Source organism: Thalia democratica, chromosome 3 (assembly GCF_965202585.1).
Source record: "Thalia democratica chromosome 3, ktThaDemo2.hap1.1, whole genome shotgun sequence".
Lineage (NCBI taxonomy): Eukaryota > Metazoa > Chordata > Thaliacea > Salpida > Salpidae > Thalia > Thalia democratica.
In genome coordinates, this window is record NC_139167.1 from 37,107,199 (window position 1) to 37,179,287 (window position 72,089).

Here is a 72,089-nt window from a genome sequence, read left to right on the forward strand (position 1 = left end):
AGTTATTAAAATAAAATAAAAACTAAGAAAACCGATTGCATCTAAGTTGTTAATAATAAAGCCTGTGAGGATGCTTTAAACAATTTTGTTTATAATAAGCTTAATAAAAAACGATTAAGATTTTTGCTAAATAATTTTTTTTATACTTTTAGCCACAAAGCAAAGCATAATTTTAAACTGTGGTTCGTTATATCCTAGACAAGACGTTAAAAGGTATTCGTGGTGTGCGATTCGATAACCGAAAGGTTCTTCGTGCACTAGGTATTAGGACTAAATACTTTTAGCGTATTTTTGTCGTTCAGTAAACTATACTATATAATTACATTTGTTGCTGTTAGAAATTATAAATAAACACTATAAAAGTATAGTAGCCATTTTGAAGGGTTAATCACTTTTTTTTTGAGTATAAAATTATGAAATAATCTACAAATATTTTATTGCTATTTTTTGAAATTCAAAATAAATTTTGAGATAAAAAAGATCAAAATTAGAAAATTAAATAGACTCCTATAGAATAAGTACACTAAAAAGGCGGAAAAAGGCGTTTTGTTATAAATCTATCTCCTGCCACAGTTTTTGATTTGTTTTTTAAATAATTTTTGATTATAAATTTTTTTTTTCAAAAAACCTTTTTCTATATGTTATTAATTATATCGAAAAGAAAACTTTCTAAAATTTTGAAAGAAAAATAACTTTTGAAATAAAAGAAAAAAGTATACTTTTAGCAAAATTTTCAAAGTGTCGAAAAATCAGGCTCTAAAAGTTTCTATTCCATATCAAAACTTTTTACAAAACTGCTTACATCTCAAAAGCTAGTTATTTTTTTTACTCTATAAAAAGTGTTTTTAGCGTATACTTTGAGCTTTCAAGTAAAAGTCAACTTTGGTTTTTGTAAAACCAATTTTAGATATCCTCCTGAGGCCTATACTGCTCAAAAAAAAAACGATGTTTTATAACTTAAGCCTCTTTACTAGATGGAGTGCGTTAAAATTAACAGTTTGATAAATAAAAAAACTTAACCAAAATTTAATTTTCTAGTCTGTTTGCAATTTGTTTTTCAAAGTTAGAATTAAAACAAAACTGTTTTGAATTATTTAATAGCCTTGTCAGGCAGAACTTTTAAAGTCCACAACTAAGCTATTAAGTTTTCTTCTATAAACTGTTAACTAGAAACAGTTTTTACAAGTTTCACTTAAGTCGTTTTAGCTGATTAAATCTATAAACAAACATAATTGTACGATAATTTTTTTTTTTAAGGTATCTTATCTGCTTGGGAATAGCTTCTTGAAAGTCTAAGTTAATTTAAAACATGAACTTCTCAACACTAACGCTGTTTTAAAAAAAGTGTTAGTTTAAAACGCAGTATGTTTTTGAATACGTCTGATTATTATACCTACAGTATTAGTTTGGTATATTGTAAAAAATAACTAGTTTAAATGGGCATAAGTTTATTCAGTTTATCTTTGGAAGACACAGCATAAAAAAAGATACTCCAGTTATACAAATAAATAAAAAGCACCGGTTACTATAATATAATTTGAATTTCAAAGATGTAGCTAAACAAGTTTTGAATTAAAAAAACGGATAGTTTATAAATAGTAAAAATGCTAAAATGTGTTTTGAAGTTAAAACTGATGTACGTTGTTAAAGTTCAGACTAAACTGTTTCTGAGTAATTTTGTTTAATCATAAAAAAATTGCGTAGGGAATGGTTTTATAGCAACTTTAATACAGTATTATGAATCTATTTAAACTGTTAAACAGCCATGAAAGTCTTTAAAGTAAACTATGTAAGTTACTATCGAAATTATATTGAACATAATAAATTTTTAATTAAAATTTTATGCATTACAAACTTTAAAAACTGTATTTAAAATTAGAAAAGCAAAATTAGCTCGCTTATTTTTAGTAGACAGTAAAAGCAATATAAATTTTCAACATCTTATGAGATATTTAGCAGCTTTTTTTCGAATGTTTGTGCACAATTATCAGTAAAAAACAGTAACAATAGTATATAAAAGCTTAAAAACATCTACTTTTAAACAAAAGAACAAACTTCTCGCAACAGTATTGTTATCTCTTAGTGAACAATCCAAATAACAAAAGCTTTAAATCTATCTGCTTTTAATTTTTTTTCAAGTTTTTGATCAATTTAATTTTTACTTACAGTGTTGTTAATAAACTTCACAAAAGTTTCAACATGCTGTTCTCATGGGAGTTTTCGCTTCCCGACTTTCCGTCCGCTTGATGTCGCTGTTCGAAAGCGGACGTCGCCGCTGCGCCCGAAAAGCCGGAAAGTTGCACTGAAGCGTCCGACGGCGGCGCGACGAAGTTCGAGAAGGCCGAGTTCTCGTGCAGTATGACGTCACCCGATTCGGGCATTGTGACGTCGCAACTGACGAGGCGGCACTTGTTCTTGCGCACGTGCTCGTCGAGCAGCCTCTGCAGCCGCTTCTTCTCCTTCTCCAGCTGGTACTGCTGGTACTTGAGGTGCTGGTGCTGGCTGCTCAACATTTGCGTTTCCCCCTCCAGCTGGTCGGTGAGCAGCCTCCTCCTGTCCCGGCACTTGGCGGCGGCGATTTTGTTCCTCTCCCTTCGCATCCTCCGCTTCCTCGCCTCCGTCGGAGTCAGCTGCGAGAGTGAATGGAGGTGTTAAAAAATTTTCAAAGCATTTGCTATCAAATATACTTCTAGGTTGACGATGTTGTAAGATAAGCAAACACAAGCTGTATGCTTAAAGATGTTTTGGCTCAAAAGGTTCTACTGATGGTTATAATATTTTATACCGACTGTTTGATAGCTTTAATAGAATTTTTGAGCAACTTAAAATTTTTTTAATTAAAATTATCTGTCACAAGTAAGAAAATATGGAAACTTACATCTGTAATCTTTATTAAACTACTTTTATACCTGCCGTGGCTTAAAAGTAAACAAATTACAATGAAGGTTTTCTAAAAATTGTTATGTTTTTAGTACTTGTTGGTTTCAGTTGAAAGCTGTAAGTTTAAGTTTTTACTCAGAAAAATTATTGAGTGCAGAATATAAATCTTTATTCCTTATTGTTGTTTTATAGACAAAAGTATTTATAAAGTACAACTTTTAGCTCAACTAAATAGTTTGATTTTACTCTTTGTGTTTAAAAATCTTTCTAAAAACAACAGTTTTGTATATTTGATTTTAACATTTTTAACAGTTTAGAAAGTACATCGTCAACATAACGAAATAGCAGTATTTTATGTAGGTGAAGTAAAACTGTTAACTTTAATTGTAAAAGTTTATCAAACCTATTTCAATTGTTTTTATACAATTTTTCATATTGTATGTGTTTGCAAACGTAAGAAGCACTAATATGTATACAAAATATCAAAGTAAAGTAATTTTCTACCTACATATTCAACACACCTTTTTTCACACACTTGTTAATATTTATATGATTCATCGTTAATAACAACATATCTTGATAACTAGTGAAGTCTAGACAAATTTAGTTATGTAAAATCTCAACATTAAACCTCAAAATTTATAGTACTATTTTGTTTTCACCAAAACTTAAAAAAATATTGTATAATATCTAATGGTTCAATTTAAATTTACCGAATAACGAAATTTTATTTTATAGAACATTAACACTATGCAGAACACCGAATATTTGTAATGTACAATATCCAATTCTTACGTCATATTGTTTTTTGTTTTTTGTATTACTTTTGCATCTCTGTTTACCAGAGTGCTTTTTATTTTAAATTTGAACTAGCTGAAGATTAAAGACAATCTTTTTTGTCGTTATGAAAAATATGTTCTAGAAACTTTTAAAATATCACTTTAACAATAAATTATATATATATATATATATATAATAAACACCAACCTCGCTGTCAGGGACTTTCACCTTCCTCCCCGGAGTCCCCTTCGGCTTCACCGGTTTGCCCTCCTTCGTCTTCTTGCCTGCCTGCTTCGAAGCCCCGCTGCCCTCCACCTGAGGAGGCTGCACGACCACCCCACCGTGCGGCGAGATGGTGAACTGTGGCGGCAGGTAGTGGGAAAAGTTTGGGAAAGTACCGGAACTGGAGAAGTTTTGAGAGGGCGGAAGAGGTGGCAAGTGGAGCTTGTCGGGCGGGGAATTGGCGGGCTGGTTGTTATAGGTCATGTCGACGGCGCGTTGCTGGGGCGACCATAGCTCGTAGCCGGGCTGCGAATGCTCGTGGGGCGGAGGGGGGTGTGAGGGGTCTGTGACGTAATAATTGGCCATCTCGTGGTAGTGCGGGCAGTTTTCCATCGGGTAACCCCCTACAGCTTGTATGTTCTGCGGAAAGTAGATGGTTAAAAAATCTAAAAAGTATATTGTGGTAGATCAAAAAACATGTAAAACTAAAATTAAGAAAACTAATTAATTAAGAACTTTTAGATCATGTATAGATTTTTTTTTTCGCTAAACAAACATACTAAAAATTTAAACTAATAGACTACGTTTAACTTTTGAAAGTATAAAAAAATACTTTTACACTGTGTTTGGAATCATCTACATTTGTAAGGTTGAATACTTAGACAAGGAAAATTGTTTAAGGAATTAGTAAAAAAAAACTAAACCATAGTGATACTTATTTAAGTTATACAAAATGTTTTTTTTAATTTTGTTAATATTTTGCCGTGAAATAATTATTTTAAGAATCAGCAACAAAAGAAGATTTAATCGTTGATTACCTAATGCTTAGTTTGTTCCAAAGTTGAAAGTTAGTTGAAAACTTGATCATTAAACACTTTATTGCAAGGATTTGTTGTTAATCATAAGTTTTTAGTAAACATGTTTCATCACGAGATTTGTTAAAAAACATTAAACAGTGAGGTAATACTTAAAAAAGAGTTTGTTAATCGTATTTCACTTTCTTAAGTTAAAGAAACATGTATATCACTTATTAAACATTTTACGTGTTTCTTTACTACGTACTTAGTGGAGCACGTGAGTTACTACAAAATCGTGTAATAAGTTTAAACCAACTTTTCGTTCTTTACAAAGTTGACACTGTTTTGTGTTTTGCATTGAAACAAACATTTTTATAAAGTAGTACGCAAATTGATTATTAGTAAACATTTACAAAAATTCGGTAAACAAAAATCAAAATGTAAAATCAAGTTTTAATTTTTGCTCTTACTTTATCAAAGTGTTTAACTCAACTTATGTGTATTTTTAATTCAATACTTAGCTTAGTTTTTTATTTAGTTCATAAAGTTTTAAGGGATTTTAGAATAGCTGTTTAATTGTATCATATTAATCACTTTGAAAAAGGAACTTAAAGTGTGAAATAAATGTGTTTTTTATACGTTGTTGTTATATGAATAATAAACAAATATTTTCTCCAAATTCCACAATTCTTAAATAAATATTTAAGTAATGAAAACTATTTGAAAAATAAAAAACTAAATTCTCATTTCGTACATTTATTTTTGTGATCTCCTTTTAAATACTTACATGCATAACTGTTTTTTAAAGGTTAGAGGTTCTAAAAAGCTCATAGTTTATAAGTTTTTAAGAGTATATTATCTAAAAATGTTATTATTTAATGCTTCTGTGATTAAAATTCACAGAATAATAACTAAAATTGTTAAAAATAAGAATTTCAATAAACTACTTTTTTAGTTAAACCAACTTAGAAAAAAGTAATTTTAGCTAAAACCTTGTTGACTTTGAAGAAGTTTTAGTTACTGAATTTATCTTAGACTTAAATTGTTTATTTATCATCAAGGTTTCATTTTTGAAACTTAAAAGATAAAAAAGCTTGGGCAAACGTTAAACTATCGAAATGAACACTGACTTAATAAGTTTTGAACTAATAAGATATTTATTGCTTTCTTTCTAGTTCTAACCTGATAAAAATAAACTTTACTTAAGTATTATGTTTTTGAAAGCTAAACTTTTAACCCGAAAATTAAGTCTAAAAAATGATCTTTTTGGGTATAGTAATATAAACACTTAAAAAGCCTTAAAGCACCGTCTCATTAAACTTAATATAATTTCAACACTGTTCAAAAGAACAAAAAAGATATACTTTGAGAAAATTGCACTAAATGAAAAGCATCAAAAGAACTTTTTGTCAAAAACTTGACTACATATAGTACAAAATATAAAACCGCTGAAGACATGAAACGTCTTTAAATTTGCAAAACTTGTACACTTCGCGCACCGACGATCAGAAACGCAGATAAGCGCGAACTTGGCAGCGGTGATTCACCGAAAGCGGAAAAAAGCGGAAACTTTAAATTAATAAATTTCAAATCTCCAAATTTGCCTTTCAAGTCTCAACTTTACTCGGTAATCATCGCCTTTTCCTGCGAACCGACACCCAACGCTTGGCGATTAAAAGCCGGGAGAAAACGCCCCCCGCGCTCTGCCTTCTTTTGTTCGGCTCGAGCCCCTACTATTTTCTGTTGCGTCATAAAAGGCTCGGGCGCTGGTTGTCAGCTCGATGACGTAAGTTCGAAGAACTCAAAAAAGTTTGGAGCTAAAAAAGGCATTAGTCAGCTTTAAAACGTACAAAATGAAGCGGACAAAACAACAGGAGTGATGCAAGTTTGCTTATAAGTTTTCAGAGCATTTTTCCCATGTAAATTTGCGCGTAATACCGCGTTCTTATCTCGAAATTTACCGCATCTCGGTTGGGAGAAACTGCTGTTCAAACAGCGTTCATGTGACTGCGCGCATGTGACCTCGGTTGGACTTGTTTGCTTTTAATGCGCAATCGCCGGCATGATTTTAATTTGTTACGACTTACTGCTAGTTATTTTCCGGAAGCAGGTAGAATTAGGCTATATTTATTTAAGGTTTAAAAATTTTTATCAATACCGGTTTTTACACAGTCTTAATCGATAACAAAAAGCTTATCGCTTTGAAATTAGCTAGTTCCAAATGTTTGAGAACTAGTCGAGTTCAATTAAAAGTAGATATATAACATAATACTTAAAAAAGTTATTTCAAAAAAGCTAATTTATAAAAAACGGTTAATTTAGTTTTATAAAAATTATAAAGTTTATCAACTAAAACAATTTAGAACAAATTAGTATTTTAATTATGTTTGTTTACTAAACTAATAACAAAACGTACGTTTATTTATACCAGAAAAATAAACTAGCTAAGGCTAACAAAAAAAGAAATCTTTATATATTTTAAATTGATAAGTTTTAATTACTAATAGATAAACGAAAAAAAATATTCAAAATCAATGCAACCAAGAAAAACTGATGCAAAAATAGTAATTATACAAATTATAGCCTAAAGCTGTTAGTAGTATCTATAACTAGTTTCTACTTTTCACCAGATAGTGATTTAGTGTATTCATTTACTTCTATAGTTAGTTCAACAGTTAAAAGAGTACAAGTAAAAGAAAAAAAAACTAAAAATCTTAGTAACCATAAACTATTTTTATAAGTAAAACTATGCTTTAACTTTTATTAAATCTTAACTTTTGTTTATGATGGCGGTAATTTTAAGTTTTATTATACGCTTCAAAACATTGTTTGAGTAGTTTAGGCCTATGTAACTTAAAAACAAAGTTATGGTAAAAAAACTTCAAAGTGTCAAATTTCTTTTATTACTAAAAATTATTTTTAATACAAAATTTTAATATCAAATTTTTTGTAGTAAAAGTTTATAATACTTATAATAATATATAATACTAATAAACTTTTTAAACGAGTTAGATATAGAATAAAACATCCGAAGTATGAACAGAAACAGTTTTACTCTAATTTTTTTGTAGATTTCTAACCTATTCTAAACTAGTTTTAACTACAACTAACGTATAAAAATTTGAGTTACTAGTTTAGATAACGTTTGTTTTAAAATTTGGTACACAAGCATTTCCTTTAACAGAAAAGTGTGCACAAGTAGACAATATCTCATAAACCGCCTTGTAATATAAGCAAAACAAAAGTTAATGCAAACCTGTTCGTGGCGGTGGTAGGTAGGGTGGTTCAGGTACGGTGGTTCGTCTCGCTGTGTGGCACCTGACTGTGATGTGGGGTTCATGTAGCTCATCTCCGCGACGTAGTCTCCCAGCTGATCTGTGACGTCATAAACAGGTTTTTGCCAGTTCGGTGAACAAAACGGTTGTTGAATTTTTAGCATTTTTATTAAAAACACATCTTCAGTTGTTTATTTCGTTACTAATCTTATAATAGCATAAAATAAAGTATTTGAACTTTATAGCTACTTAAGCTAATCTTAAACAGTAGAAACATAAACTGTAATAAAAAAGGTGAAAAATACTAACTTAGTAAACAGTATAGCCGTACAGAAAAATTTTTAATAATATGTTTTAAATAGTATTAAGTGTTTTTACTATTTATAACATTAAAAAAAAAGTATAGAGATAAAAAGAAAATTAAAAAAGGAAGATATGTTATAATGTTAGTAAATTTAATTAAAGCACTACTTAAATTAAAGACCTCTTAATAGGTAATACGTAAATTATACTACTAAGCTAAAATATTAAAAACATCGGTACACCGGTAAAAAATGAGATGTTTTATACCGTTCATTCAAAAAGTTTGCAAAATAGTAAGCTTTTTTTAAAGTATCAAGTTCTTATAAAAGCATTTTAAACACGAAGCTTTTGTAATAAAGTTATAAACTTCATACTTTTTAGTGAACAACTGTGAACGGTGTTCTAAGTTTCGAGAACCGCTGCTGTTTAACAAATATTTAACAGTTTGTAATGATGAAACTAAAGTAAACACAAAGCTGTTTGTTACATTATGCAATAGCAGAACTGAGTTTTGATACAAAACATAAAATCAAAAAAAAATCATTCTCGTAACACAGCAGTGCCTCTCAAACAAAACAAGCTTAGCGCGAGAGCACGAAGCGAAATTGCAAACAATTACTTGAAATCCCAGAAAGTAACATCAGCTTTTATAAGAAAAATTTCTTCTTCTTTTTTTCCGCACAAGTGTTTTCTCCATCTATCAACACACACACTATCGTAAAACCACTCAACCATGAACGGTTTTCTCCAAACTGCACGTGGTAGTGAGCATTCAAGCCGGATAGTTTCAAGCTTTCTCGTTTGTTCGACTCGATTTGAAAGTTTTGAATATTTTGCGTCATAAGCGCACAAAAATCAGGTAAGACTCCAACTAATCCCCAATTTTGCTTTTCACCCGTTTTTCGTGCGTTCAGCTATGATTTACACTTTTTTTTTTGTTTTAAGAAGACCGCACAGTGTTTGCTTTACTTGTGTTAATCATCACAAGTGAAAGCGGGGTCATAGGTCGTAAGTTTTGTCAAGAAAAGAGTTTTAAAACATCAAAAAAATGCTTGTTTCTATATTGTTTAAATCGTGCTGTTCAGAAACAAGTTGTTTAAAAGAAAAAGTTATTACTTTAGTTTTCAACAAACATATGTTTGTTAAAAACGTTAGCAGTACTTTTTGCTTACTTATAATTTTGTTCATTAAGGTTCTTTCAATTAAATCAATAAATTTTTTATCAGGTTGGGTTTAGATTTAAATAATTTTTAGCTAAGCAAAAATGACAATAAAATAGCAGCATTAATTTTAAGACTTTTGCTTAACTATAAATATATCTATTTAAATTAAATGAAAATACTTAAAGTAGATAGGCGATTTAAGATTAACTTGTTGAGTTTTATAAAGTTAAAATAAAAGAGAGTTAAAGTAAATCGGCTGAGTTTTTTCTATTTTAAAGTTAGTTTATATGTAAATATATTTTTTACGTTAAAAATAGCTTCTATCAAAGTAAAAAATTTTAGTTATCTTTTACAAACGCTTTAATAATTAATAAGATAATAAAAACAACTTCACAATTTAAAAATATAAACTAGTATATTTATCATTCTTCGAAATTAAATTCTTTTTAATAATAGTAAAAAACAAAGCATTAAAAGTTATTAAAAAGTAAAAATAACATATGTTTTAAAACTCAAAACTATTTTTGAGAACTTAAAAGAAAAGAATTTTGAAGTGCACACAAAAATACCACAATTTTAAAACTTTTATTGTAATCTTTCATATATTTTTTAATATTTTTATTGTATCTTAAGATTAAAAGAATTTTTAGTTAAATATATAAAGTATTTTTAACTTTTTAGTATGAATTAGTTACTTAAAAAGTAGTATACGCATTGAAAAAGATTGATTTCTAATATAGAAAACATAGTATATCGAAAAATCTAAATCGCTAGGTATGATTTAACAACTACTATATATTCCCAAAAGTTTTCAGTAAATTTATTTCTTCTTTAAAGTGTAATCTGAAAAAATGCGCAATCGTTATATTTTCGTTGCATAAAACAACAAAGCCTCGTGTTTCTCATATATGTAAACAATTAACAGTTTAAACATATCTCATAAAAACACGCAATTCTAATAAATTTACTGTTTTTTTTTATGCAAACTTGCTGTGCGAGAAACTCTTGAATAGTTCGCAATGACGCAGTAAGTAAGATGCGGAAGAACAAAAAGCAGTCTGTAAATTGATGCAATTAAGAATTGCGTATTAGAAGACATAAAATCAATTATTCTCGACGGTCTCCCACTACAAACACGAGAGCGTGTAAAGAAAGATCGTTTTGAGAAACCGGTTGTCGAAACATGTTTCAATATCATTCAATGCGAATCCACTAAATTAATAACTTCGGTGCCTTTTCTTTTAATTTTACATCCGACATGTTGTGAAATTATTCTATTTCGGTATGGTTATTTTTAGTGTTGTATTATTCGTTTAACATTAGGTTTTGTTTTAAAATTATTAGCCAAAAGTGGTTCAGACTTCAAAAAGAAAACGAAATCTATTAAACGAATTTAAAAATAAGTTTTGAAACTAAATGTAAAAAACTTCTAACCTTTTTTTAACAGTTTGATAAGTTTTAACAACTATTTGAATACTGTTTTGTTTTTAATAAAAAAACATTGCAATAGGCAAAGAGGAAGCTTCATACAATTCAGCTTGTAACAAGTCAGCTACACGGAACTTTTTATGTACAAAAAAATACCTCTTTAAAAAAATTCAACTTTAATTCAAAATAAATTTTGTAATTTATCAGCTTTCATGTCGAAAAACACTAAGGGGTTTGCATAGGATAAAATATTTTATTTTTAAAATAGCCCTTCTATACTTAGAAGCTTAAATCAACCTTGAAACATTGTCAATGAAAACTAGTGTATGCTCAGTGCTCACCAAAAGTATTTTACCCAACCAATGCAACTTAGATGCGTTAGATATTTTAAGGCATTCAGTGATGGTGTGTTTCGTTTCGACTGTTATACGTTAAATTAAAAAAGATGAGACATGTAAAAATAGTGTGCGGTAGTAAGTACTACGAAAGTGTTTAGTTTTAAATTCATAAAAATGAGCTTAATGTATAACAGGGTTTCCCAAAGTGGGCCATGGAAGAAATTTAGGGAGCCATGAGGTAATAATTTGATACTTACATTCGATATTATTCTGAAGTTGATGATCAAAAGCAAAAAAAAAAAAAGGTCTTAGATATTATTAATGCTAGTATTTTGAGTAATCGTGTTGGAGGGGGCCATAGCTTTTTTAATTTCTCTAAAGGGGGCCTTTTGAAAAAAAGTTTGGGAAACCCTGGTGTATAACAACAAGCTAAAGTACCTTTTATTTCAAATGAAATTTGAATGCTTTTGTAGAATAAAGTTAAACATTTTATGGCTTGTGGTGAACCAATAAAAAGTTAAAAAATTATTATTTTCTAAATACTATATAAAGAACTTTATTATTTTTTAAATAAAATTTTTTATAAAGTTTTGTTTTGTGTTAAAGTTAAGCTGTATACATCTTCTGTTGTCTTTGGCTTACAAAAAATCTATATTAAAGTTTTAGTAGTATTATTTTTATTATAAACTTCAAAATATTTCTGTTTGAAAATGCATTACGGTAAGTTAAACAAAAAGTCATTAACTTACGGAGATAGATAATTCTTTAGAACAATAAAGCTTCTTTAGAGCAATTTATGCTGGAGGGTATCGTTTGAATTTTCTAAATGTTACGTCATAGCTATTGCTCGTAACAAAAGCCGCATGTTTGAAAACTCAAAAGCAGTTTGAAATCCTTATTTGTCGCTATAGTTACTGCTCAAGCAGTAATCAAAACTTGTTTACAGTTAGAAATATAAATAGCTAAACAAATGACGTAATGGTTAGAAGAACTTTTATTAAATAAAATTGTAAAAATAAAACTTGTTTAAACTTAATTAAATATGTTAAATGTTATGATTACTTAAAAAAAGAATGTTAATTTAGTTTAGTTAACTTGTTGCAACATTATATATTCTGCCTTTCTAAAAATAACAAGCGTTATACTTATGTAAGCTTTGTGTTTTTGAAAATTTATAAAGGATGAAACTTTGTAAGCTAATAATTCTTTAATAGAACAAACTTATACTAGCACTTTTTTGAATTATTCGAAAAATCTTCCCAACGAAAAATCTAAATCGGTCCTTACAATAGATATTAATTTTAGTTGAAGACAAAAGTTTCAGCTAGCTATTTGATACAAATAGTGATTCACCTAGAGTATTAATTAAGTTTATTTTCTAAGACTTTGATGAACTATGTCATAAAAATTATAAATGAATGAACTATTAGTCAATGATAAAACTATTAAAGTGATTTTGACTAAAAAAACAAGAAAATACTTTTTTTTCAAACCAGGGTCGCTCTGATGACTAAATTTCTGTATAAAAACTCAGCATTACAATGAATAAACAGCAAAAATAAAACGTTTTAACAATTGATTTATTCAAACGTTGTTATTTAAAAAAAGTAAAATTGACTTGGTTATTCTTTTTAAGTATTAATGAATTATTTTTTTAGCTAGGTTTTTACCTTTGAGTTAAAAAAAAAAAAAATTAAGTACAATTTTTTTAGCTATTTGTTTAAAGTGTACATCGATTTATGTTTGGTAAATGTTTTATTAATTTTGTTTTATTTAAAAAATTACAAAAAAGACAACTACTCAATACAAAATGTACATTTTGTAATAGTAGTACCTATTACCTAACAAAAAATGCTAACCTCAGCTAAAAATAGCTACAAAGCAATCAACAAACTCCAAAACAAAAAAAAAAATTAAAATAAACTGTAGTTTCTTTAAAACTTTTACTTGCTTTAAAAAAACTTGTTAAAAAGTTAATGTTTGTTCTTTATATACAAGTTTTATGAAATCAGAAAAAAGAAGTTCAACTTCCTTCTGTTTATTTTAACTTGAAATAGCACTTTCTTGACCTTTGCGTTTTTTGAAGAACTGCAACTGGTTTTTTGTGTGATTGAAATAGCAAATCCGCATAATTAAGAAGAACGAAATACGCTTTAAGTTATTATATTCAAGCTGTGGTTTGTAATTTTAAACACCTTCGCAACGTGCGTTTTTAATAGTAATTTTTACGTCAATTAAATGAGCTTTAAATGATAAATAGTTGAGTTTTTAATTGAATGCCAATGCTTATGAAAATTGTCACATTTAATTTTAGCATTTCCTACGCTTCACGCAAAGTATTTATAGAAAGCGTAGGAACTTAAATGTTTTCTTAATAACACTAAATACCAGTTGTGCGGTAATAAATCAATTGTATTAGGGGTTTTGTAAAAATAGAAACGTAAAATTGGTTTTTGTTTGTTAAAGTTACCAAAATTTTGTGTTGTTTACATAAGCTTAAAACTCAAGCAATAACAATTTTATTTTTGTTTACTTAGTTAGTTATACATTTTAAGCATATGCCTTGTTTTATTCAAATTAAAATTTAAACAGAGTATCATCAAGTGAAAACAGAAGTATTTTTGAAGTTAATGTGCTTTGAAGATGAAAATATTCAAGTATAATTAAAAAACACAGAAGTAACTCGAGTATTACATAACGCCAATTACGATAATTAAATTTTTTAAAAGTTAAAATAGTTCTTTTACGTCAAGTGATAAAGGTTGGTAGAAAATGCCTTTTCAAACATTATTCAGCAGATATCGTTTATATAGTAAGATAACTGATATTAAAACTAATTTTAATTATTGTAATACTAAACTTAAACCATTTTACATTAGCATACATCATAGACTATCAATAGAATTTATATTTCCTTTTTTATTGATTTTTTTAATGTTAATTTTTTTTATATATAATTTAATTTAAAATTAAACTTTCTTTACATCAAATAGTTATTAGTGTGTATTTTACGTAATTCGTGTTAATCTAATGTTTGTAAAACGTAACATAAGTATACTATTTTAAAGTGTTTTCTCTTTTGTCAACTGCAAAGTAGTAGACAAAAATAATTAAGTTACTAAAGTAAACATTTTTTTATGGTATCTCCTTATGTAGCTTAGTTATTTTTATCATACAAATTTTTTTATCTGTCTTAGGATAATGTTTCAATTAAACGATATTTACAAAGTGTTTCTGTAATACTGGTTTGGAAAGAATATTAAGAAAGTAGGATCTTTTTACATTTTTATGATAATATTTTAGAATTTAATGATAAAAAATATAAAAGCACAAGCAAAAAATGTGCAACTACTATATTTAATTTAACTTTTCGTTTAAAATAAATAGAGTGTATTATTAAAGTAATATACTTACTTTATTGTTTGATATATAATTTTTTTAATCTGGAGTTTTCTGATTTTTATTTTAGTTTTTAAGTTCTTAAAAGTTTACATTGCATCAAGCTACTTTGTTCAGAAAACAAACTAAAATTTATAACTTTAGACATCTATACACCTTATGGATTTTATAATATTATACAGATAATTTTTGACAAACAACGGTTTAGTAATGAATGAAATAATTTATTTCAGTAAACTGTAATGTTTAATGATTTTCATATATTTTTAGACTTATTTCCTACTAGTCAGAGTGTATTAAAATTTAAGTAATTGATTTTTTATAGTTGCTTTTAGATATTTCAAATATACCATTTCGTGCAGTTTCGAAATATTTGTTAATAGCAAAGCATGCAAACGAAGCAATTTAACTTGTAAGCTTATACCATAAACTTATTGCACAATTGATAGCAGTTGCACAAAGTTGTATACAAACCAGTGTATTTCGCGAAGAGATCGAATTTATCATTAGGGTTAAGTTTTGCTTGTGCAGGTTTTCGTGTATGTAAATTTTAAAATGTAACTTAATACTGCTTTGGATATTCTAAACAAAAACTTTTTTCCATTATATGCTAAGTTTAGTTCAGTATTTCTTTAGTTAAACACATATTATGTTTTAAACAAATAATAAAAAATTAGAGCTTGTCTATTTAGAAACTTAAGAAAGTAAGTGATCATTTGTTAAGAGAATTGTAATACTTAGTTTTGTTTACTCTTTAAAAAAACATCAAATATCTGTTCATAGTACAAAATCACAGTTTGCATTTATATATTTTCTAAACTTTATCTAGTTTAACAAATAAAGGTGCGTATTTATTCTTAGTAAAAACTATTTTTGTCCTATTAAGAGATATCAATTTTTACCAGTGCTATTTAATTTAAAAAACTTCGCATCGTGGACCATATTAATTATTAATAACATAATCTTTTTACAAAGTTTATATAAAAGTATTGTCATACTTTAAGTCAATTAAACTTTGTTAGTATGCTTACCAATAAAATGTTTTTTTAACTCATTTGTCAAACCATAGTTAAAGAATATTTCAATCAAATTATTAAATCAGTACTTATATAGCAACGATTTTAAAATAAAATTAAATAAAACATCTCAAATGAAAAAAAACCAAACCTGTGAAAAGCAAAACTGTACCGCATAAATCAAACACATATAAAAATATTTTAAAACTTCAAGTTTGTAGAGAAAATAAGTTTAGTTGTGATACTTCTTTAGTTAGTTAACTTGTTTTATTTTTCGCTTATGTTTTTTTTGTATTTTCACTACTTTATGGTAATATTTTTGATATATTAGCTTTACTTTTTATTTCTTAAAATTTTTTATAACACTATAAATAAGCATTCAAAGCTAATTTTTTTTCATAGTAGTTATTAGCTTTTAACCACAAATAAAATGAATTTTATTTTGTAACACTGTACTTTACAATAAAGATTTTTTAGCAAAAACCTATAGAACAACAAATGTTTTATTATTTTCTTCCGCATTTGATGTTAGTTTAGATCAGCGTTTCTCAACCTTGGGTGAATTTCTTTACTTTAGGGGTAAATTTTATTGATTACAAGTTTTGCAAATTAATGTTTATAGATTTTGTTTTTAATTTATAAGTAGTCATCTAACTGCAATTATTTTCAAATCAAATAAACTCTTAATTTTTTTGTATATCTAATAAAATAATAAGTTGAAAGTTCAAAAAATCTAGATTTTTTCCCAACCCTAGTGGTTTTTTTTATTGGGGGTTAATTTGGTAATTACCTTCCATAAAAGAACAAATAATGAAAAAAAGGCTAGTTTAGGTAGTATAAAATTCTAACACTAGGTTATGATGCGGAGGCTTAGCAAAAAGGTTTACGTAGCAAAAATATAAGTTCTCCTAAACTAGCTGTTTGTACTTAACAACTTTAAAGGGGTGTTAATTTTTCATGCAACAGATACTTTTACATATTTAAATTTTGTTAAAGCTCTAAAAAATAGAATACATATTTTAGCTTTATTAAATACAACTCATTTGTTTACAAGTAGTTGTTCTATAGTTTTCAAGCAGAAAAAAAAAACTTGCTGACATTTTATGGAAAGTTTAAGTTTTAAAGTTATTAAAAAAACTAAGTTATAACTTATCAAAATTTATTTTTCAAAACTTCACAAATTTTACTCAGCTTACTCACGGTAGGGCAGCTGAACGGCGTCGTAGTGCGGTATCATGTAAACCTCCGAGCTTTCGTCCGGCATTATGACGTCACAATCGTCGACGTTCGTGGCGATGTGGGGAATGAGGTGGCTCATGTGATGGTAACTTTCACCAGTGGCTTCAAAGTTCATCTGAAAATTAGTTGAACGGTTCAAGGACGCACAGACGGCATGGCTTGTTAATATTTTTCCGTGACTTATCTTACCAGTTTTTAAATATAAAACGGAGATAAAATTTAGTATTTTTTATATTTTAGGTATATTATAGTATTTTTTAAATTTTGTGGTTACGAACTTTAGAAAATATTCTTTATGTTATATTTGGTCATATAAAGATATTTCGAATCGCAACCGTTTAAGCAACGAAATACTTAAGTAAAACAAGATAATGACGAAAAAAAACTAAACTTTATTGATATGAATTAGGTAAGTACTCTTTAGACTTTAGGAAAAAAAAAATTGTAACATTAATGGCATTTTAAGAACACCTCTTTTATCTTAGAGTCCTTTTAAACTTTTAAAGTATATATAACACAAATTGAAATAAGTCAAATACTATTGAACGAATGTAAAATTCTTAAGGTTCCTAGTTAATTTTTAGAAATAAATTTAGTGAACGATATTGATCCTTAATATCCTTAAGCTTTTTAAAATAAAAAGAGATAGTTTCTTAGAAACTTTGAAAATTGGTCACAAAAAAATTATTTTTATAGTTTAAAAATGAAAAGGAGCATACAGTTAAAATTAAAATGAATTTAAACAACATATTTTAGTTTGACAATTTTTTTTGAAATTTTGTATTTTAAAATGATTTCTACGAACGAAATAATCTTTATAACCTAAAAAACATGCATTTAATCACTAAAACAAATGATTTCAATATTACATGAATCATATAAATAACTGATTCAGATAACATTAAACATCGTTTACTTTGAATATAACAAAATATTAGTCACGAAAGCAAGTAATAAAACAGAACAAATAATAAATCACTGACCTTCAGACTTTAAACGATCAAGATTCCAACCAGATTTTTAGCTCGAAAAAAACTCAAATTTCAACTGCTGGCAAGAAGCTTTGCAATGATTTAACCGTTTTAATTTTTTCAGAGTTAACCCTTACACAGTACACAGTAGCATTCGTAACGGAAGTGACGCTTGCTTCTTTGCTTTTTGTGTTTCAAACTGCTTTTGTGCTCGAGAAACAAACAGCTAACAATCGACTCCGGAAGCTAGCTGCTTGCTGTTATCATTCGAATTTTTTTTTGGCCAATTGTTTTAAACTTTTGTTTGTTCATTGTGACAAAACTTTTTTGAAAAAGAATTAGCTGTGTTACAATTAAACTGGTTGTTAAGTAGTTGAGCTGGTGCGCTAAATTTCCCATTGACTTTTGATTGAAGACATTAATCTTGTCAGAGTAACACCTTCGTAAACAATGCTTGCACAAATTTGAAAAACCTAATAAACCGCATCTTTTTGTTATTATTGTTAATTGTTTGTAAGTAAAATTCACTGTATGTTGGCGTAAACGACTGTTCTACTGTTCTACGCATGACTGTAAGTTTTAATTATGTAACAAAACAAGTTAAGTTTAAAAACTCACTTATATATTTTTTGATCGTGTACATTTTACCACGTTTTGAGTTTATATAAAATCACAGTTATAAAGAACTTAAAGTTTAGTTTAAATATGAAATTCTGATTTTGTTATATAGTTTGTTTATATATTAAAGTTCGAAATATGTTGTACGTAAATTTTGAAATTTAATAAGTCAATTTTTACAAAGACTTTTCAATAAGATGTCAAAAAAAAGTTATATTACCTAAAAAATGTTTTAACTAAACTTTGTACTATTATTTTTTCTCAAAACTGTCGTCAGTTTTTAGTTTTACACCTATAAAAATAGTAAGCATTTTTAAATGTATTAATTATAACAACTTTTAGAGATAAATAATTTAACAATTTTATTTAAAATTTAATTAGTGTTATTATTAATAGTACAGCTATTATGACAATTTTAGAACTAATAAAGAATATCATCCTTCACTTTTTAAACCGATGCTTGTCCTTAGGAGACTATGACAGTTGATTTAAAAAACTGTTTGTAATTAATTAAGTCAGTGTAATTAATCTTTTATGTTGTTCAGGTAAACATTTGAAATCTATAAATAGTCAAAGATATAAAAATGTCATTTGAATGAAAAACTCGACAGTCTACATAAGTCAGCACTACAATTTTGTAAACTAATTTTACTTTCTTTTACAGAGTTTTTTGAGTTGGTAACTGTTGTAATAAACAATCATTACTAGTATGCATATAAAACTTTTTAATCCTTGCTTTTTTGTTTTAAGTACAATTCAAGAAAATGTATTTTTATTTTTGTTACTTGAATTAATTGTTCAGTGCGCTGTGTTTAAACAACGTTGTAGAATTAAGTTTAAAACAATAGAAAGTTTGCTAAATTCTTGTAGATTGTAGAATAGATCTTTTTTGTGTGTGTCATTTAAGTTTACCTTCAATAATTTCAAACTTAAAAAAAAGTTTAGTCTGATAAACTATAGTCTTAATAAATACTATATGCATCTATCCTATAGTTATGTCATATTTCTATGAAATCTTTAAAAATTAAAGTTAAACGTTTTTAAATAATTTGTTAATACTTAGTCTATATCTTAAAAATTTCATTCTATCAAAAAAATGTTTATACAACTATAAAAAAATTGTAGTTTAACTTATACAAAAACTATATATTTTTTATGTTGTTATAAAACCAGCTTAGCTTCATCAAATATACCAAGTGAGTTAAGATTAAAGATTTAAATGAGTACTAGCCATAAACTAACAGTATGAATAACTTTTTTTAAATATGTAAATAACTAGAGGTTGTTTCACTGTAAAGTAAGATAAATATATAAGTAATATTCTTTCAAATTGACAACCTTATTAAGATGAAAAGATGAAACAAACAAAGAACTTTATAATTTTACAATCAAGAGTTGATTTTAAGTACAAAAAAAAAGCTTTTAGAATAATGGCAATGAGCTTCACACAATAGAAAAACTAAAGTAAAGTTTTCATGTTTAATTTTAAAATTTACTCATTAAAAAAATAATTCTCTTTATTTCAAAACGTTGCCTGAGGGCTCACTTAAACATACACTTTTAGATTTTTCTGTCATTTTGTTCTGCTGTTTTGAAGTAAATAGTTTTTATTAAAATTTGGAATGAGATGAGATTAATAACTTTCGTTTTTATTGTATATTTCTATGCAGGTTTGTTGTTAAATAAGTTTGTTCTTTAAAGAGAGTGCGCTTAATTTTTAACAAAATATCATTGGCTTTTTTTTAAACTAAGTACATAAAAAAATAATGGATAAAAATATTTATGAGAAGTAACGACAAGTATAAGGTTAATTTTGAGTTAGACGTACTGATTAAATTGTAATATTTTAAAAAGTATAACCAAAGTAAAGGTATTTTTTCTATATTAAAACTAGTAATGTAATAAAACTGTTAACAAATAAATAAAAAAATGTTAAAAAACTTGACTGATGTAAATTTTACCCTAAAACTCATTTTACCAAATTAATTTACTTATACATATTAAAATACCGAAAAAACTGAACTTAATAACAGATTTTATGCTTAAGACATCATATATTTTTTTGTTAAAGTAAATGAAGGGTTGAGTTTTAACTATTCATCAAATTAAACTTGCATTCAGTTTTATTTATATACTTTAAAAACATGTTTTAATCTTTAAATACTGCTACTTTAAAATAAAATATACAAAAGTTAACTTGTGTATAGTTTTTGTTACCTTTTTAAAACTGTTTTGATCATTTGTTTTGCTTTTGTTCTACTGTAGTTAAAAAATTAAATATGTCTCAACATTTTTTATAGATAGTGTTATTAAAAATGCATGTAGTTATTAAAGTATAAGTGTTTTTTTTACTTACCTCAGAACATATTAAAATGTTTTTTTTTAAGATTTTTGTTTAGTATTTAAAAAAAGCTTATACCTTTTTAAAGTACTGTTTTTGTAATAAGTGCAGAACGATTAAAGTCTAAAAATCTTTAAAACTTGATTAAAAATCTATTTACAATAATTTTTTTTCAACTGAACTATTTAGCTGTAAAAACAGTAAAACTATTAAGTTTTAAACATTGTTTTCTTTTCACATTTAAAATTTCAGTTGCCGGTCAGAAAAGAAAGACACCAAATAAAATTATACCACCAATAAAACTCAGTCCAGGTGAAGTCCCTGTTCAAGAACCAGGATGTAAGTTTTAAAATGACTCTGAAGTTTCTATTAACCGAATAGTGCTCGAATTTACGTGATTGTTATATAAAAGTGCTGATTTGTAGCCTGGAAAAAACTAAAAACTTTAAACTTAAGTATACGACGCTAACATAACTTTAATATATTAAGTAGCTGAGTACAACTATAAGTAAGTTAATATAATGTTTAATACGTAAAAAATTACATAAGTTCTATTTTCAACTAATATTGTTAAGAGGGTTTTTAATATCAATTTGTAATCTTTATTCAATAAAAGTTTAAAGTCGTTGAATCAAAGTAGTTTTTTTTATAGAACTTTTTAAGTAAGCAAGGTTTTTGATTTTTTATTTTGATAGCTACAATAAAAACATTGATTTTTCACCCTTAATATATAAAAAATAATGTACAAAAACATATTTTTATGAACACGATTACATACATGTTGGAAATTTTAGAACAAAAAGTTAATAAGGTATGCAATATTTTCATTAATTCTATTAAAAAAACTTTAAGTTATAAATATTTCTACAATTTAATGAAATATTTTAATTACATATATATAAATATACTTGAATATAAGTAAGTTTAAACTAAGTCAAATATTGTTAACATTTTATTATGTTGTCCTGGGCATGACGTCAAGCTGTTCTGGTGTATGAATCGATAACCGAAAGGTTTTTTGTACACCAGGTCCTTTGACCAAACCTTTTAAGCTAATTTTTGTCGTTCAATGAACAATAATGATATACAAACAATAATAATGTTTCGTATACAAAAACTATACAAATTTAGCAGTAATTTTTTCTATAAAACCAAAAAAAAAAACCTTTGTAAGTTTAAAAATAATGAAAAATAGATAAATTAGCAACTTGACTTTTCCAGGGAAGAACATAGTTGATATGAGGGTGGGAAAATACTGGGTGGCAGTTAAAAGTCCAGGGTACCCAACTTTTGTCGGTACACAAATGCAAGCTTCTTGGCTGTAAGTATCTATAACAAAAATACTAAAGTTTTGCAAAAAATAGTTATATTTTATTAAAAAAAAGTAGTAAAAAGTTCCAGTATTTATAAGTTTGTAAGTCTATAAGGAGTCGGTTAAGGTATGAAATTTTGTAAACAATGGTTTAGATTTAAATAACACAAAAAAGTTAGCTCAATTATTTTTTAGATTGGAAGCACCTATAGGCTGGCGAGTGAAACTTGCTTTTAAAGATTTGAAGGTGGCCGACAGACTTGGTGACTCTTGCAGACAAATATACGTAGATGTATGTTTGTTGTACAAAGTATTATTACGCTTGGTAAACTTACAAAAAATCTTACTCATAAACACTTGACATAGCAAATAAGAAACTTGGTAAATAACTTTACCAGTGCGATACAATTGTTACAAAATAAAGAAAATTTAAAATTTGTATAGCCTTTTAATCACATAAGAAGTTAATTAATCAAGCAAAAATAGCAAATATTTGAATGCTATAGTTTAAACAGTTAGATTGGTCAAAACTCTAGGCACCTTGAAACTAGAACTAAAGAGCACATTCCAAAGTGTGTAAAAGTTCATATTAAAAATCAGCCAAAGACGATTAGTATAGCAATTTTAAATGCAATGAATAGATCTTCAATATCAAAGTATTTAATTAAAAATCTCATTTGTGGAAAAAATTATCATGAAACGAAATTTAAAATACTAAGAAGCTGTATCAATATTTTTAACCTGGAAAAAATAGAAGAAATATAAGTTCATATAAAAAAAAAAAATTCAAGTAGAAATATTTTGAATATTCATTATCCTTGATTAATTAATTAGTGCTCTTATGTTACATTTAATTTAATGATGTTTATTTGGAATTTTTTTTTGTGTTTTGCTTGGTTGATCAGTTTATGATGCAATTATAAGGCCATATAAGTTTAAAATTTTCTCTATTTTGTGACAATTGAATCACACTGACAAACATTTGTTGAAATATATTTGTATTTAGTAAAAAAACCCTTGTTTGTTTTTTTAATCAAATACAATAGCTGACTAATGTTCAAAATAATTTTACTCCAAAAGTTTCATAATAAAACTTGTTTATTTTTAGTTGATCGATCCGAAAGCAGGAAAATCCCAGGGCAGAAGCTGTGGTGCTGAAAACCCGAACGATTACGTTTCTATGAGTAGATATTTGTTATTTGTAACTGGATAAGTCTTTTAATTGTTTAGTTTTTACTTTCTATTTAAGTAAACAGTTAAAAAAGAAGATAAAAAGAAGGTTAGAATAAAAGTCTTAAAAACTTTTGTAAATTGTAAATGCATTCAAGTAACAATAAAGCTTTTATTCTTAAAAAAATTTAAATATGCTAAATATTTTTATTTATAAGTTAAACAAAAAAAGTTGAGAAAGTTTTAATTCATCGTATGGTTTTGATATTGTTAAAAAGTAAAAAACAAAAGCCGTGTAACAAAAAAAACGTACTTTTTCAAATATATTTTAAAATAAAAAAAGGTTCAAGAATGAGAATAGATCTGATGTCTGACAATGTGAGAGGCAAGTTCAGGGGATTCTTGATCTATGCAATCATGACAAAAGAAACTCCCGGCAGAAGATGTTAGTTTAAACTTAAAAGCTGGACATTAGTACCGTTTATAAATAATACAGGCTAATATTTTTGAGATATAATAGTAGATATTTTACAATAAAGATTAATTTCTATTTTTTGAATTTGTGGTGTAAATAGATAAATTGATAATTAGTAGTTTTAAAAACTGCTAAGATCTTAAAAGTTTGTTTTATAAAATAAGCTATAAAACTGTGAACTATATGGTTATGATGAGGAGTTCTAAACTTCTTAAGAGATTTCTATTGGGCCATACGAAAGATAAGTTTAAAGCTAATCGTAGTTTCATTTGAGCATAAACCGTATAACTATAAAATATTACCTAAAGAGTATAAGTATACCACAAACTAAGAATTATTTAATTACAATTGGGTTTATTAAAACCAAAATAAAAAAAAAAAATGAAACAAAACTAAGCAAAAAAGTTTAAAAAAGAATACAGTAACAAGTTTAAAAAAATCGATTACATACAAAAATTATTTAATCCAACCTTAAAAATTTTTCAAAATGCATTTAGTGTTTGTTCTGTATTAATAACATTTAAATAATATTTACAAATAAAAAATTAACGAAAACAGCAACGCGAACGTTTCCGGAGAAGAAGGAAAAGACAACGAAAGGAAAGCTGACGGGGAGGGTGAACATCAACGACTTGAGAGCGAAGGCGGGAGTGAAGCAGAAAATTCCAACTCCGACATTTCCCAAAAACTTGAAGCTCGTTTACATGTCCGACTCGATGGCAGGAGACAGTGTTTACAGCGATGAAGAGAAGTTTGTAACAAACATTTCTTGTACTTTTAGAAGTTGTTAGCTTCTACAATTTTTAAATAAATACTAACGTAATTGCTTCCTCTTTTAGATTAAAGTCTTGTAATACAAATGTTTTATCAATTTGCATGTTTTGTAGTAATGAGCAGTGGCATCGCGTGGTCTTTTTGTTAGGGCGTGCTGCAGATTGACAAATAAAAAAGTCTCCTAGTTTGAAACGTTTATATTAGAATCAAAAAAGTAGTATAAAGAACTAGCAAATTTTCAGAAAAAAAAGTTGAACATATTTTTTTATAAAAAAAAAAAGTTTATTTAAAATATAAAACACTTATATCATACCTTTGTATATCATCACCGTTTCTTACACAATATAACTACTTATATTTTTATTTATTTCCATGTAAGTTTTGTATTTACACAGTTATAAGCTTACTATCTCAATTTTTGACTAATCTAACTAGAAATTAAAAACAAAAAATCATGCAAGTAACTTAAAAAAAACGAGGTTGTCCCTGCTCGAGTTTTCCTTGATCGAGCTGCTTCTGCTCGCTCGGGTTTTCTCTGCTCGAGTTTTTCCTGCTCGAATTTTCTCTGCTCAAATTATTCCTACTCGAGTTGCCCCTGCTTGAATTGCTACTGCTCGAGTTTTCTTTGCTAAAGTTTTCCCTGCTCGAGTTTTTCCTGCTTGAGTTTTTCCTGCTTGAGTTGCTCCTGCTTGAGTTTTTCCTGCTCAAGATTTTTCTTGCAAGAGTTTCCCCTGCTCGAGTTTTTCCTGCTCAAGATTTTCCTTGCACGAGTTTTTCCTGCTTGAGTTTTCCCTGCTCGAGTATTCCTTCCTCGAGTTTCTTCTGCTCGAGTTCAACGAGTTGTAGTAATTTTTCAACAACGATCGTGATTTAATTCACTTGGTGCTGCAAGTTCATGCAGCTACAAAATTCAGCTTTTCAACATTTTTTTTGTATTGAAAACTTGTAAACATTTAAGATGCAGCTGACACAGGTTGAGCTTGCAGCTCCAATTTTACTAACATTTTGAACATCAAACATAAAAATTAAAATAAACCTAATTTAGCAGAGAAATTAACGACGTTCATGTACACATCTTGCTGTATTTTGTGTAAAACTTCATGATATTATAACTTTCTTAGTCTTTAAACTAATAAAAAAAGTTATATCATTTAAAAGCTCAATTCCTTAGATTTAAAATAAAGTTACTTAGGCATAGCTTGGGGTTGTACAGCAGAAGCAGGGGCTAATTAAAGCAGCTTGTTTAAAGGCTTAAATTTAGCATCAAAGGTGGAACTACAGCTCCACTGTTCCACCTCACGCGACGCCCCTGGTAATGAGTACTGAAAAACAAAACTTTGGTATTTGAAACAGCGTTTATACGATCTTTAAAGTATAAAAAGTTATAAAGCTAAATTTTTGGCAACAGAGAGGAATCAAAAAACTACGAAAATCACGGAGGTTGGTCGATGGATTATTACGAAGACGACGGAACTGAAGAAAGTCCTGAGTAAGTTGACTTGTTTGTGTTAGCTAGTAGGTAAATAAATTAATTTGTAATTTAACATTTATACTTGAGACATAGAAAAAAAAAATCAGAAAAAAAAAAGAATTACAAGATTATAATAAGTCCATAAAGATAACATCTAATTTGCAGACCAACACAAAAGTCAAAACCTGTGACGCCAGCCAAGTTTGACTTCAACAATGCATTGAAGAACTTAAAGAAAGAAGACATTTCAACTGAAGAAGAAAGCGATGACGTGGTAGCGGATGACACAAGCTCAGATATTGATGATCCCTACTACTTCCATGATCCGTGGAGAACAAGTTTTAATTAGTTTTACCTTTTAGTTTAACGATTTTTAAACAGATTTATTTGTCTGATAAAAATAAAGAAAAACGCTTTCGTACCTATAAATGGTATAAATAAAAGTAATAAAAAGAATAATTAACAGGAATTCAGCTGCCAATAGTCGAGTTTGAGCCGGAGAAGGAAAAGGAAGAAGGACTGACGACAACCCAGCTCATAATAATCGCTTCATCCGTCGTCGCTTGCATTTTTATCATCTCCATGGCCTGCCTCATCAAAAAGTAGTAAATTAAGTAAAAACTATAAGGCGATAAACTAAAGTTTTCTGCTGATAAGTAGTTAGCTTATTTCAACAGGTGCTATTTCTATCGCTTGAATAAAGACCTAAAAAACGAAAAAATTGAAAAGGAATTAGAAAGTGATCGACCAAAGGTAAACTTTATTGTAGTAAAAAATGTGCTTAGTCTAAACAAAAAGCAAAGTTTTCATTTTAACTTTAAAAGTTGTCTGAATAGAAACTAATTTAAAAGAAAAAGAAACTAAACTATTAACAATAAATTTAAAACAACAACAAACTTTATTTTACCTAACGGTTACTTACAAGCAAAGTAATTAATCATGTTAGGGTGCACACAAGATGTTCGACCTGCCGGGATTAGATCCTGCTTTCATGGAAGACCGCTCTAGAAGCTTTCATCAGCATGACACGTACCAAAACTGGAACAACAGTACGTACTTTATAGCAACAATTAACTTTCTATAATCTATCACTTTGTTTTAGGTATTAAGCTAGCTTGTAATTTATTTTCGTAATTAAATTACTGTACAAAACGGCTTTATAAAGTAGTCAACCTCATGCGGTGGTTTCTAGTTTAAAATTAATAAGTAATTTGTCCATACGTATTCATTGAATCTATATACAAACAGTTAAAAGTAATTTTTACTAAAACTTGTTGTATATTGTTAACTGAAACATAAAGTACAAAACTTCAGGTTGCAAACCACCGGAGTACAGTGAGCGGGAGGAAACGGGCTTCCACCGAACCTTCCGCAACTCCATGTACCTCAGACCGTTGCCCCCGCGCCCCGACGAAAAACCGTTCACCAGAACTCCTTCTCACGTGCGAAACCAAGCGGACGATCAGGAGTACCACAGCGGGGAAGAGGACGAGAACGTGCACACGCTGAAGAGGGAGTACAGCTCGTGGGAGGTGGAGGCGAAGCGGAACAGAAAGAGAGTTTTGTTTGATTAAAGTGTGCTTCACGCCACAACAGGATGGAATACCGTTTAAAAATTCGTTAAAAAATAAAAGTAAATTTTGGTCAAACTTTTCTGTATCTATCACAAACATATATATAATGTGCTTTTCATGATGTTCTTTTTATGTATCATAAAGCTAAAAAAAAAGCTTTTATAAAAATAAGTTTTGAAAAGTTCCGAGCTTACTATTAATTTGTTGAATTAATTTAAAACTTGTTTGACAACTTTGAAGTATGTAGCATGTTTGACTGAAGAAAAAAAAACTTAGTCCTTTTTTATTTAATCATAAAACAAAGATTAACACTTTGCATTATACTATTGATTTTATTAAATTAAACAAGTTTTAAGTCTCTAGTATTTAATAAAACACTTTTTAATTTTAAAGTAATTTTTTTAAAGTGCATATAGATGCTAAATGTGTGTAAAAAAAGAGTTTATGTAATTAATAAACAAAAATTAAAATTAGTATTGAAAATTAAAAGCTTTTTATTTAAACACAACAAAAATGACAACAAATTTCTATAATTATACAATGACATATATATGTTTTTATGTTTATTTTACGTAAAGCTTAATAAAAAATCTTGTATATAAGTAAGTGTTTAAAAAACTTTTCAAAAAAAATCTGTGAACTTTTCAATGTTTTTTTTAAAGTATAGCTGGTATTTATAAAATTTTTACACTTTTCTCATAAGTTTTATATCAATTTATTATAACAAACAAATGTTTGTTATTGTTTACCTTGTCATATATTTTTTATTTGATCATCCTAAAACTAATAAATTTTTTAGCAATTATTTTTTTACGCTACATCATGATTCTATTCTAAAATTATATTCAATTTAAAGGGTTTTCTACTAAGTAAGTAATATTTAACCGTAAATCTATATAGTACATTATGATATAGAAAATTAATAAAATTATATATGTTCTCACATCAGAACTAAAAAAGCATAAGGTTTTCAAAAATTTTTCTACTTAGCTAAAACAACAAAAAAAACTTTAGCAAATAATAAAAGTAGACCAAAAAATGTTGCAGAAATATGAAACATAATGACATAATTACAATATAATGCGATTTTTATTTGGTTTCTGTAAATGACAATCTATAAACTTTTCTGATATTTTTTGTGTCATAAGTTCAAATTTCTTACTTTTCAATTGTTGTTTGATACAATTAATTAACAAAATAAATATGTACATAATTTGAAAAATAAAATTATTTGACTTTATAACAATAAAAAAAAGCATTACTGTTATAAATTTTATTCTAAAGAAATATATTGCTATTTTTTAAATAGCATTTAAATCCTTTGATTATTTTTTTCGTATTAGATTTAGTAAGTTACTTTTTAAAAGCTGTTATTGTTTTGAAATATCCATTTTGTTTTAAGCCTTTGAGAAAAATGTGAAAAAAATAGAAATGCATCAAAATACAAAAAAAATTTTTTACAGAAATACTATAAATATACTATATAGTTTAAGCCAAATTTCAATATGTACATAAAGGTATTGTCGTTATTAATAGTTGTTTTTAGTATTTAAAAATCTGAAACAGTTTTATTCTACAATTTTATAATTAGAAAATTAAATTTATTATAAAAAAAAACTTTAACAAGGATTTAAATATAAAACAATTACGCTAAACTTTAAATTTCAATTAAAAGTTAACTTTATATATATTATTTAGAAAGTCAATTTTCGCAGTTGTAAAAAAGTTTAATAGGTTTAATTAGGTATAAACTCATAACCGAAAATTTATCTAATATTTAAATTTCAAACAGCTGTGACTACTGCTTTCCTGACTTGATTTTGGATGTTTATTTGAATTTTCAACCACTTTTTTAGTATCTTTAAGTTATTTTGTATTAGTAATGTTGTAGTTTATTTTCATCTATTGGAGATAGTATTAGGAAAATGTAAAAAATTATACTTATCTTTTCGGCTCTCAATAAATGTTAAATACATTACTGAAGATTTTTTTCATTCTTTAAACAGAAATAATTTAGTTTTCAGGTATTTTTGTGATGCTTTATTCTACTAACATTTAAAACTTATAAAGTTTTTTTATCTAAATGAGTTCTGACAAGTTCTACGTTATATTTAAAATATAAAAATCGATTTTTTTAGTTTATTGTGAGGAAACATAGTAAAAGGGGTGGCTTAGATCAAAAGATTAATATAAAAAGCATTAAAGCATGTTTTTAATTATTATTCAAATTACCTGGTAATTTTGTCACAATTTCGTGTTGTTTATTAATTTTTATATAATTTCTTTATGCATATGTATTTTTTTAGTACAAAAAACAAAACTATTTTAAATACTGTCACAACATATATTTGCTGTTTTTGTTAACAAGAGCCTAATTTTTTTGGCTTACATTTGATTACTTTTTACAAAGCATAATAGTCAATTTTTTAATCTTCACAGCATTATAACTGTTTTTGTAACAAATTTTAGTTTTGCTTTAAGTACTAAAATTAAGAATAAACTAAAACTTACTTTTATAAGGCTGTCTGAAAGCTATTTTAAAATTATTTTCGTTATGGTTTATCAAAAGTTTTTAAATTTATTCTTTTCTTAAGCTCTACTTAATTACACTATTAACATTTGTTGTTTTAAAACTTTTTATTTAAATAGGTATTTTTCAATAATTTTTTCTAAATGAAAAATAAACTGTAAGTTACAAAAGTACTTAGATAAATTAAAAGTATGTATGTTTTGTCGTGCAAAATAGTCAGATGAACATTCCAGCAACCTATTTTATATTTATAAATTCAATTTATTGTAATGGTATATTTTTGTTCGACACTATGATTACAATAAGTAAAACTTAACACTTATGCGTTTTAATAAACTTAAAAATGCTTTTTTTTTTGTATAAACACTATCTAAAAGTTATTCTTAATTAAAGCCTTCTTTTATGTTTTTAGTTTGTAGTTATACTATTTACTGTACTTAGTTTTAGACTGCGCGTAAAAGTGGAGGAGTCCTACAAGTTGTGTTGGTAAATCTCTCTAGATAAGCTTTTATAAACAACATCTGTATATTCAAAATAAACTGTTAATACTTGACTAAAAGATTAAATAAATACTTAGCTTAAATATGTACTTTGTAGAATAAAGAATACGTTTAATGTATTTTCCTGATTCATATAATTTTTAAAGAAAATTTATTAAAAAAAAAGACTTTCTTTTTTTTACAACAATAAAGTATATTTTCATTAAAAAGTATACAACTCAGTTCATTATTTATTTTACTTTATAAATAAATTTCAAACGTTAATAGAGAACAATGAATTTATAAGTATTTGAAATTTAAGAAAACTAAGTAAGACTTATAGTTAGTCTTATATTTTTTTTAATCGTGCACTGATTAGAATATGCTTTACTTAAGTCTAGAAGACAAAAATTTTCTTTTTTAGAAATAAAATTGGTTTGAGTAGATAAATTAGAACCATTTTCAATTTTTTTTTAAATTTTACTAATTTAATAAGTTTACATGAAAACAGCAAGTTTAAAAAAAGGTAGTTGAAGAAATCTAAAAACATTCATTTTAACTTTAAAGTTGTCCAGAAGAATAGTAAGTATCTATTAACAAAAATAAGTTATAATAGAACAATCTTACACTTACACTAGCTCTAAATCTTGTTAGTTGGTCCAAAAATAGACACACAAAAAATTTTAAGAATCTTAAAAAGAAAAAGAAAATCATGAATGTAGTTTCAAAACTAAATGCTTTACAATATTTGTACAAAGTTTGTATTATGTATGTTGTTTATACGTTAAAAACTTAATCTTAGTTTTTTAATCTTAATTACATACAGTAATACATATTTTTAATCAATATATTCAAATTCAGCTCTAAGGATTCTTTTATATTGAACAAAAAAAAACTAAGTATTCAATTCAAAAATGTAATAGTAAATCAGTTCAGTAAAAAGTGTTTATAAGAAAAATTTTGTAAAAGTATTTATAAAAATTCTAATAAAAATCTAATTTTAAACTATTATAAAACAGTAGATCATTATAAAAAGCAAATAGTTGTTGACATAAAAACAGTCTGATTGATTTCATCACTCGATGTCGCAGCTGAGAAGAAATCAGGCTGTTTAAAAAAATTTCAAAAGAGTTGCTTATCCTGGCACAGAGATTAAATAGAATTAGTAGTATCAACTTATTATAGTGCACGGATTTCTTAACTAATTTTCATGGTCGCTCTTTTGGACTAAAAAAAATCTTCCTCCCTTATTAGATATTGCCGCTTTAATAACTAGATACACATTAAATTTTAGTTTCTATATTAGTTATTGCCCCCTTGTGATTGCTAAAATCATCCTAAAGTAAGTAGGTGATATCGCCCTGGTTAGAGAACATCGTTAGTTTTAAATTAATCATGTAGTACTTGTCATGTTGTAGTAGAATAAGTTTCTATAATAAAATAAACTACATATAAATTACACAGCAACACTTAAATGTCCTATTGCTATTGTTGTCGTTTGTTTAAAGACAGCGTTGTAAATAAGTAACGGAAACACCCGAATTTTGAGTAAAAGTACAACGAACATTAAGGAGTAATCAATCATTGCATACAAGAAATACACAACTTAAATATTTTTTTGTCAAAGAGCAAAGCGATCATAAAAAAAGCTGTATAAAAAGTAATATTAAGTTAAATAACTTTTTTTAATCTAAACAAGTTAAAGTTATACTTAAATTAATGAAAAACGAGCATCTATTTTTGCTGATTTTCGCTTTTGTTGCGAAAATAAGTAGAAATTTTGTAAAAAAACATTACAAAGTGTATGTTTTTATCAAAGTCTAAAATAAAAGACGATTTAAGATGTACTTTGACTTAAACTCATTAGTTCTATATACGACTCATGTTGAACATTATCACTTCCCATACAAACAAGATTGTGCAGTTGGGAGTGCAAGGTGCAGTTAGTGGTACCATCTTAAAAATTGGTTTCTCTTTTCAAAACGTCGTTCTTAGAAAAGAGGCTTGTTACTGCCAAATAGCTAATGTATGAGTACATGTACAATAAAGTCATCAACCTAATATAATTTACTTGAAGATTGATTACCCATTAAGATATTAAAAAAAAAATTAAGAAAGTAGTTATTTAGATTAAGTTTTATATAAACATTTAAAGGAATTAAACTAATAATAAAGTATAATTTATGTGCTTAATTGTTTCTAAATACTATTTACTCAAATTAATCTAAAATAATCTAAAAGAAATAATAATAAAACTTTAAATAAAGTTTTTATTTTCAATTATTTTTTAAGTTAAAACAAACTTGAATACGATCAAAAAAAATTTAAACGTTAGATTTTTTATTATAAGTTTAAAATCTTTAATATATCTGCAAAGCAACATTTTAAGCTGTTTTTAGAACAATGTTCTAATGAATTTAATTAACTAAAAACAATAAAATTGTCCTGGAGAAGACCTTAAATGGTATCCGTGGTGTGCGACTCGATAACCGAAAGGTTTTTTCGTGCAGCAGGTCCTAGGACCAAATACTTTGAGCGTATTTTTTTGTCATTAAATAAACTATACACATGAATAAAAGTTACTTGTAATTAGTAGAGAAAAGACCCGAAAGCCAGCTTTCAAAATATCCTGTAGTGCGAAATTTCGAAATCCAAACATGCAAACAACACATTTGTGTTTGCAGCACCTTTCACCGCATTAACGTACTACCACTGTGACGTAACAGATCCCTAAAATGGCGTCAAAACTACCACTGCCAACTTCCCCTCGTGTTTTTTCAAAAATGATAAATTTTCGAAAGTAATCGAACTTTTCAGAAGTCATCTTGAAACACGAGTAAACTTTTCGCTTCTAACCAGGGGCGCCCGTATAGAGAGACACCAGAACAGTTGCTCCTTTTAAAAAGAAAAGAAAAAAAAAGATTTAAAAAAATATCTATTTCTATTTATTTTAAGCTCTTAATTTCCCTGCTAAGTTTTTTTTTCAATTTGTTCAAACGAAATATCGTTCTGGAAATAAAAACAGTGCAAAATTTCATCAGCAATTCAATACAGAAGGAGCTGAGAAAAAATACTGCTCCTTTTTACTAAGTTTATATACATTGAAGTTATACAGGAAAAAATAAAAACTTTATATAAACAAACGATCAAGATAAAACAACAGTATTTTCTACAAGTATAAACAAGTAAAAAAAAAGTAACAAACATGATGACAGTGCATACTTCCTATTGAGTGTGAGCCTCACTGTAAAATACTTAGAGTAATTTTATCTCAATAAATTTATAATTTTTGTACACTTTTAAGCAATTTTTAATTCTTTAATTAGTAGACAAGTAAAGCTTTAGCTTTTAAAAAATTTTATAGTTAAAAAAAAGTTTTGTTTCCAATTACATCTACTAAACTCTTAAGATTGAGAGATAGCACAACTAAATGTTTCAACTGTTGATTAGATAGTTGAAAACAAATAAAATCTATTTTAAATGTTAACTAACTGTTGAAAATACCGAAATTTTATGAATTAAGAAGATATATTATACACCAAATTTTTGTGAAAACATGAAGTCTGTTTAAGTGACAAAAAATTTACGATGTCTTTTCTTGCTTTTTTTTTTGAAAAGTACAACTAGCATAACTAAAATTTTCAACTGCTCATATAAAAAAAGAACATCACTTTGACAAAAAACAGTTGAAACTGTTCAGAAAGCTAATACTATTCTTTGTACAGTAGTTTCGTTTTTACTTTTTTGATTAAAAGGTATTCTTGTAAACAACTAAATTCAATTGTAATACCTAGATAAGTTTTTAGATTAGCCCAAAAAAAAAGTTTCCAGCTAAGAAGAGTTTTCGACATAAAAAAATCGCACCCTTACCAACGTTCCATAGGTCGTGACTGCTTCTAGTTATTTTAAAGATCAGATTGTTCTACTGCACATTTAAATGTTTATAGTTGTAGCTGTTTCACAACAAAGTTGACGTAACTAAGACTGGTTATACCTATAATCTAAAGTTAATACTATTATAAAGTAAACGAATTTGAACAGTCGGCACATCAGAAAACTTAGAGCTACGAAGTAGTGTTTAATTAGCATAACAGATTGTAAGTTGTAAATCTAAGCTTTAGGTAAACATAATAAAGCAATGAGAAACATAAAAAGAGTATTAGTAAGTGCAAACATCGTATCGTAATACTTGAGAAAACGTCTGTTACACTATGGTTTCAGCTAAAGTTCATATATTATACTTTGTTTTCATAATTCTAAAAGTTTTACAGATATGTCCAAAAAAACAATTTTTAATATAAAAAGTTTACAATTTGTATTTATGAAAAATATTACAATAAAGTCTAAAAAACCCCTAAAAAATATTATGTATTTGCTAAAGTGAAAGACATCTATAACATATGAAAAAATAATTATTTGCCAGAAAAATTCTGGTTCATACTATTTGCATAAATTTGTAAGGTAAGAATGTATGTGAATATATTACAAGTGTATACAAAACAAAATTTTATAATTTTATTATGACTCAATTTTAATAGTTATTTAATGGTTTTGTGATGGACGTAGTATTACTTTGATTAAACTTTTGTAAAAACCCTATGTTTAAGTGAAACTAGTTTTTGAAGCCTTACACTTAGTAAAATACTATAAAAAATTATTCATTCCTTTTCAAATATAACTAAAGTTTTAGCGCAAATACTACTTTAACTAACGTAAAATCAAAGAAAAAAATTTTAATCAATGTTAAAATTATGTGATTATCGCTTTATAAAAATTAATTACAAGTTTATTTGAAGCATTGACGCAGTGTGGGGTAAAATTACTTCCTTTAACATTGTTGTCTAATATATTAAAAATAAATTTAAACGATATATATTTTTTATTTTGTGAAAATAGTTAAATTAAATATTGAAGTACAAAAAATATATTTTACATAGTTTTAAATTTACTACTCTTTTAATTTACCCACGCATTGCTAATACTGAAATAAATTTATTACAAGTATAAATACCAAAGTACAGTTTAACGGGGTTTAAATTTATATTTTTATTAAATATACCGCTTAAATTTTAGTTTTTATTGTAAATTATCTAAAATGAAATAAAAATTTACACAAATTCAAGTAAATAAAAACTGTTTACCGTTCTTTAATTGCTTAAGTTTCAACATAATAAGGTTATAAGTAACTTTATTATTATTTTGTCTTTTAAAATGATGTTGAAATTAGGTAAGTACCAATCATGCAGTCTAAATTTGTTGAAGTTTTATAAACAATTCTTATAACTAATATCTAAACACAACTTTTTTTTTAATAAAGTTTTACAATACCACTTTTTTTGTTTTTGATAATATGTTTCAGTTTAATAACCTTTATAAATTTGAAAACACTTAAACTTAAAGAAGTTTAATACTTTGCACTTAATATTGAGGCTACCAGATTGTTTTTCTATAGGAGCTTAAAATAAAGTTTTAAATACTAATCCAAGTTTCATAGTGGTAATTACAACAAGTGATTGTCATTTACGTTGGTAATTACAGGTTTTGTAAAATACTCATGATTATCAAGGTTTGTATTCAAAGAAAAAAACAAACAATGTTTTACTCCTGGTGTTCTACAGGAAGTTGAATAAACTCTTGTTCATTTGTCTAATTATACTTATCTAAGTTGAGAACTTTGTATTATGTTTAAGTTAAGATTAATAGTTAAAAAAAAAATTATTTTCTGTATGACTTAGTAAAAACAACTAGGGTGTAAAAACGTATATAGTCAATGTCGTCCACTTTTTTGTGTATTATATATTTCAGTTATTATCCAACATTTTGTATAAACATTGTTTCAACAATAAACGATTGAAATACGAGTAACTAGCTATAAACTGAATTAGAATTAAACTTTAAGACGAAATTTACGAGTTATGATGAATTTAAAAGCAGGCTTTTTCACAGTGGCGTATCAGCTTAAAGCTACGCAGAGATCAAAAATCTATATTGACACAACAACTACAGCTCAAATCGGTTCTACAAGTAACTTACTAATTTTTTGATCAACACAAGAAAGATATAAGATAATCAAATATTCTATGAATTAAGACTTTCATTCATTAAAACACATTTACTTTAAAAAATTTTGTGCGGTTTAAAGTAGATATGTAGTAAACATTTAATACTTCTTACAATGAAAGACAAAAATTATAAGTTTTTACATCTGAAGTAGTTTAGTTAAAACAACTTATTGAATACTGACCAACTGTTTTAGATTCGTACGCGTAAAATCTTTATTTATTAAAAAACTCTCTATATTGAAAGTACTACTTTAATCCATAACCGGTTAACAAATTCCATTTTATACCAATGTTTTACTTATTCAGGGAGCACTGTTTATAAGTAAAATGTGTTTTAACTTACGATTCTGCTTGTTTTAAAAGTAAAAATGAACAACTTTTTAAAATCTACTAACCTTGTGTTCAAACAAACTAATACCAAATTCCTTTTGTTATAACATAACTGTTTTGAACAAGTTTTGAAAAAGTTTTTATTTTTTTGGTTTTAAACGTTTTCGTTTTAAGTTTCAAAATGTATAAAATTTAAATGTTTTTTAAAATACAAAATTTCTCAAAACTTAATTTAGACAGTAAAATTGTAATGTTTAAAAATCTTAAAAAATATTCAGAATAAGTATAGAAGTAATCGCTAAATGGCGCCTAAGGTAGTTTTCAAGGCTCGATTAGAAAAAAAAGGTAGAAAGTCAAATATAATCAGATATATATACACAAACATCTTCATAAAACATAGTATTCGTAATTAATGTTGGCTGATAGTTATCTTTTAAGTAAATATAAGCAAGTAAGCAAAATTGTATTGTCAAAACTCTTTATTAGTTTATGTAAGAAAACTATTTTAAAAATAGTTTTAGTGTTTCTAAAACTATTCAATTTTGGTAAATAAATTAACATTGTTGATCAGCTAAAGTTTTTCTTTACAAATTAAAGCAAATATTGTTATGTTTTTTACTTTTAACCTTAAACTTATACGTTCATTATTTTTTAATTCAGAATAAAACTGATTTACTTAATGCTACATGCAAAACTAAGTAAATAAAAGAGAACCTTTTGAATATACTTTATCCTCGTTTTGCTTTGGATTACAAATTAGTTTTTACATTTTTCGTTACTTTCTCAAGATGTTCTTTTTCAAAACTAAAAAGTTTAATCTGCTTTCTTTAATATTTTATTTCTATGGATAGTTATTAAAAAAAATTCAATCAAACTAAAAACTCATAACGTTACCCAAAACTACTGATAAGCATGAACTCTAAATTTAAATTTAACCCTTGCTAACTGGTAAATACGATAATTATAAAGTCTAAAAAGAATACTATAAGATTATATTTGAAAATATACTATTACGCAGCAAATTATATTTACTTAGTTTGTTGTGTCTTATGATGGTTTTATCCGGGTGGTTTCAGATAAAGTATTTCACCGTTCAGAATATAGTTTGAAAAAATATTAACTTAGAAGTGCTTTAGCTTTCAAAGTATTTTAGTTATTTTATTAGTTTTTCGAATATATAAGTTTTAGATTTAAAAAGGAAACTTTTTTGCATTTTTTTGAAATACTTTAAAAAGATAAGTTTTGTGAAAGTTATATAAAACTTTAGAAGTTTAACATTAAAATAAATAAGATATATTAGTAAATTTTTTTTTAAAGAACTGCTTTCGCAATAACCATTAGTATATTTAATTTAACATGAAGAATATTTAAAATATCAATTAAAATCTATCAACAACACTAGCACTTTGAGTGTTTTAAATGAAATAATTATTTTTAGAGCATTACAGTTCGTATATACTTTAAAGCCAAGTGTTTGAAAGTAATGGAAGTTTTAATTATAGTAACAACTTACTAAGTGTTTTGAATAAAAAAAAATTGTCTACAAATTGCCACGGCTGTTAAAAAAAAACGGGTTACACAAAAAAGCAACAAAAAAATAAGTTACACGAAACGGCGCGACGACAAGCCCACCGATTCGAGAGAGCTAAAAGTATAAGAGAGAGAGAGAAAAAAAGGCAGCTTCAAGAGAAACTTTTCTAGATTTGCGCTTTGATTCCGTGAAAAACATTTTGCCTGCTCGAAGCTCGCACGGTCCATCTCGGCGCTGCCAGATGAAAGAGATTTAGCCCCGGGCTCAAGTCAAGGCTTTTAAGCACAAAGAAGCCGGCGACTCTCTGCTGTTTATTGAAGTTTTTGTGTTCAGTTCATTGGGCTTTTGTTGATCAGCTTTGTTGGTATTTTGTTCTTATGTGTTTGAGAATGGGAGTCTGTTTAGAGAATAGTTTAAAACTTCAGGCTGTTTTTTAATTTATAATCAGTTTTTAGTTTATTTGTATAAGTATGCTAAAAACTTAAAGTTATTAACAAAATTAATAATGAACCTAGTTTTGTTTACTTCACAGTTTCTTACACTGTTTTGTAAATAAATATTAAAAGTATGTTTCAAAAAATAATAATATTAAAGCAAGCAGCTTAAGTTTTTCATTCGCTTTTAAAAACCTTTTTCAAAACATTTTTGAGCATTGTTTATTAGACACGTGATATGTGCAGACAAGCTCGCGAGCAGATTAAAAAAAGTAACAAGCGTACTAAAAAAAAAAACAACTGCACCAGATTCTTTTTCAAACATGAGCCAAAACAAGAATTGTTTGAATAAAAAATTACACGAAGGTATATGTAAACTGTGGGCAGGCCAACGATTCAGCCATGGGCATTGTTCGATTAAACAAACACGCATTTTGTTTGTTTTACACTGGTACAATGTTTACCAGACGTATTTGCTTTAAAAGTTTTATGCTTTATTATGCCAAAGGTTTATCATAAACAGCTCAGCCTGACGTTAATGGCAAAAAAATGTATAAGTTCTCATCATACACTTACAACATTTCTTTAAGTTAAAAAAAAAGCATTTTAACAGTAAATTTTGAGTTCGAACTTATTTAATAAAGTTATTTTTGATATGAAAAATTCAAAATGTAAAAGATTACTTTGTGTTTTAACTTTTTACATAACAAACTAAGTGTTTAGTTTACAAAGCTAACAACTAGAACAAAAGAGTTCTTGAAAGCAACACTCAACTTGACTGTTTGTTTTAACATTTAGATTTTAATTTGAAATGAGCTATTAACATGGCATTTGAAAATACTTCCAAAACCAAAGAAGCCTGTTGCAATGGCACAAAAAGAATAAAAACATATAAAAAAGGGTTTGTATATTTACATAACACTAGTTTAAAACTTAGCAACTCATTTATATTTTAAATAACACTTAATATCAGCTTTAGCTTTGTATGTTGAAGAACATTTTAAACAAAAATTTAAAGTATACCCACTGAACTAAATAGAATTAAACTTAGTAACAAAATTTAAGAATTTTTCAAAAATAAATATATGATCTATTGTCTTAAATAACTAATCATATCGCAGGTACAGCATGCAATTTACAAAGCTCATTGTCATATTCGCTGCATTCTTTTTCAACACTCTCAACGCCACATACGGTTTGTTTTTACATTTGCTACTTAAAAAACAGTACAATTAGAATTATTTGAAGCGCTTAATATTCATACTACTTGTTTCGCACAACTTAAAAACACTATAGCTTCAATAAATGTTCATACTCATTAAAAGTCACGAGTTTAAACTGTCTTGGAATGTGTGACAATATCACATGACTACTAATCAAATTCAGTGTGTTTGTATGAGCTCTGTTGAAGTTTCGCTTTGTTAATTACTTGAAAGCAATGTTGCAAGCTGCAGCGAGTAATCAGCCTCAAATCGCATTCACCCTCAGCAACGAGTTGCGCCCAAAACAAATTTTCAAAGGGCGAGCGTGGCCGGCGCAAACAAAATTTATTATTACTACCAACACGGATTATCATAATGTGAGATCTGAGCAGGGCAACTCTCGTTTGTGTTTTTTATATGTTTTACATGTGTATGTGTACAGAAACGTAAGATTTTGTACAAACACACCGGATGAAAGGTCAAAATAAAGAAAGCAAAGATAACGTTATCCACTTATGCATGGTGAACAAATAAACACTTGTGCTTGCATAGTTACAATTGAGTTAGAATTAAAGTTTTGTTAAAACTTAAAACAAGCTAAACAGCGGCGTTTATTATTGTCGTCATTAACTGTTTATGCATACAAACCACTAAGTTTTGAAAAACTCTTTTCAGCCGGACGAGGTCGTCCTCCGCAGATGAAAGAGGACAAGCTGATCAGGTTGCAGGTGGAGGAGGGGGAGCAGGAGGTGGTGGTTCCTTGCAAGGCCAGGAGGTTGAACGAGAGGCACGTTGAGTGGTACAAGGACGGTGGGTTTTGTTTGAAACTAGAAACCTTTTCGATTATTTTGAATATTTTTTTTCAGTTTTTTTTATTAGTTTACAAACTGACGATAAAATAAGTCACTGATGAAAAAGCAGCTTTTCACATAGATTTTAAAAATGCTTTTCCCACCAAACTCACTACTCACCTGTTCCTTCGTGTTGGATCAAACACTTTAAACGTGTGTGTGGTGAAACACACTCGAGCCGGAAACTGCGCGCGGCCGTTCGATCTTAACATAAGTCACCTTCGCGCATCTACTTAGCCTCCAAAGTTTTGACGAATCGCTTTTAAATTGAAGCGAGCGAGAAAGGCGTTGTGGTGCGCGGATCGCGAGGCGAATGAGAGAGAAAGTTGGCAAGGCGCTGATGGAAGCGCGGCTCTCCAACCGTGAAAGTGACGGCGGTGGACGTTGGACCGTCCGGCTGATTAACAACCCCCAGTGCGCATTCTTATCACGTGGGCTGCGAAGCGGAAACTTTTTGTTTGTTGTGCCTTTTGCTTTCGCCTTGCCTTGTGATTTCGAGAATCGTTTGAAGTTTCTGATGCGCGCCTCGCATAGAGCCTTTAAGCTTGTTTTTTGAAGCAACTTTCAAAATTTTTTTTGTTTTTGCCTTTTTTAAGTGTTTCGTATCCATAAAAAGTAAATATTTTACGACAAGGTAATTGTAAGGAGAAATGTTTAAACTATTTAAAATTTACTGTTATAGTTGTTTTTTCTTGTGATTCATAATAATACTTTTGCAGGCATCTATTTGGACAGTTCTTTTTCATATTACAAAATTGGCAAATCAGAGCTGAAAATAAAGCAAGTGAGACCTCAAGATCACGGAATATTTATGTGTTACGTCACAAATGGATATGGAACGAGCAGCTTGCAAATATTGGTCGAAGTTTCTCCAAGTATGTTAACTTTTCGTTTTTATCATTAATTCAATAAAGCTTAAAGTTTACTACTATGATGTTAAATACATTTTTAAACTTTGAAATTGAAAAACAGTATAAGTATTAAGATTATAACGTTAAAAGTCGAAAAAACCATCAAGTTTGTTTACATGCACATATTTACACTGAATAAAAAAACTAGTTTACTGTCTCCAAGTGTTTTTGTTGTTAGCCACTTCGAGCAAACATGTGAGGAAAACACTGCGGTCCGACGAGAGTTTCAAACCCGTTCACTCATCCCGCTAATTAGCAGTCTTTTGACAACGCATCTTTAAAAACTCTCCGAAGCTTACTTTGCATGTAGTGGAAAGGCGCAGAAAAACAATCAGCGCAGAAACAATCGGCCCGTAGTAATCCCATTGTGCGCTGGTGAAATTTGAAAAGAAGCGCAAAACACTGGAGGCAGAGGAGTTGTGCGTTGTTGAGTCGAGCAGGTGTAGAACAATGAGCGTCGTCATTGGTCAACTTAATTATCCCTACACACACAGCGCCTAATGAACAAGTGGGGGGCACAATGGGCGCGCGGACAGCTTTTAATAATGGCGAGTGCCACTCAAGTGCCCTTGTTACCAGCAACACACAAGCCTGTGTGCGTGCAGTGAAAAAGCGCTACAAAACGCTGTGACTTGTAGCTGCTGCCTTTCCCACACACTGTGCCTGTTGTTTTTACAACTTTTTGTTACACTTTTGCCTCATGTGTGTGGACCTGGCGGTCGAATGTTTGTGCAGGGTTTAACCTACTTAACGCACCGGTCGTGTTTTACGTGATTCAATTTTTTTTTCGAGTGCTGAGTAAGCCTTTTGAAAGTTGAGTACACTTCCTGAGTTTTCAACAAGCAATTGTTTAAACAAGTTTGTTGTGCTTTCATTAAGCTCAAAGTAAAACTGTTTTAACTTCCAATTATGTTTTTAGTTTCTATAGTTATAAAAGTGTTTATACTTCCAACAACGAATTATAAGAAATTGTTATTTGTTTTTGAATTTATAAAATTCGTATACATAAAATTACAATAAAGTTATCAACTTTTTATGCTTGCTAATTTAAATTTAAACTTTAAAATGTTTTTCATTAGCACGGCAAGACTAAACGTCAATGGCAAAACCTTTTAGGGTATATTATGAATTGATTTTCTTTCGCGATAAAATGTATCGTTAAACGTCGGCCAAAAATCAACATACTGTCTCATTTCCACTGCAGCCAGTGACAGTTTTGCGAGCTTTTTCGTGAGATCACAGCCGTGTTTGCTTTACTTTTATGCCAAGGCAAACACACGCAAGAGAGAGACAGGGAGACGGAAGTTTGAAAGTTTCGAAGGCTTTGCCACTTAGCGTCCGATGAGATTACAAGCGACTTGTGAAAGTCATTGAGATTGATGGCGGGCTTGCTGGAAACGCTTCGCTCGCATTCTCCCGTCGCAACCCCGATCGTTTGAAAGTGAGAAAAAGCAAAACTTTGTTTGTCAACTGAGCGCGATTACTTTTTACAACAAACAATAAGTATGTATTTTCACACACGCGAAAAACACAAAGCTACCGAAAAACACGTTGAGCGCAAATAATTTGTTTGCTCGAAACCAGCTTTGCGCGGCGCGCAGCTTTTAACAGCCTCAATATTTAATGCGCGAGGCAGCAAAACAGCGTGTTTGTTTTTGTTCGGCGCGCTAATGTGATTTCAACGACTGGCACTTCTGATGATCTGCTGCTGCTGATGATGATGATGATGCAGATGTTGCTCATCGAGATCAGAATTAACAGATAAAGCCGAACGCGAAGATGGTGCTGCCAGATAAAAGGCCGTCGGGCCGCTCGCAAAATAGTAAACTTTGAGCGAGAAGCGCTAAAAGTGCTGGCTTGTCTCTTTTTTTTCTTCTTGATGTTAAATCTTAAAAAAGGGGGATGTTTGAGTTAAATGAAAGCGGCGTCGCTTTATTGAACCCCTTTCGCTAAACAAACATTTGAGCCGAGTGAGGGACCACTATCGGAGCTGAGCATCGTAAAGATAACGATGTTTTTTTTCATTACACACTCATGAGATTAAAAGCCTCAGTGTGTGTAAGTGGCTTGAACTGGCGGAGTTACAAAAGCTTAAAGATAAAAAAAAGTATGATAAAGTTGTTGCAAAAAGTAGTCGAACAACAATTAGCGAAACATCAAGGTGCCGGAAAAAATAAATTTTTATCAAACTTGTTAACTTCAATAACAAATTGAATTAGTCATGAGACTAATCGTGATAAGCAATAGTTATGTTTTGATATGTTTAATTTGTTTTGAAAAAAAATACATAAAGTTGTTTTTGGATTGTGTGTTTAAACCGCGATAAGAAAAACAAGTTGTTTAATATTTTGTAGGAGTGAAACAAGCTTAAAAACAGCTAAACAGCTACTTAGTTTGAAATAAATTTTGCTTAAGTTGTGTTTTACAATTCTGCATGACTAACCGAAAAAAAACTAAAGAACTTAAAACAACCAAACGAATTCCAGCAAAACAATATTCAGTGGAAATTTCAAAACTAAAACTTCTCGCTTCATTCGCTTCATGACATTCATCCGGATTTGCGTGACGTAGTGATCGCGCGCTTCCGTTGCTAACGAGGCCGTTGTCAAGTGACGTCATGCGTAGGTGCCGCTGAATAAGCTGTTCGTGTTTTGTTTTCGCGAAGTCACGTCGCCGCGACTCGGAGCGCTTTTGTGAGAAGTCGTCGCCGCAGAAAGACCCAAGTTAATTTTGGCGACATTTCGATTTCCGCTGCGGGTTAGAGTGGCGAATGATGTCGTCGTAATTGGTTATTTGAAAAATTTACAATGAAGTTGTTGATGCTTTTTTGATTTACTGCTATACATATTTGTATGTCTACTTTGATAGCATTTCGTTTTAACTAATAACTAATATGTTGTTACATTTACAGAAAAACATGGTGATCATCAAAAAGAAAAACTGAATCTAAGTGAGTTTGATGTTTTAAACACCTATTAAAAAAATTTACATAACTTTGTATTTATCTAATGTTTAAATGCGTTATTTCGTTTTTGTTTTTTGGTACAACTTACTTTTCGAACATTAAAAGTTAAGCTTTTGTTCTACTTTGTAAAACTTCAGGTAAGTATTTCTTTGCACGGTATGGCTTTAATTTTACTAGGCTTTTCTCATAGTATTCTATTACAAGTAATCCTATAAAAACGCTATCAAGTAGCATTTATTTTTGTAAAAAGCTCTGAAATAAAAAAGTGATAAAGTTTCATCACGCATAGAAAAGCAGTCAAACTGTTGTTTTTACAAAACAAAAACTACAATTTTCTACTAATTATTTGAACTTCTTGGCAAGCTTTAAACCTAAAAAACATTTTGTTGTTTTTATTATTAAACAGCATGTGTATAATGCTAGTTAATTGTTTCAAGGTGTTTCAACCCCTTAAAAATTTTGTTTTTATTAAATTTTAATAAAATCTACACATCAATCTAAGCTGGATAATAGTTTTATTTACATCAATTACATGTTGGTATCAGCTTTTTTCCTTTATTTTAAAATTTACAACCTTTCTTCAGAGAGACGGCCTTACTTTTCCGAGCCTCGTAAAATGAGAAACCCGACAATTCTGAAGGAAGAGGGGTCCACTGTGAAGCTTTATTGTAGAGCAAAAGGCAGCCCCGACCCTCATATAACTTGGTAAGTGAATAAAAACTTAATAGTCAAGAAAGCAGTGTAGCAAGCCACTTATTAAACGATTTTTCTTATCTGCCGGTTTTTAACGCCAAAATTGCACGTTTATCTTTATTTGATTGATAGTTTTTCACGAAATTAACCTTCACTTTAGCGATAGATATCTTGCGACTCGCTAAATTTTCGAATTTTTCAAGGTAATTACAATATTTGTATTTCAGGCTAATGACATTTTTATTCTTATTTGTTCTAAGTTTTGGTTCTGCTTAAAGTCATTTGCTAAATTGAAAAATGAGATAAATCAAACAAAGTATGCTTTCAAATAAAACCTTGAGTTTTATTGTTGAAAAAAAATATTTCAAAAAATACTTTTATAACTTTTCAATCTTCGACTAACGTGACAAATTACAACAGGTTTAAGGACGGGAACGTTACCAAGTCAACCGGAACGCCGCACAGTTTCGACGGGGACCAATGGGTGCTGGTCGTGAAGGACCTGGTCCACGAGGACGGCGGCTTTTACACGTGCCAGGTGAAAAATTCCGCGGGAAAAATCAGCTTCCGGTACAAGCTGAACGTTTACAGTGAGTTTCGAACGTAATTTTTGCCAATCGACAAGCCTGTTTGAACTCTAAAATCACATTTTACTCTGCCTGTTGCAAAGCTGCATGCAAATTACCTGTCGAACTTATTTTTTATTTAAGATTGAGCACATTTTTATCGGAACTAACATCGAATGTTACAACATTTATCGGCAAAATCTAATGTTAAGTTTATTAAAACTTACTTTATCAGCCTATTGGCTTTTGCCTATTTATTTTCGAACCACTTTTATTTTTGAGTTAAATGAAAAGTCGTAACATACTACAATTTTGCTTAGCTAGAAAAAACTAAGCTAAAGCTTAAAATTAATACCATAACTCATTTCTCAAAATTTCATCATGATTGTTTCCTAACTTAGCAAAAACTAAATATTACGTACTATCATACAAATTATGTACTTCTACAAACTAAAAAAGTAGCATTTTTTTAAAGAAGTGTTTTTCAAGTTTATTTTGAAATTTAAATACTTTACTAAGGATTCGATTTTAATGAATTTGGTTAAGTTTTTTTATTGACCTATATATTTTTTTCGTAAGTATAAAAACATGCAAAAAACCTAAATGAAGTAAGTTTTAAGTAATCTTTCCAAGTAAGTTTCTTAACAGCAGATTAAAGCATCGTGTTGTTATTCTTGAGCACCGTTTAAGCTTATTAATCCAAACACATCAGTTCAAGTTTTCAGAGTTAATTTCAAAACGATCAATCACATCGCGTTTTTTATTATTACACACAGTTTTAATTTTAGGTGCTTAGAAAATTTTAATTGCAAAGCTAATTGCGGAAATCATCACAGGCGAAGTCAAAGCTAAAGGTTGAGTTTAAGATGGCGAGCTTGAGATAGTCAGGGGCGTATCGGAAAATGACAAAACAAACAGAAAGTTGAAATTAAAACTTTCAGATCAGATACGGCGGTGATTTAGTGAAGAGAAAAGTCCCTCGATTACATCTCCTTCTGCCGATGTGAAGACTCTCTCTCCGGTTTATCTGATCTCTCGGTGATCCGTCGCGCTGATACTTTATCTGCAAATTCGAAAATTGTCCCTATCCGACGAGATGCCCCGGGGTGCTTTTTCTGTGTTTCTGTGCTTTTTTGTTGAAGCTCGAATATCCGGCTGCTTCGCTGGAACCTCTCTGAAAATTGATATGTGTTTTTTGATATCGTGTTTCATTTAAAAGGTGGACGACTCGACTTCTATTTTTCTTTTCGATTATTATCAGTAGTTGTTGTGTTGGTTTTAATGAAACTTTTAGAAGAAAGTTCTAAGTTCGAAATTTATTGTTTATGATATGAAGTTTATCATATCACAAAGTGAGTTGTTTTGATTTACTATGCTTTTTTTCCGGTCTAAAATAAAGCCAATTTACTTATCAATAAATCTAAATGACGGATTTGGATAAAAACTACAACTTAAGAATTTTCTACTTAAGTTTGCGGTTTCGTTTGACTCATAAATTGCCGATTTTCATTGTAAGCGTAAACCGATAAACTTAATAGCTTTGATATCAGGATTATTTGTTCAAATTTAATTCAAATTTAAAATACTCATCTTCATTCACAATATATTGATAAAGGTAAAAATGTTTCGTTCGAAGAAAATTATATTGATCAAGCCTTGTTAAACGTTTTTTTATTAAATTTTAACTAAAAAAAAACTAACTTAACCACAAAAAAACTTTCACAAAAGCCGTTTTATCTTATTAGAAATACCGATAAAGCTGTTAAAACGAAATGTCAGTAGACCTGTCGTGAAAAATCAATTTAAGTTGGACGTGTGACAGCAAAGCAGAAGCAGCGAGAAAGTGACAGTTTTGCAGCAAGCAAGGTCAAACAGAATTGTTTGAAAAGAAAACAAAAAAGCAAAAAATTAACCAGATTAGCAGAAGCAACAAATAAAAAGTGACCGCAACGAAAACACGACGGTTTTCAGAAAAAAAAAATTCCTTTGAAGTTCGCCGCCCGCCTCCGTGTCCTACATTCGCCTTTTGTTTATCTGCTTTTTTTCGGCGGCCTTTTCCTTTCATCTCTTCCATTCCGCCGCTTGAGAGTTAAACTGCGGCACTTGCTTCGCGGTGTCAGAAAAAAAAAATCGCACGCGCTTGTGAACTAGATCCGCGAGTTTTACTTTTTCCTTGAAACGAACGCAAAAGCGAAGATCAAAAGGAACAGCTTGCTTGTGGCCAAACAAACTTACATAAATTATCTGGTTCGCGTACAAGCCTTCTGTTCTCTTGTTGTTTTCGTTTCGTCTGGCTTTCGGACCGAACGGTGTTTGCGACGAAAAAAAACTACAACTTTAAAAACACGGTTGCGACATCAAAAAAAACATTTAAATTTCGGACTCCTGCATTTTACTTTACAAGCCGAAAAACCGACATCGGTTACGTCACCACCGAAGCCACTTAAAGTTTGCTGTTAAAACGACGTTTGCGACGTGTTTAACGAGTTGTTTTCATGTAAGGTGCAGCTGCACGGAAAATTACTCCCGCCAGCTCGTGTCGCTTCTCAACAAACCTGCGAGCAGTGCGGATAAATTCAATGAACTGTTTTAATGAATTGCTGTGTGTCGTAAACGTAATTTAAACAGTTGCAGACGTTGGTAGAAGGTAAAGTTTCGGCTGGAAAGTCCAGACGGTTGATTAAAAAAATATGTATAGTTCTAAAAATAAAAACATGGAAGGAATTTGTCATTAGCGACATTTGACAACATTAGCATACCAAAATTAAGTCTATTAAAGTATGGAAGAAATTTTGTAAAAACTTTTGCATCTATCAAAACTTTTTCATGGACTACTTCTTATCAAAGCGTAGTCGTAAAAAAACGGCATGCTTAATTTACTAGTTGAGTATATTTCATATTTTAATGTCTTAAACCATTAAAAAGAAATTGAAGTTAGTATTAAAAGTACTGTGCTTATAAAAGTGTTTTCTTTTAAGTATAGTCCTTTTAAATAGGTTATCGTTAAAGAAAAAGTTAACTCAAACTTGTTAAATGACTTAAAATTATATTAGACAAAACTTAGTCGCTGTAAAATTTTGAAAAGCTTTTAAGTTAGATATAAATATACAATGTTATTCAACATTACTCAATTTTAAATAAAAAAACCCAACTATTTAAATTGTAATCAATTTAAACATTTTCACAGCAACCCACGTGGACAACCAGCCGTCCATCATCGATTACTCGCGGGGAAACACCACCGTGTACGAAGGGGACCAAGTATCCCTCCACTGCACCGTCGAGTCCAAGCCCACCCCGCCCGAGCTCAAGTGGGTCAGGCAGATCCACCCCTCGCAGCGAGGTAAATACCCGGAAGAGAAAATAATATACCACAACGAGAACTACTACATATTCCTTCCGTTGCAACCTGTGAGTATCAAGTGATTAATTTTATTGTAGAAAATTAAAAAAAATTTTTGAAATATTTATCATGAGAGGCAAAAAAAATATTCCATATACCTTGTAAATGACAAGACTGTATTTATTTTTTTGTTAAACTACTTTTTATACATCAAAAACATTAAAAAAATAATTTAGAACAATCACGCATATCAAAAATATTTATATTTATAAAGAAAACTAACTCGAGCAACTTGTCATAACCTAAAATTTTATAAAACGACTAAAAAACCAAACTTTTATAACACAAACTAACTCACCAACTTTGTACCAGATGAACTACCGAGGCAAGTCGCAGTACCTGACCAAGTACACGATTATGAACAGCAGAAGGGGTGTGGACAGTGGCGTGTACATTTGCCTCGCCATGACAACCGGGGGGTGGACTTTCAAGGAAATAACCGTCAATGTCCTTCCTCGTTAGTACTTCTAAATCTTATACACTCCTAATTGTCGTTCTGCATGTCATAAAATGTTTTATTTATTTGAAAAATAACAGCTTAAGTTACATATCACATTCATGACATCTGATTAAGACTAAGTTTGTAAAAGCATTGATTTCAAAAAAATGAAGCTTATAACTTTAAAGTTCATTTCTATGTTTTTAACTAATACAACAACAATATTACTCAATTTAAAACACTTATACTTGCAGTTTTCAATTCAAAATGCTTTTAAAATTCATATGAATAATTGCAAAAAATCTTAAAAATTATAATAATAAAAAGAGCAAAAAATTACTTGAATAAACTAAACAAAATGTATGTTAAAAGGTTGTTTTGGTTATCAAATTAGCTCAGCCATTTACGGTAACTTTTGACAAGCAAGTGTTAAAAATGACCTTCAATTAGTTACGACTCAACAAAGGCGATAGCTGCGCTTTCTCGCGCACTGCTGTTTGGTTTAAAGGCACGCTCTGTTTTTTCAGCCACAAAAGTAATTGTCACAAGATTTTTGTGTTTTTTTGTTTATATTTGCCTTTTGTGTTCGGCGTCCGCGGCACAATGAAATTGTTGAAAACTGAAAAAACACGATGTGGTCGTTGGGTTTAAATAATCCAACACTACAATAAACCCTTTTGATAGTAAACTCAATTTTTATTACATTGTAAAAAATGTATTGAAAAACCGTTTATCATTCGGGTTTACTTAACCCATACAGAGTAGCTTATGCTTGGAAACGATTTCAGCTGTGAAAACTACTGTTTTATCGAGCTGTCACCTATTTTACTTTTTAAAAGTAGGTGGAAGTGCAAATAATAAATCTTACAAAGTATCTGCCACTATTGCAGCAGAAAAAATATTAATAGCTTTGTCCGTCTTTTAAACTGGCTTTTAACAGATAAAAGTTTAACCTGTTAATTGTAATACAAAAATATCATAATACTAAACAATAATGTAAAATAACTTCTGGCATTCAAAATCTTTAACTTTTACTATTATTTTCAGGTAATAACGTGAGAGCAATCAACAATATACAAAAAGAAGAAAGATTTTCTTCCATGATTGTTATAACTGTTCCGTGCTTACTAATTCTCATATTTCTGCTGTTCCTGTCTTTGTAAGTTATTTAATCAATGTGTTTTAAACAAATTTTTACTGCTTTCAATTAATCTGAGCAAACTATAAAAAAAGGTTTTTGAAGATGACATTAGTATTTTGTTTTAAAAAAATTATATATTTCTTTTAAGAATTTTAAGTTTTTATTTTAACCTGAACACAGGTATATATTTTGGAAAAGAAAGTGGGCTGCGGAAGGCATGACGTCATCGTTCCAAATCAACAAGACGACTTCCACCATTGTGACGTCATCCAGCACGAGGAGCGGCAGGTCTTCGCGCGGAAACTTCCGCAGGTCGCCCCTCACCACCTACTCCTTCTCCACGTCGCCAACGAACCGTAACGACTATGACGTCGTCAAAAAATCCCCGCCCTCTTTCACTACGTACGGCCACCACCGCCGGCCCGTCCTGCCCAGGTACGAGTACTCGGTAGCGAGCAGCGCACGGTGCCCGGCCCCCTGTCCCACCGCCTACGAGACCGAGGCGAGCTACGACGCGTCCAGCTATGAGGTGATGACGTCGACGACGAGCGACTACGTGCCGATCAAGAAGTCGACGGCCCGCTACGAGCCTCCCCCTCCCAGCTGCCGCACCCAGTCGGAAATGACGTCGTCGTGCTCTAGCCTCAACCAGCCGTCCAAGCACGGTCGCTCCAAGGTTCGGAAGTTCGGGACGAACCCGTACAAGAAGTCGCCGCGTCACGACGACGACGTCAGGTACCTGACGGGGGCAAGCACGGAAACGATAAGCGACGAGACGTCGAGCGGCGACGTCACGATAGGCCGGAGCTCGGCGTGAATTTTGTGACGTCACAACGAAGAATCTCAGGATTTGATTTTTTTCGCTGAGCTTTAGTTTTTCTAGGTAGGATGTACTACGGTTGGTTTTCGTACTGTTTGGAATATTTCGTCAGTGTTAATTACTTTAGAATAGTTGTAAAAACCAAAGAGCTTATCTAGCTTGTTATGTTTTCTAAAGTTAAAAGTCTAGCTGAAAGAAATAACTCTAAAAGTATAACCGTTTTATTAATTTTAAAACAGTTATAAGCGAAAAGAGTTTGGCTAGCTGCCACATTTGAAATGCCTAGTCAATCCTTTTCTTTATTCTTTTGCTTAAGAACAAGAAAAATGTACTTTCAGTGTTTTGATCAAGCTGTTTGCTTTTTAGGTAAAATGTTCTCTTTTTTTTACTGTGAAATTACAGTATAGACACATGAGAGCTTTTGAATACTTTTAAAATAAAATAAGAAATTGCCTGGCAAAACTACAAAATTTTTAGATAGCATAAAACATAAATTTTTAACATTGGTTTTATCATGGTAATTGTTATTAGTTTTATGTTGATTTTGTCTACCTCTGAATCTTTACTCTATGTTCCATGGTTGTTTTGAAGCTTTTAAACCGAAAAAATATTATGTGAATAAAGTTGGAATTTAATTAAGTTATGATATTTTTTTAAAGACACACAAAGAACTATTTCAATGTTCTATTGCATTATATTATTTTAATTTAACCTCTTTTAACTTGCCAATTTTTTGCACTTATATTTTCTTTAAATAAGTCGATACAACATCTAAAACTAATTAGCTTTTATAAAGCATAAGCTTAGATACACTTTTAGTACGACTTTTTTGCTGTATATCTTTCAATAAACTTTTAGTATTAATGTGGTCTTATTTCTACATACAATAAGTTTACAAAAGTAAGAAAATATTGTTAGGAAAAGTAATAATTTTTAGTCAATTTTAAATGAAAGTTAAACATTCTGCCATGTAGGTATAAAATAAAAGTTTAAGCTCTAGCAAGTTTGATCAAGTTTGAAAAAATTAATCGCTTTGTATATCTTTACTTATTAAACTTATTTATTTTAATTTTTCATATCTAATATGGCATAAATATATACTTTTCAAATACATCACTGAATCGCTTAATTAAAAAGCGTTTATTGTTGCAAATATTGTATTATTATTTTTGTTAAATCAGCGATAAAAAAAAGCGCTCAAAAAGTTTGGTCTAAGGACCTGGAGTACAAAAAACCATTCGGTTATTGAGTCGTACACCACATGCTTTTACAATTTCCTACAAGCTATGACTCATAACTTTTTATCATCTAGATATTTGAATTATTTATAATAAAATAATCAATTAAAAGAAATGAAAGAAAAAAAACTAAACGAAAATTAACTGAATTTTGTATTTAAATACGTACTTAAAAATTTGTCTAATAACATAAGAACTAAAAAAATATACAACTTTAAATTAACTTATAAAACGAGATAAACAATACTAACAGAAAACATGTGAATACTTGAATGATAGGTTAAAAATTCTTAAAAAAGGTAAAAAAGTAATACGCTGAAAAATTTTAATCTTAAATTTTATCAGTATTTTGTGCTAAAAGTGTCATTTTTCTTTTGTATTTTATAATTTAACTAGAACAGTAAAAAGAATTTTACATTTTAATACATAGATAAACAATTGTATAATTTTTTAATATTTTTAAAAAAGTGAATTCTACTATAACTGCACTTAACATTTATAAATGAAAATATATAGATAAATACTGTAGCATTTATGCACTTATAAAGAAAAGAAAAAAATAACAACAAAAAAATTCTTTCTATTATAGAATATACTTTTTTAAGTTTTGAATACTTTTCAAAGTCTAAAATTGTAATAATAGGATGGAAACAGTATTTGCAAACATAGAAATGAAGAGCTTTTTTTATAGAAAAGAGATTTTTTAATATAAGTTTGATTGAAACTATTAAAATAATTAACTTTCTGTTAAAGTGTATACATCTATAATTTTTTTTTTTACATTGGCATGCTAAAAAAACAAAAAAAGAAAAAGTTGATAAAGGGAAAAGTACTGATAAAAATTAACAGTTTACTATAAAAACTTATAAGTATCTAAAATATTTTTCGTTTTAAACAATTGAAAACGGTATATAATTTTATAAGCATTTTTTTAAAAATAACAGATAAGTAAAACTGATTTTAATTAAACCATCTACATTTTAAAACTTTTAAGATTAAAAAAGTAACGTCAATTTAACTATTACAACAAATAAGGAAACTTTTTTCTTATTACGTTTAATGATTTATTATTATGGTAAATTATGTTATATAAAGTATCTTTACTAAATTATTTACTGAAAAACACGTTTATTTTTATACTATAAAGCGAAACTGAAAAGTTCTACCTGAATGTTTGCATAAAACTTTTTACTAACAAAAATTAAAAGTCTATCGAATCTAAAGGAAACTTTGAACAGTTAATTGTTTGACAATACATGAACAAAGTTAAATTTCAATAAATGCAAATTGTTTAATTGGTAGGCTAATTTTAAGGTGAAATATATAAAAATAGTCGTTCTAAGTGTTAAAAAAACAATGCTTAGGTTAATTTTGAAACTAATGATTTACTGTTTGTGTATTTGTTACAAGTTTCTTATTTCTACAGCGTAATCAAGTTTTTATACTTTTAATTTATTCAAAATAAATTAAATGTAGTATATTTAAATTTTCTAACTTTAAGAAATTTGTTGAGCGACAAAAGAAACACTTAAATTTGTCTATAGAGTTTTTACTAACAAATTTATAAAACAATCAAAAACAAATTCCAAGGCACATTTACTGAAAACAGCATAGGAAAATTAAAAAGTGTTTAGTTATTTTTTAAAAGTTAAGAAAAACTAAAAATTTAGATGTTTGTTATTTATAACAGTTCGTTACATTATTAAAATATTGTTTTAAAGTTACAAAAATGTATTTTATTGTAAAAAATGCTGAACACGAGTTAATTCAGCTTAATTCACCAGAAAAACTTCTTGTTACTTAGCTTAAATTATAAATATGTATCTTTAGAAGACATAGAAATGTTTACTAATTTTTTGTAGTTAAGCAGTTGATTAAGAAGTTAAGTAGTTGATTATAACACGTGAAAGAATAAAATTGTACTTAAAAATAAAAAAGTAGGAAACAAACTACATGAGTTGCTACATTTTAATGATTATAAAAAAAACTAGAAAATAACCAGACTACGTTTTTTATTTTGTGTTTCTAGTAATATTTACTGCAATACTTGTTAAAGGAAAAAATGAGTTTGTATTACTACGTATATGTTTAACTAGATTTTTAAAAGATTATTGTTTTAATGACCTCTAGTGATAAAATTTTTAAACTATAACCTTTCTTTTTTGGATCCTGTTTTAAAAATTTTTTAGCAATCATAAGTTAATCTTTATCATAAATTTTATACTACGAAGTTCTTTGAGCACTGTCAAAAAATCTAAAGTATGTATTTTTATTACAAACTTCACAAGCTTTACAGATTATAACTCTTATATATAAACTATATTTAAATTTAAGTTTATTTTAACATTTTTTTATTTCATGTTACGCCTCCACCTAACAGACTAACAATTTACGCTATTAATTTTGTCTTGTAAACAATGCTTTTGGAAAATCATCTATTTGGTTGTACTTTCGTATGGATGTGCACTTGTTGTTTCTCTTTTGTATGTACTTACTTATCGCCTTTTATATCAAACTAATAAGTGTTAACTTATTAACTAGTTCTTTATAAGTTTAACTTTGTTTAATTCTTTGTTTATGTTTACTTTTTATGTTAAATTCGTTAGTATAAATTTATTTAAATCTATTTTTTTTTGTGTGTTAAGTTGCTCAGGTTTTGATGCCTGAGTTCAACATTGCACAATAAACAATATTATAATAGCAATAGTAATTATAATAAATGTTTTAAATAACAATTATGATTTAAAAAAAGTTTATTTTAAAAACCTTTTAATTCAAGTAAAGTTCAGTTCTATATAAAACTTGATAAATGATTTTGATTATTTAGCTTTTCTTTTAAAATAAAGTTTAAATTATGTTAGTCATTCAAATTACTTTTTAGTTAAAAATAGTTTAAAAACTTTGTTGTGGATTAACTAATTTGTCTTTTGGCTTTAGTTTTATAAGTACTTTTAGTGTGGTAGTAAAAACTTAAGTTTAAACCTTCTTTGCATTTCTTGACACACAAATTTAAACTTTTCTTTACCACACTTTAAGTTTAGTTTAAGGTACTCAAGTTCTATAAATTCTGTTTGTCTCAATATAAATATTAATTATAAATTTTTAAGATTAAATTTATTTTTAACTTTTAAAAAAGAATGTACTATAAAATAAAACGTATACAACCGTGAAATAATATAGAAAGTATATTTAAACTGCTAGTCAGACTTAGCTGCCAGTTTAACATTTGTGTTGCTAAGGTTTGATGTTAGTTTTTGCTGCAAAGTTTTTCAACTAAAAATTAAAGTTTTCGGATAAAGTATAAAGCCTACTTTTCAAAATTTAAAAGTATAACTTAAACACTCAAAAAGCTAAAACCTTACTATGTTGCACTAATTTTAAGTTACACGGTGTTATGTTTAAGGTTTTTACTTTTTCTCTTAAGCATGTGCAGTGTCATATTTTATTTAAAACCGTCTGGTAATAGTCTTAATAAAAAAAACCAAGTAGATACATTTTGTTATTAATACTAAACTAATTCATTGAGAGTAACAAGACTTAAGATTTCTTTTTTTTTTCATTTGTTTGTTTGAAGTTATTGACTTAAGAAGTTTCATTGTTTAGAAAATGTACTTCTTAACAAAAACACATTTCTTAAATTAGATATTTAAAAATTAAATGCTTTTTAGCAGTGTAAACTTTCATACAAAAATAAAACAGTAAAAACCAAAATTAATTACAAAGACTTCATAACTTTTGAATTATAGTATACAACAGGCTTTTATATAACTTTTCAAATCGAAAATTTTGAACTACATAAAAGGCCATTCACAAATTATGTATGAATTTTTATTAAATTGCATCTTGTTTATTAGTATTAATTTGAGCAGTTTAGCTTTTTGTAAAACTTTTATACGTTAAAATTCTAACTAACACTTTCTAACAAAAAGTATTATTGAAGTTGTAGTTAAAATGGAATTATACTATTAAAAAAAAAGCTTTTCACAACTAAATCGCGCTTTTTTACAACAAAAAAATAGTTGCAACTCTTTAAAATTTAATTATAATAAACTATTCATTTAATTTACATAATTTTAATCGGCTTTCAACAGTGCACATTTTTTCAGAGTTTAAAACAAACATTAAATATTAATTATGTTACCTATAAAAATTAAGTTAAAATTAAAAATTAAATAAATTGTGTTCTTATTGATTCTGAGTTGTGTTGATGTGCTGAATGTTATAAATTTTAAAATATTCCCGTTTACGCGTCAGGATATATATTGTTTATTGAACGAAAAAGTTAGGGCTCAAAAATTCTAAGGACCTGGTTTACAAAAAACCTTTTGGTTATCGAGTCATACACCAAGATACAGTTTAATGTCATGTCCAGGACAATACACTCTAGTTATTATTGAAATTCAACTAGTTTTCATGAGAAAATTTTAACTACAGTAACCTCTTGCATCTTTACGCACTCGTGACGTTACGCACTCTCGTTTAGTTACGCATTTTAAAATTCAAAAAAATTCAAAAATGTTTTTTTTTTATATTGCATAGATTAGGTTTACTATACATTCTTAATTTAAATAATGTTTTAAACTGCTAACTCATCTCTCTTTATCTTTAAAGTCTAAATATATAAAGAGGTGAAATAGCATTAAACGTATATTCCTTAATTAATTGATAAACATCTAGTAAGAACATAAACAAATTTTATTAAACAGTATTTTATACTTTATATAATTTTGTTGAAAAGAAGAAATCCATTACAGCACCAAATGCATACTTTTTTTAAAGGCTCTAGAAACAAATTTTAATATAGACACCACACCATTTCTTAATTGGAAACAAAAGCTTAATTATAAATTGAATTTGCTAAGTAGAATAGAGTATAAATTTTAAATATCAAATAAGTCACATATAAATAAAGATAAAACCTACTTAATATTAAAATTAGTGAAATTTTTCTACAAGTATTATTATTTATGTAAATTTAAATCTTTTTTTTAATATATGAACAGTTATATCCTTTTTTTTCATATTTATAAATAAAGTAAACAAATTGTTAAAAGTTGGAAAATCCCCTCTCTGCTTTTAACTAGAAGCAGTATCAAAAAACAGCCATTGTAATAAGTTATTTGGTACCTCTTGTATCTTTACGCGTTTTTTCTGTGGAGAAATGTGCGTAAATAAGCGAGAGGTTACTGTAATTATAAGTTCTATTATTCATTACTTTTTACTACGAAATAAATTAAAGCATATTTACTACTTACTTAATAATAAAATGCAGGTATAGAAGTTTGCTTTCAGAGGAAATAGTTAACACCTATAAAGTTTTAGGAAACTGGAATGACCGTTTTAGCTGCTTCTATTGTTTTGTATTTAAAGTAAGTAAACTTTATTAAAGTGTACATAAGAGTGCAAAAAAAAAAAAAAACTCAACTGTCCACAGAATATTTTACCCAAATATAAATTTGTACTAAATTTTTTATATATTATATTCTTAAAAGCTACTTTTGATAACTCTAATTAAGTTTTCATAGAAAACAAATGCTCTAATCAACAATAAGAGTAGCTTTTGTGATACTAAAAGGTGGACTTTTAAGGACCTACAATGCACATAATGTTTACTGCACACTTTGTTGCGCATTACTTTTGAAAATTTTTAGAAGCACTGGTGTTGTGCATAGATTTCCGCGTGGCATTTTAGCTCGCATAGGAACATTTTGCCGTAAAATAGACAACTTTAAATTAAACATTATTTTAATTAATTTTAAAACTAATGGATGTTTTCTTCTTTTAGTTTTGTACCTAAGTAGTGACTTAATACTTTTTTTTTGTTAAAATAGATTGTGAACAAAGCTAAATAAGTGTAATATATACATTTTGTTTTCATTTTGAAAGCTTTTTTAAAAAAAATTTAATTCCGATTTTTTTTAAAACTAAAAGTTATTACAAAAACTAAAATTTTAACTAACATATCTTTAAACTTTAATGCACTTAGTATTTTATTTGAATTAAACTACTTTTATCTTATCAAAACTTTGTGCACAGCGGAATAATAAAAACTACTTCAAAAAAAGTATATTTTAAAGTATTTTACTATAAATACTTCTTCAACTTTTAAATTTAACATTTTGAAAACTTCTTTTCTTTTTTATATTTTAGATAATATTGTTCAAGGAAGAAATGTTTAAACCCACGCGTCGCCGCTGCATTCTAACGAACTTGTAATAAATTCTTAGAAATCAATAATTACACCATTTAAAAAAATGTTTAAGGAAATTTTTTTTGAGCTCAATTGATTATAATTTATAGTGTTTGATTTCGAAATAAAAGATATAAGTGAAAAATATCATTATGTATAAATAATTAAATGTTTTAATTTAAATTAGACCCACTATAAATATTTAAAAAACTAAACTTGAATTAACATAGAATTAGAAAAAGTATTTAATTAAAATAAAACTACGTCCGTTGTAGATATACTCAAAATACATTTTGAAACTAGATTAACATTAAAAACGTAGGTTTCATTAAACTTGCATTAAGTAGGCTATAATTCAATATACCAAAGTAGGCAATTTTTTAAAAAGGAATGAAAATTTTTATTGCTAGTTATTCAAAAAAAAAAGAAATGCTTAAGAATTTTTTTTTTCTGAACAGATGCGTAGCTAAACAACTCAAAATATAATTAAATATATGAAAGTTGAGTTAGAAGTTAATTTAAAAAACAAAAACAATAAAAAGTAGTTTGTTTTCAATTATTGTTTAACATTGCTTGTTGAACTACAAAAAATTCATAAAGTTCAGCCTAAGGACCTGGTGCAAGAAAAAAACGGTTATAGAGTCATACACCACGGATACAGTGTAATGTCTTGTCCATAATAACTCATAAAAGTAAACATATTCTTAACTTAGTATGATAGTAATTGCAAAGACTTTAAAAGATAAATGTTAGCTACTCTTTAACTTTTGCGCTTAGGCAAAGAGACATATGTTTTAGAGGGTCATTGTTGTAAAAAATAAAATGATTACTTTTATTCTACATCAGAAGTACATATAATTATCTAAGTTTAACTACTGTCTATATAAAGAAGTGAGTTAATCAAATTTAATTTAGTTATTATAAACATCAATGTAAAAATGAGTACTGTAACATTTATACACTATGCACTTAATGAGAAAAAAAACAATAACAATTAATAAAAGTTAAAAGTAAAATTTTCTTTTATTAAACTATTTATTTATTTTTTTCTCTAAATACTTTTTTAAGCCCAAAAATGTAACTATAAAGAGCCAATATTTGCAATATTTGCAAACATGAAAAAGAAAAATCGTTTTAGTTTACTAAAAAAATTAGATTAATTCATTATAAGTTAACGTGAGATAGTAATCTCAGCTTACTATTTATTTATATGCTTAAGTCTTTTTTTTTAAAGTATATCTTTTACTTAATTTTTATATGGGCTTTTAGAGAAATAAATAAATATATAAAGAAGGTTGTAAAAATTAGTTAGTTCAAAATGGCAAGCAATAATCTTAACAAATAATCTAAAGAAACCTAGATAGAAAGTGCTGCAATTTAGACTGAACCACTGTTATTGCAACCAAACAAATCAACTTTAGAACTAAAGTTGATATTTTAGTTTGTGTATTAGATAACAATTATTATTAACTCCCTAAACGAAAGTAGATAATCACTTTGACCTTGATAATCACTTTGAAAAAATAATTTTTTACTTAATCCTGGAATTTTCCAAAATGACTTAGAATTTCTAAACATTATGGTAATTCAGTCCATAATTTACTACCTTGGTAAGTTAGTAATTTGTGACCACTATTGTTGTTAAATCTGAAGCCAAAATAAGAATTATTTAAAACATTGTTAAAAAAAATTGTTGTAGATTATTTTTCCAACTATTCTATTTAAATTAGATAGAAGTGAAACGGGTCTATAATTTGCTGGTAAAGTTTTTGATCCTGATTTAAAAACTGTTTAACTTTTGTAAGTTTTAGGCGACTTGGATATAGTCTTTTATAAAATGCTTGGTTAATTAATTCACTGAGTATTGGAGATGTAAAATTGTTTACTTACTTAAGGATCTTTACAGATATACTATCCTCACCACTGGCTTTGTTTGGAACTAAGCTCTTTAACATCAAACAAAAAAAAATTACTAACATTTCTCAGATTGTCCTTAAAGTATAGGGGGATTTCTGTTTTTTGAGGTCTGCTTTCCAATGTCTGAAAAATAAGTGCTTAGTTTATTTACTATATCTATTGGTTTCGTATAAGATTTTTGATTCACATCTAGCCTACGTGTAAAATAAAAGTCTTTTTTCTGTCCATTAGAGATGTTATTTATTATTTTTCAAATTTTAGATGTATTTTTATGAGAATTTTTTGGCATGTTATACATTCTTGTAATAAAACTTGGTCAATAAAATATAGCACTTATTATAAAGTATAAAAATTTAACGAAATAAAAACTGAATTACGTTTTGTTATTTATAAAATAAATCTAAACTATTAGAATTATAATTAACATATTTAGTTGCCTATAAATTTTTAATTTAAGTTAGAATTAAAAGTTTATGCAATAAAGTTTTAAAGTTATATGTCAGCTAAAGTAATTATATATTGGTTTCTAATAGTGATCTACCGGTTTCACAGTTTAAGATCCGATAGGAGCCGGATCCAGATTTTATTTCAAATTATATTCTGACCGGATCCGTATTTACTTTATCAAATTAAGGTCCAACCGGATTCGGATCCGGATCCTATATGTTAAAAGTTTTATCTAATTTCAGTAGAGCACAAACTTACGATATTTAATTATTATATTACCATTAATTAGTAAAAATCGTTCAATACAAATGTTTTGTTACAGAAAACACAATGTTGTTGTTTAAATATTTCATTTGAACACTAGGAAAAAGAACGTTTAAAAAAATCTTCCGCTACGAAATCTTAATTTGAATGGTAAATTTAAAGCTACTTATACGACTAAACTTGAATTTTTTTACCTTGTACGACGTAAAAGAAAAAAAAAATGTTACAATGCTTTAAAATATAACGAACTTTATTTTATTATGATAACCTTCACATTAGCTTTTATTTACAAAAATTCGAACTCTAAGATATAAATAGAAGATGGTGATACCGAAAGATACCTTCTTTTAAACTTTGCAAGATGTCTGTATTTTTTCTTATTTGAGTTTCACCTAAACAAGACTTCAGCTTCTTTAACTTCTCAGCAGACAAATTTTCTTCAGCCATAAAAAACTTAATTTTTGTCTCAATCTTTTGATCAACTGAATCTTGTTGCTCACTTTTGTGAGTGTTTGCAATTGTTTTCTATCTAAATGTTGTATAAAACGACAATATAAAATTTTGGAGCATCATTTTTAGGTAGTTCAGTTTTAGGTTTATCAGGCGGTACAAAAGGAACTTGACTAATTTGACCAGTCTCACGACAACTTTGACTTTTTACTTCTGATTTCAGTAGCCTTACAACATTCTGTTTGAGATTAGCAGGGAAAAAGTCAAGTCGATACCGTTGATCAACAGCTGTTGTGAGTAAAAACAAGTCGTTATCATGAAGGTTTACTCGTGTGCTGTTATTGATAATATAAAACCTTCTTTCAAAAGCGTCTTCTATATTTTCTGTCAAGGTTGCTAAGGTTGTAGAACTACATTGACCTGGTGGGCTATCATCTTTATGATTAAATCACTTTTTTAGTGCTGCAGAATGCGGGATTACACTTGACAGCTGTCTACTACGTTGTTTTTACTACACTGCTACGTTACTAAGTAAAAAGATCCGAGCAGTTCTTTGAAGAGGCTAAAAAGTTTCAATTCATCAACTGTAAGAATATTTTCGCCTTTCGGGTTTGAATTTGTTGTTAGCCACGTAGTTCTGAACACATGTTTTTAATTTTTATAGTCTTTTCAGCATAAGATAGGTTGAGCTCCATTTTGTTTCAACATCATTTACAAGTAGCAAGGCTTTTTGCATTAACAGTGATGAAACTAAAGTGACCTAGATTTTTTAGTTTCTTGTCCGCTGTAGAATAATGATTTAATTTGCCAATAGTTTGACGGGCTTTGGCTATTATTAACACACTTATGTTATTTTCTGTAAACAGTGAATCTTTATTTGTCTGTAGAAGCGTGTGAATGAAAAAGGGTGCTGAAAATTATTCTAACAACAACATACTAGCCTTCATGTTAAAAGCATTGTCGCGCAGAAAAACGTGAATGCGATTCATATTAATACCCCAATTTTCAAGCATATCCTTTATGTTTTAACGAATATTAAAGCCAGTGTGAGGACATTTTATTTCCTTACAGTGCAAAGTTCGGTGTTTGCTCTCAAAACTTTCATTTAAGCAATGCGCTGTTAAAAAAAGATATGATGTCTTTGTTTTCGAATTTGTTCATATGTCACTTGTAAATGACAAAAACCAAGCTTCTGTAACTCAGTTTCTATTTTTATCTTCAAACTTTCATAAATCTTAGGAAGAATCAGTAGAAGTCAGTAGAAGAATCTAATCTATTAGAAACTTTGAATTAACAATTCACTGTTTTTACTCTAATGGATGTATGATTGCAATAAATGATTGATTTAACTAAACTTAAATTAGTCTGTTTCGCTTGACTAATTTCATATATATATATATAAAATTCATAACACAATAACCTTATTAAATGCGGCTGAAAGAATCTAATTACGGATACCAAAGTCTTTCCAAGCTAACTGGATCCGGATCCGGCCAAATCTCAGCTAGGATCCGGATCTTTTTTTATTTTAGGATCCGACCGGGTCCGGACCCGGATCCTTTTAAAAATTTGAATCCGGCCGGTTCCGGATCCAAGCAAAAAATGGCTGCATCCGACCGGATCCAGTAGACCACTAGTTTCTAACTAGTTTAATAGACTTTTACTTAACAAATTCACTGCTTTCAAATATTTATCTTTTAATTATTAAATAGAACCTTCGTACGACATTTAATTTCCATTCTATCGAGTAAATTGTGTAAAGATTTAGAGTTAGACTTATCAAATTAAAATACAAATAAAATTTGGATTTATAAACAAAATAGTTCTGTAACATATGTTTTCTCAGGTAAAATAAATAAACTAGTATTTGTTTGATGTTGCTCTATTGATTTAATGTGATTACTATAAGCTTTAATTTACTACTCTGAATCTGTCACACTAGTTGAACACTATACGTAGTTTTTATTTTCAAATGTTTATACTCATTAAATTGGTAGTAGCATACCGTTTAGCTTAAAGGTTTAAACATTTGAAAACTTTTTAGCTTTAATGAACATTTTAAATAGCATTGATGTAAAGTATTCGTCAATATTGTAAAACAATTAGCTTTATTAGATACTTTAAAGTAAAACTTTTGTACATATTTACAAATGACTGCTAGAAACTTCAATTTCATTCGAAACTTTCGAAACTCAATCTTTTTTCAAAGATTGTTCTCCCCTTTTACTCTTAGGAGATCTTGGAGTTTAAAAATTGAGTTTAAACGCCTTTTTTTTACTTATATTAGAAATTAAAGCTCTTAAAATTTTCAATTATCAAAAAAGGTTTAAGCGAACAGCGAAAAATTATTCTATAGGAATTCAAGCAAACTATTTAATACACAATTTATATGATATAAATATTTATAGCGTTTGTTTTAGTTTAAGTAAATAAAATTGATTAATAATCAAATTAATTTTTTATTCACAACAATGTTTTAACTAATGAAGAGTCTGTTTAGAAACTTTTAAAAAAATTAAATAACTTTTTAAGAATTACGTTCGAAATAAACTTACGTATATGCAGGTTATTTAATTTTATTCTTTAAACACATTTTATTAAATTTTTTTTAAATTTTTTATGAATATTAGTTTATTTTAGTTGACCTTTAGCTTTTTATACTAGGTTTAAGAACTTCATTACTATTTATTTCATTAAACATCAACGTACCTATGGTATTAGAAAGTATTAAAACCCTCTGTTATTAAAAGTTTGTGATGAAGAGAAATCATCTATTTACTACAAGTGTTTATTTTGTCTTCATCATTAACTAAAAATGCTCGGTTGTGTACATTTTTTTGGCATAGAATGTCATAATGTTTTTATGTGAGTCGTTTGTAAAACTTGTTATAAGTTCAAACCAAAACAACATCTAAAGTAAATTATTGTATAAGACTTTTTTATTTTGGTAAAAAATACTTTAAGTTAAGTCTGCTTAAAAGAAACATTTGTAAGACAGCTTTAATATTATTTTGTTTTTGAGTTTAAAGTTTACAATAATACATTTATATTAGTATTATTTAATTAGTCAAAACTAGTTAAAAAAAAAAAAAAATTATATTCATTATTTTTATTTAAACACAACCGCATTGGCTACTTGCCTCGTAACTGACAAATGTTTTAAATGTTTATAAAAACGCAACAAACTCTTACTCGTTTTGTTTACTATGTCTTTTCCATCATTGTAGTGTCGAACATAGTCATTTACAAAGCGCTCTCTAAACATGAGATATTATTACTAAGTAGAAGTTTAAAATTATCTTATGGAATTTAATGCTTCTTTTTGATAATCGTTATGAAAAAGAGAGCCTCTCCACAAAAATTTGTAAGTGCCAGTATGTTGTAAAACAAAACTTGTCAATTAAGGTTTTAAATCTTTTTTAAATACAGTTACCTAACTCAAATCTACGCTTTCGGCTGGTAACGCACTTTCTTGTAGTTACGCATTTTTAAATTATCAAAAACACAAAGAACAATATTTTTTTAAATGTTTAATATTGTAATTTCATTATATGTATTAAAACTAACTAAAACATTTAATTTCTGTCTATAATTTTAAATGTAACTAGATAATGAACGGAAAAACCCAAAAAAATGTAAATAAATGTTTTTAAAAATATTGGAGGAGATAGATTATTAACCATGTTAATATTTTTGCACTTTTATTTTGTCTTTTCCTTAAGGAACCTATTGAATTCTATGGCTTTGCTCTTTATATTTTAGGTATTCTAATTCCCTTTTATACCTTTAAGTCAAATAAGGTACAATATTCAATTCCTCACAATGTTTAAAGCTCAAAGTTTCGTTTCAACTTAATAAATCTCTTATTTTTAGCTAGTTTGTTCCTTGCCCACCAAAAATTAAAATTGTCTTGCATAGTATTAGAATAAAATATCTTTTTGTAATACCTTGCATGAAAGTCTTATCTTAGTTGGGCAAGGACCAAAGTAAAAAAATACTTCTTATACACATAAAAACTTATATGGAAAACTTTTCAAAAATATGTACAACTTTAAATAAAACTGTTTTTGTAAACAAAATAAATGGGAAATGCGTTATAAGAAAACAGCCAATACAGCAGGAGCGTGTTTCCTGATTTCTTTGTTTCCTGTGAACCCCCTAAAAAAAAAGAAAAAAAGATTCTTAGAACATTACTAAAAACTTTGTTTATTGACTTTGTTTTGGTTATTTGATAAATTTCGAATAATGAATGAATGTTGAATCTATAGCACTGAAAGATTAAGAAGTTTCCTTTACAAAAAATGCGCGTTTTTGCCCAGCTGAAATTGACTTTAAATAAAATTTCGATTGTGACGTCATAATAGGTAAAAGTTTTAAGGTAGCATTTTTTTATAGGAAACTTCTTACTAAGATGCTCTTAGTTCCAATTATAAATTTTTATTTAGTGTAAACAACTTTTGATTAAGTTTTGTTTTGAACTAGTAAGTACAATTTTACTTTAAAAATGTCCAATAAAATAATTTAAGTTTTATTTTACTTAGTTTATTGTATGTAACAATGTTGTGTGAAGGTTTTGTGTTTTGTTGTTATATAATAATGTTGTACTTGTACTTAACCATTTATATTTTTCGTTTATGTGTCAACCAACTAAGTTTGAATCTTGAAAAGTTCAATTCAGAGAGTTTTCAAAATCATCTTTGGACAACTACACCACCTGGCAATTCATATTAAATTATTTAATGGTATTCTAATATTTTTATTTAAGTTGTTTAATTTTTGTATATCTGTTGGCCACAAAGTTGAGTCTTGATTTTTTGAAATTTACAATCCAAAAAGATTTCAAAACCATCATTAGAATTTCAGCACCATCAGGCAAACATTTAGATAAAATTTAAAGATATTTTAATTGAATAAGTCTAAACATTTTTTTTTGTAAAATTTAAACTTTTCTAGATGAAATTACTTAAAAAAAAATATTTTGATTATAAATAGATATATAAATGTAAAGAGTTTATAATTTAAAAGAAAAAATTGTAAGAACTCCATCTATATTGACATTCAAATCAAAATTGAGTTCTCTTTATAAAAATCTATCTTGTTTTAATTATTTTATAATATTTTTTCCTGATACAAAGGTTAACTTTTTATAGAGTAAGTTAGTTATGTCTGTAAAATTTTTGTTTTAAATAACAGATTTGAATTTTTATATACAATTTGTAAATTCATAACTTTTTTCTGCTTCTTTTAGTTTACTTTATCTAAGTTTAATACAGTATAATATATAAAAAAATATAATATTTTTCTATTACTACTTATTTTTTTTTTTTCTAAGCTGAAAAATAGCATTTTAAACACAGAGTTTTTTGGCTAAATATTGCGTACTTAACTGGCAGTGCATACCTAAGAAATTCGTACTTAAGCGGCAAATTAAAATCAAAAAAATTGTGAACCCCTTTGAAAAAAGTCTAGACACACGCCTGCAATATAGTCTTAATTATCTCGTTTATTTACGCACTTTTGCTATGGACACAATGTGTGTAGATTCGCATGAAGTGACTGTAGTAATGAAAATAGAATTAGTTCTTTACTCATTATGTTTTTTTCATACTTATAAATATACAAAACCTACTTTAAATCATAAGCAGACGCATGTTTAGTTTTGACACATGTTAAAAATTTGCAGTGTAAAAGCTTAAACTTTAAAGTTTTTAAAGATATATATGTCGTAAATATTAAGAACACTCTATAAAAGCTTTAAGAATTTTTTTACTTTTTATCCAGCAGTCGATCCAGAAGTAATTAAAAACTATTAAAAATATTAAGAATTTAGCAAACTTAAATATTATTAAAGTTTTTGGCTACTAATTACAGAATTAAAAGCCTTGTTAAAAAATTATTGATAAGTAACACTTATAATTTAAATGTTTAAGTATTAAAAATATTTTTATTTTTTTAAGTTTTTTTTAGATAATAACTTCAATAACTTCTATTAACTTACATTACAAAATCAGTGACGCTTGTAAACTAAAAAAATTATGAATATTAATTATTGACAATTATAAATTAATATTTTCTTAAACTCTAATTGGTTTTACACTTTATTAAACATCAACAACTAGCTAAATTTTTAAGTAGAATTTCATTTAGATTAGTAAGTGTAGGAACTTTAAGAACGACTTTAAAGTCTTTTAACAGAGATTGGAAAGTATTTTAAGTTGTTTTCCTACTACAGCTCTATAAAGAAACTAGTTTAAAAATCATAATTAAATATCATTAAATTTTATAGCATAATTTTAGTCTTGACTGAAGAGAAAGCTTCATTTTTACTGTAAAACAACAGTTCTTGTAACTTAAGTGTATACATTTAAATTTTGTATAGATTAAGTTAAATTCTAAGAATTAAGGTTTAAAAGTTTGTTTTAAATTAGTTAAAACTACTATACTTGTGCTGCAATAAAAAAATTTGAGACAAATTAAAGTTAAAAGTAATCAAAAAGTGTAGGCCCTGTAAACAGTAAAAATTGTATAAGGAATACTAATAAATTTGTTCTTTCAACTTAAAACCTGTACTTGCGTATTTAGTAATCATTATTTAATTTTGATTGTCCAGCTTTTATTCATATAAAGCTTTAAATTTTTTTTATGGCAAATAATAAGAACATTATTTTGAAATTACTTATTCTAAATTTATATTGATATACTCAAACTTTAATGTAACATTTTGACAAACAGCTATAACAGCTATCTTAATTTCAGCAGTTTGTTAGTTAGCAAGTGATGAATATGAATGGAAAGCCCAACCAACACCTGATTGATGCTGAAGCTCAAAATGAAGCTGCATTGGACGAGGTGAATGTGAAAAAATCTTTTCATGGTGCAACGCGAAATTTGTCAGCCGTCCCAAGTTTTATAAGTTCGAAGCACCTTTTTTCCAGTTCTCGTTTTGGTCCTGCTCGTATCAGTAGTCTTTTTCGTTGTCGTCTTACTGATCCTTCTGGTCCTAGTCTTCGTGATCCTACTGACGGTCGTCCCCATGATGCTGCTGACCAGCGTCCCCGTGATGCTACTGACCGTCGTCCGCGTGATGCTACTGACCGTCGTCCGCGTGATCCTACTGACGGTCGTCCTCGTGATCCTGCTAACCGTCGTCCCCGTGATGCTGCTGACTGTCGTCCTCGTGATGCCGCTGACCGTCGTCCCCGTGATGCTGCTGGCCGTCGTCCTCAAGAACCTACTGATCCTCGACCCCGTGGTCCTGTTCGTCATGTTGCAGATTCAAATCTTGATGTTAGTGGACCCTGTTGTTGCATCCTTCTTTAAGCTGTGTGCTTTTGGCCGCTTGCCTTATTTTTCCTGCGAAATTTCAGCGCTCGTGAATTTGTTTTTATTTCAATGATTTTGTTCCGTCTTGATGTTTCCGTTAATTTTCGTTTTATCAAGATACAAGTAATAAATTATGCACACTGAAGCGGCTTTAAAAATATTATAGTCTAGTACTCATATCTTAAAAAACATTTAGAGTATAGTTACTAGTGTAAAAACACGAACAGCTAACATTATATTGAAGAAATAATGTGGTTATTTTAACTTAAAAAAAATCAACATACCTAAGATATTTCTATGAAATTAACAGAGTATAAAAATCAGTTTTCATTTAAAATTAATTGTTAGTTATGTAAATTACTTTGATATAAGTGAAGTATTAATTTAATTACCTTTATAATCAGCCTGCTTTTTAATCCATCTTTTTTATGATCTTTTAATCAAATGATAATTATGTGAAAGATGTATAATTTTGAACTTTAGTACTTAGTACTTTAAGTTATTTTTAGTAAAAGCTATTACGTATTGAAACGGGTCACTTTTGCACGAGCGTCACTTTAGCACGAGCGTCACTTTAGCACGAGGGAATACTTTTGCACGGAGGGTCATTTTTGTACGAGGGGACTTTTTTGCACGGAGGGTCACTTTTGCACGAGGGACACTTTTGCACGGCGTCATTTTTGCACGAGGAGATACTTTTGCACGGCGAAATTTTTACACGTTAAAACTTTTTCACAATGTAACACTTGCATGGCGACATTTTTGCAAAGCGTCAGATTCGCACAGCGTTATATTTTCACGAATATACTTATGAACTGCGAAAATTTTAAACAATCAGTCAATTTTGAACGGAACTTCACTTTTGCACGCTTCTAATTTTTATTTTCACAATAAATATTTATTTTTATTTTTTTTTCAATCTAAATAATAATAGCTTTTAAACGAAAGTTGTTTTGAATGAATAAATGTGGTAGTTTTTAAATGAAATTTTAATGTAAAGTTTTTATAAATTAATTTTTTCAAGAATTTATTCTATAAACTAAGTTTCGGTCAAAGACTTCGTCAGTGCTTAAATAAAATATTTGAATAAAAGTTTTATTTGAAGTTTTACGTAGAATGATATAATAACTTACCACAACTTATAAATTCATATATATAATCTTAATTTAAACAAACTAGATGAATACACATTTTCTAGTTTTAAATAAAAACAATTTTGAATATTTTAAATAAAAAAAAATCTAAATCTCGTTAATTTTTAAACAGAAAGATAAACTTGATTTAGTAAGGCTTTTAAACACGAATCTTGAGTATTGTTTTTTACTATTGTTCTCTTGATGTCAAAATTAGCTTCATATAGTTGTTAAACAAATATTTTAAATTCATTTTAATTTTAAACTATTGTTTAAATAAAAAAAGATTTAGTTAATTTATGAAGTGTAAAGGTTATGTTTCAGATTTTACATGATGTTTATTTTTTAGTTTTTTAAAGAAAATATACTACATTAGTCTTCAACCGCTGCAATATTTCAATAATTAGGCTTGGCAGAATTCTTTTTTTATTGGCCAGTTGAAATATGGAATAAACTACCAAATGAATTTAGTTTCTTGCAAAAATTTTAAAGAACTTTGATTAAAGTTAAAAAAGTTTTACTTGAATTATATTTGTGTTAGTAAAATTAATAAGTAGTTTTTATCAATCGTTGATTTAATTTTAAGATTTAGCTTAGTTTATAGTTCAATTTTATTAGCAGAACCTTTACCTTATTAATAATTAGTTATTTTTCAATGTATTTAATGATTATTCATCTAGTTAGTATATTGTTAATGTTCCCGAAGCATTAGGTTTTTATTTTTGTTGTTAGTCAATGCATTTAAATAATTGATGTTGATCTTTGTATATCAAAGCGTAAATAAGTATAAATTTGTGGTTAAAGTTTTGCTTTTTATGTTAACCTATAAATATTATATCAAATAATGTTTTTATCTTTGTTTTAATAAATAAAATACTTGTTTTAATTTTATTTTTTCATTATATGTCTTTCAGCTTAAGTGGTTTAGGTTTTGATGCCTAGGTCCATCATATGATCAATAAACTTGTAACCGTAAAGTAAAATATATAAAAGGGCATAGTGTTTAATTAATAGATTAAAGTTAGAAATAAACTTGAACAACTTACTTACACTTAAAGTATTTTTTTATCCTAGTTTATTAATAAATTAAATTTTTTGTTCCTGGTATGAATCTTTTATAAATAATTTTATTTTATCTTTTCGTTAGTTTGTTTCTAGCATCAACTTTTACTGTTTAAGATTTTAACTTTTTCATTTTTTCCTTTAATATAAGTAGTTATCAAA

The 72,089-nt window shown here is 28.0% G+C and overlaps 3 protein-coding genes across 3 annotated transcripts; 2 read left to right on the top strand and 1 right to left on the bottom strand.

The window, feature by feature from the left end:
• Positions 1-2,183: 2,183 nt before the first annotated feature.
• Positions 2,184-8,118, bottom strand: LOC145832242 (uncharacterized). The gene is made up of 3 exons (XM_082939563.1): positions 7,936-8,118; positions 3,868-4,302; positions 2,184-2,630 (listed from the first exon to the last, which is right to left on the bottom strand). The coding sequence occupies exons 1-3, from the start codon at positions 8,116-8,118 to the stop codon at positions 2,184-2,186; spliced, it is 1,065 nt and encodes a 354-aa protein (XP_082795689.1).
• An 11,868-nt stretch (positions 8,119-19,986) lies between these two features.
• On the top strand, positions 19,987-27,867 carry LOC145831590 (uncharacterized). The gene is made up of 13 exons (XM_082938896.1): positions 19,987-20,099; positions 21,023-21,109; positions 21,992-22,091; positions 22,278-22,374; positions 23,191-23,266; positions 23,596-23,697; positions 24,286-24,478; positions 25,910-25,990; positions 26,138-26,310; positions 26,439-26,574; positions 26,650-26,725; positions 26,919-27,021; positions 27,287-27,867. The coding sequence occupies exons 1-13, from the start codon at positions 20,057-20,059 to the stop codon at positions 27,544-27,546; spliced, it is 1,527 nt and encodes a 508-aa protein (XP_082795022.1). The 5' UTR covers positions 19,987-20,056; the 3' UTR covers positions 27,547-27,867.
• An 11,841-nt stretch (positions 27,868-39,708) lies between these two features.
• LOC145831564 (fibroblast growth factor receptor-like 1) lies at positions 39,709-52,711 on the top strand. Its single transcript, XM_082938858.1, has 11 exons — positions 39,709-39,813; positions 40,034-40,107; positions 40,790-40,924; positions 41,685-41,840; positions 44,788-44,826; positions 45,426-45,546; positions 45,955-46,124; positions 49,288-49,511; positions 49,816-49,960; positions 50,990-51,101; positions 51,264-52,711. Exons 1-11 carry the CDS (start codon positions 39,737-39,739, stop codon positions 51,898-51,900), a joined length of 1,890 nt encoding a protein of 629 aa, XP_082794984.1. The 5' UTR covers positions 39,709-39,736; the 3' UTR covers positions 51,901-52,711.
• Positions 52,712-72,089: the final 19,378 nt, after the last annotated feature.

Coding starts and splice junctions, on each gene's coding strand:
- LOC145832242 (XM_082939563.1), bottom strand. CDS start 8,118: ATGCTAAAAATTCAACAACCGTTTTGTTCACCGAACTGGCAAAAACCT. Junction 4,303..7,935: donor CCTACCACCGCCACGAACAG/GTTTGCATTAAC, acceptor TACTTTCCGCAG/AACATACAAGCTGTAGGGGG. Junction 2,631..3,867: donor TGAAAGTCCCTGACAGCGAG/GTTGGTGTTTAT, acceptor TCACTCTCGCAG/CTGACTCCGACGGAGGCGAG.
- LOC145831590 (XM_082938896.1), top strand. CDS start 20,057: ATGAGATTAATAACTTTCGTTTTTATTGTATATTTCTATGCAG. Junction 23,698..24,285: donor AGAAACTCCCGGCAGAAGAT/GTTAGTTTAAAC, acceptor TAACGAAAACAG/CAACGCGAACGTTTCCGGAG. Junction 24,479..25,909: donor GTTTACAGCGATGAAGAGAA/GTTTGTAACAAA, acceptor TTTTGGCAACAG/AGAGGAATCAAAAAACTACG.
- LOC145831564 (XM_082938858.1), top strand. CDS start 39,737: ATGGCATTTGAAAATACTTCCAAAACCAAAGAAGCCTGTTGCAATGGC. Junction 40,925..41,684: donor CGTTGAGTGGTACAAGGACG/GTGGGTTTTGTT, acceptor ATACTTTTGCAG/GCATCTATTTGGACAGTTCT. Junction 45,547..45,954: donor CCCGACCCTCATATAACTTG/GTAAGTGAATAA, acceptor AAATTACAACAG/GTTTAAGGACGGGAACGTTA.